At 42.2% G+C, this 72,089-nt stretch overlaps 3 protein-coding genes and 1 long non-coding RNA gene across 5 annotated transcripts; 2 read left to right on the forward strand and 2 right to left on the reverse strand.

Moving 5' to 3' along the window:
* Positions 1-27,338: 27,338 nt before the first annotated feature.
* Positions 27,339-33,274, reverse strand: LOC109773969 (9-beta-pimara-7,15-diene synthase, chloroplastic). Its single transcript, XM_020332691.4, has 14 exons — positions 32,978-33,274; positions 32,657-32,706; positions 32,271-32,550; positions 31,972-32,152; positions 30,666-30,886; positions 30,460-30,580; positions 30,291-30,388; positions 29,983-30,197; positions 29,792-29,904; positions 29,610-29,705; positions 29,313-29,531; positions 29,063-29,204; positions 28,675-28,920; positions 27,339-28,567 (listed from the first exon to the last, which is right to left on the reverse strand). The coding sequence occupies exons 1-14, from the start codon at positions 33,174-33,176 to the stop codon at positions 28,235-28,237; spliced, it is 2,514 nt and encodes an 837-aa protein (XP_020188280.1). The 5' UTR covers positions 33,177-33,274; the 3' UTR covers positions 27,339-28,234.
* Positions 33,275-35,208: 1,934 nt separating this feature from the next.
* LOC109773971 (syn-copalyl diphosphate synthase-like) lies at positions 35,209-45,242 on the forward strand. Its single transcript, XM_020332693.2, has 14 exons — positions 35,209-35,352; positions 38,019-38,086; positions 38,200-38,509; positions 38,624-38,807; positions 38,916-39,136; positions 39,260-39,380; positions 39,530-39,642; positions 39,740-39,975; positions 40,091-40,206; positions 44,065-44,163; positions 44,256-44,429; positions 44,522-44,606; positions 44,711-44,917; positions 45,024-45,242. Exons 1-14 carry the CDS (start codon positions 35,244-35,246, stop codon positions 45,240-45,242), a joined length of 2,262 nt encoding a protein of 753 aa, XP_020188282.1. The 5' UTR covers positions 35,209-35,243.
* Positions 45,243-47,489: 2,247 nt separating this feature from the next.
* LOC120974845 (DUF724 domain-containing protein 7-like) lies at positions 47,490-52,256 on the forward strand. Of its 2 annotated transcripts, XM_040401332.2 has the most exons (5): positions 47,490-48,181; positions 49,218-49,670; positions 50,161-50,602; positions 50,713-51,567; positions 51,648-51,865. In XM_040401332.2, exons 1-5 carry the CDS (start codon positions 47,588-47,590, stop codon positions 51,734-51,736), a joined length of 2,433 nt encoding a protein of 810 aa, XP_040257266.1. In that variant the 5' UTR covers positions 47,490-47,587; the 3' UTR covers positions 51,737-51,865. The 2 variants fall into 2 exon arrangements, with proteins under 2 accessions (XP_040257266.1, XP_040257265.1); XM_040401331.3 differs by having other exon boundaries at positions 50,713-52,256.
* A 1,459-nt stretch (positions 52,257-53,715) lies between these two features.
* LOC120974846 (uncharacterized) lies at positions 53,716-56,050 on the reverse strand. The gene is made up of 2 exons (XR_012203691.1): positions 54,980-56,050; positions 53,716-54,407 (listed from the first exon to the last, which is right to left on the reverse strand). It is a non-coding gene; the product is annotated as an uncharacterized lncRNA (long non-coding RNA).
* Positions 56,051-72,089: the final 16,039 nt, after the last annotated feature.

Genomic DNA, 72,089 nt, shown 5'->3' on the forward strand with positions numbered 1-72,089 from the left:
GTTGAATTAGTTGAATTAGTTGAGCTACTTTGTTTCGGTATATTTTTAGTAAGTGCTTAGTTGAATTAGTTGAATTAATAGAACTAGTTGAATTAATATAACTAATAAGTGTTTAATGTTTCACCTATGAACATAGGAATGTCGTCTGACAACGAACACGATTTCATTATGTGCGAATACTGCGAAGACCAGCGCGGCCTGTGCGATAGAAATTTCCTAGTTGATGATAGGCGCTTTAGCATCAAGCTGGATGAGAACTTCGAAGTGGATACAGTAAGTCACAACGACAAGTCTTTTTTCGTAATTACGCATGACTTATGCTTCATTTGCTTCAACTTATAATTTTAAATTTTCACTATTCTACTAGCGTATCCCCTGCCATGCAAGAATTTTTATCTTGGATAAGATAGGTTTCAGTCCTAACAAAACTTATGGTTTCACTATTCTACTAGTGTATCCCCTAAGCACTATGCAAGGCTTATGCATTTGAGCCTGATATGTTTATCACCTTTGATATTCGTCCCGAAGATGATATTGAAGGTAATAGAGACATTTGGGTCGATGTGCAGACGCCTCCAGTTCTACCATTATGTGAGTTTCTCAACCATATTTATGTCTTTGATATTGTTTATTCAAAAATAGTTGACAACTAATTTCTATTGACAGCTTATTTCCATTCAAGCAAACATGTCCGGCGCTTGGTAGACAGGACCGTCCACTGTCCCGGGGCTGAACTAAACTGCAAGGAGATAAGTCATTATGTTTCATGGCTTGAGGATCTTGATGTTGTCAAGAAAAATTATTTTCCTGAATTTGAAAATCTTAGTACTCAAAACGTGCGACCAATAGTGATCGTATTGAACTACGGTCACCTCTATTTTGGAAAGATGGTAAGATTTTTACTATTTGTCCTCAGTGCATCTTTTGCATACATTATTTTTTAAGCTAAACTTCATGTTGCTAAGTAATGTTACTATACGATGTTCTTCAACAGGGACTCCCGATGACAGTTCTGCCTCAGTGGATCGGTACTAAAGATCGCATGTCAATGGTTAGCTTACGGCCAAGACATCCTACAATGCACATGAGTGCATTCAGGATTTCTAAAAGCGAGGAATGCTTAATAGTAAAAGATTGGAGCAAAATTGTTAACGATCGCAGAGAAGTACTAGGGGGCAGCAATCGGAAGCGCAGCCCATGATTAGGAGATAGGTTCATCTGCATGCTCCAATATGATGAATCAGGAGAGCTATACATGTTCTATGCTATTTTACCTGAGAGAGAGCAGCAGGAGTGATTAGCTAGCTAGTTCGTGCTCTTAGTACTTGTCCTCTCATGTATGTGTTCTTCGTCCTGAACTTAATCTCAAAGAGTGATTTGTTTTTGTGGTCTTATGAACGCTTAATTATAATCTCATGACCAGGTTGAACTCGATGATATCTTAGCTTCTGGTACAAGTGAATGTTTCTTCTTTAAGCTAGTGTTGGTGATGATTAGATAGCGGTAATGACTATGTTTATTAAATAGTGGTAATGACGACTATGATGATTTTTAGCTAGCTAGCTAGTATACTGTTGTTGGTGATGATATGATGCAAGAGTTTTTATATTAATATGATGATGATGATGATGATGATGAGTTATTATATCATTTATGAAAGAAACCGCAGATTAGTTTCAACTGGATGGATCCTAGCTAAGTGATCAAGTATATGCCTATCCATATTATTACTTGATCACTTAATTAGCTAGGATCCATCCAGTTGAAACTAATCTGCGGTAGTTTCACCTAATGATTTAACAACTCATTATAATGTAAAAACAATCTCTAAATTAAATTGAAAACACAAAATTAAAGTAAAAATAAAATATAAAACCAAACCCCCCCCCCAAACATTTAGTACCGGTTGGTGTTACCAACCGGTACTAATGGTCTCCCCGCACCCGGGCCTGGCTCGTGCCACGTGGTGGCACTTTAGTGGCGGTTCGTGCCGAACCGGTACTAAAGGGGGGGACCTTTAGTCCCCACCCTTTAGTGCCGGTTACAGAACCGGCACTAAAGGTCCTTACGAACCGGTGCTAAATCCCGGTTCTCTACTAGTGTGAGAGGCCCAAAAGGAACATAATTTGTTTCAGAACAGAGAGGTATGTTGTAGCTGTCTGATTCGATCGGCAATTGAGCTGTGACAATGAAACATGTTCTATGTATTGATATGTGATGAAACTATAGTAAGTATAAAGTATAAAGTTAAAAGGAAAGTTGAGATCAAGGGGGAGAATGTTAGGTTGATCTCTCTCCCGTTTGAGCCCATCGGGTTGAACGGGCCCTTGCATCGCGCCCTGATCGGGGGAGCCCAACCAAACCATGGTTGGTGGGCCCCTGTCGCCAGTGCTATATAAAGAGGTGGGGTGTCGGGGCACGCATCACGAAGTTGACCGTGCACCACAACACCACCAACACCCCAATCCGATCTAGGGTTACGCTAGGCCGACGGGAAGCTCTGCCACCACCACCTCGTCCACTCTCTGCCATCACCACCACAGCACCACCATGGCCACCGGCTCGAGCTCATCCAGCCAAGGTGAAGGTAGGACTACCGGAATCTCTAGCCTACCCCGATCCAAATTATCCATCAGCAGCGGCATGGCAAGTGACCCGATAACACAGAGCGCAACGAGAAAGGCGGCGACACGCGAGAGAGGGACTTGGCATCGATTCAATGGAGGAGGAGCCGCCTGCAGCGAAGGCGCCACCGGTAGAGATTTTTTTAATATTTAGTTTTAGGATAAGAATGGAAGTGGTGCTACTATTTTTTTCAGGAGCAGGCGAGCTCCTATTTAGCGACCTAAGCCCAGCGCCGGCCCTGAGCATGTGCGGGCGGTGCAGCCACACACTGCCCCCAATTGCTAGGGCCCCGACCCAGGTATGCATATAGGCCTAGGCCTATGGGTGCGACCGAGCCAGGTGCATACGAGCGAGCGTAGGGAGCAACTAGTTAAAGAGCGCTCCTTCGGGAGGCTCGCAATGATCACTGCCACGTATCGCGCTCTGTGCGCTCCCTTCGGATATTTTATTTTTTCACGCGTTTTCAGCTTTTTAAACTGTTTTCCCGGTTTTTTTTTTTTTGACTTTTCGATTTTCCACCTGTCTTCCTTAGCTTTTGGACAAAGGAAAAAATTCTTTAAAAAAATTTTGCTCAAAAAATACCTTTTTGTTTTCTTGCGCGAGAGGCACGGTTTGCTTTCACGAGAGGCACGACAGTGCCTCTCGGAAACGGAAAAAAATCGTTTTCTGTTTTTTCTTCTGCGAGAGTAACGGTTTTGGTTCCGCGAGATGCACGGCCATGCCTCTCAGAAACGAAAAAAAATGCGTTTTTTTTCCTTCCGCGAGAGGCACGGTTTTGCTTCCACGAGAAGCACGGTTGTGCTTTCGCGGGAGGCACGACCGTGCCTCTTTCGGAAAGGGAATGACCGTGCTCCCGGTTCAGTTTTTTTGCCCGGTTTTTCGTCCAATTTTTTTCGTGAAAAAATAGTTCGTCAAAACCTATCAACATGAGATCTCGTTTTGAAGATCTCGGCGCGAGTAATCCAATGGTGAAAATGGTTCGAAATTTGGACGCACAATTTAAGAGATAAGACGTTTTGAATAAACTGATATATGAAAAAGGGAAAACTCCCTGATTGCGACAAGTAGCGCGCATGCAGCGCGCCACTTGTCACAACCTGAGGAGGTGAGAGTGATCTTTGCAAGGAGTACTCCTCAATTAGTGCTTTCGACGAGCGCAGTGTTCGCTAAAAAAATCGTCAAACCGAACGGAGCGCACGCTGGGTCGCCTCCTCGTCTTCTTCTCCTCGTTGCCTCGCTGCCCTTTGCTTTTGTTCATCCAATCAGGTGACTATGGCGCGCCGCCCTTGCCCTGCCGTTGAGACATCTAGGGGTTTGCCCGGAATTATTGGAGGAGAAGATTATGGCGCTGATTTCCAACAATCCTCTCCTCAATTTTCAACGATTTAAGGCCGGCCCATGTGCAGGACAGAACACGCTCACTGTCTTCTTTGTTCCATTTTTTCTTCTTGTTTTTTATATTTTCCTTTAAACTAATTTGGGATTTCAAAAAAATTCAAAATTCAAAAATAAGAATGTTGAAACAAACAAAAGTATAATATCTTCGTGAATTAAAAAAATAGTCTTGATTTTGAAAAATGTTCGGATAATCATAAAATATTTGGGATGTATAACTGTTTTTTCCAAAAAAACATATTTTATTTAATATTTGCGTATGCAAAAATGTTCATGGATCTAAAAAATTTATCCAAAAATTCACAAAATAATCGTCGATTCACAAAAAATCTTCACATGTTTCATAAAAAATATATGCAATTTCACAAATGTCGCAAATTTGTAAAATAAATGTTCATGAATTTTAAAATTTATGTTTTCAAAAATATTATTCGCAGCTGAAAGATCACACAGTGAAAATAATCGTCGATCCCACAAATTTTCATGATTTCAAGAAAATGGGGACTTAAAAAAAATATTCTTCAAATTGAAATGTGTTCACACAATGTAAGAGAAAAGGAAAAGGAATAAATATAAAAAATATAAAAAATATAAAAAATGAAAAATAAAAGAAAAAACAAACATGAAAAAAGAGCAAGACTAATTGCAAACCAGACCTAAACTGATTATGCATCCCATCATGCATTAGTCTGCGTCGTGCACGACTCCTACGGAGTGATCGAAAAAAAAGAGACATATGAATTATACTTTGGAGAAAAAAGACAAATGATTATGCATGTGGTCATGAGTCTGTATCGCCCCAGGATCCTAAAAAGTAATCTCCTAAAAGGGCATACATATTGTACTTTGACTATAAGAAAGCCTGCACATAATGGATAAAAACAGCAAGACTAATTGCAAAAGAAGAGGCCGTCCAACATTGTAACAAGTACAACACATTTATATTCATGGAGAATTGAACATGTTCGCTTATAAGCGTATGCGGTACTCTATAACTATCCTCGCCCCCATGCCATCTGCTGGGGATGCATGAGCCAAAGCCTCCGAGATCCAGATAAGTCAATTATTGCTTCTGGTGATGATGGGCTTGGGGTTTTGCCCCACAAACTCAACAGTAAGTACTAGAACAAGGAGGCTTCTCTATGGGAGGATTCCACCTCAGCACACGGAGAGAGAGAGAGAGAGAGAGAGAGAGAGAGAGAGAGAGAGAGAGAGAGAAGTTGTGAAAGAATACTATTGCTCAATATGGTGAGTTCCACCGCCGAGAATGGTTGGCTGGCTGCACAAGATAAGATGCAAGCCATGTTAGAGATGTGATAGGCAAGAAAACAAGGAAGATCAAATCAATATGTTGGGCACTAGATTGTAACGAGGAAAACCCCTCCAATGGGCACCAGCCCGTGAAACTTCACTATGTCTTGAGAGGCTACAAACTCTGGGGATTTGTGTAACACCCAAGATGCGGTACTAGCCCCCGCGAGAGTTTGCGATCTCTCTAAGGATAGAAGCGCATCTCGGTCGCCCAACATATGACTTCAAACATACATGCATGGCCATATGTCGGTTAACAAGGTGAATATCACAACAAATACAACTACTCATGAGTAGAAGTGTTTAATACGCGTGAACATTATGGCAAACATATGCCTATAGATAAATATCACCAAACAGAGGTCAACATGACCCAAAATTACATCATTCATCCAGCGGAAGAAAGCATGGATCTGAGTACGGATAAGAAGAAAATATGCCTAAGAGGCAAGAGAAATAAGCAACGTCCACCCTGCTAACCCAAGCTGCCAACCAGGATCTCAGTCCCAGTGATCGTCCTGGTCATAGAAAAGTGTCATGGTGTATACTCGTTATGATCTGCATCATAGTGGAACTAGTAACGAAGCAGTCCAATTGATCCTGCCTCATTGGTACCTACATTTGGTATTGTGGTAGCAAGGGTGAGTCTTTTGGACTCAGCAAGTACATTAGCAAGTGTATCAAGACTAAAAAAATATTGGTTGAATATGGTTAAGTGGTGAGGTTGGAGCAAGCAACTAAGCAATGTAAACCAACTAGTCCTATGATTACTAGAATAAGATGATATTAACCTATGCATTAGGGGTTGCAAACAAGTTGATCAATAAGCGATCCTGAATAGCTGCCTCTGAGTCATTCATAACTCCACCATGTCCTCTTCTTTCTTGCATACCCACAAGAACAGGCAATCACGGTACACACACATTGAGCAAGTTTTAGTTATTAGTTCAAGTTTTCTAAGACTAGAATTATAAATCCCCAAGTCATTTGTAACCATGGACATGGCTTTCTGAAAGATTTAACCATATAGGGTGCTTCCAACATCCCATTATAAGATCTGCATCCATAACATGTTCCTCTAATACTTGATACATCTCCATCGTATCTACTTTTCCAAACACTTTTGCTCTTATTTTGGACTAATTTGCATGATTTGAATGAAACTAACCCGGACTGACACCGATTTCAGCAGAATTGCCATGGTGTTGTTTTTGTGCAGAAATCAAAGTTCTCGGATTGACCTGAAAATTTATGGAGAATTTTTGTGGAATATATAAAAAAATACTGGCAGAAGAATACACTAGAGGGGGCCACCCAAGAGCCACAAGCATAGGGGCGCGCCCACCCCGCCCCCCAAGGGCATGCCTGACAAGCTTGTGGGCCCCCTGGACCTCCGGCAACCCTAACTCCGACTCCGTATATACCTATTCGCCAAGAAAAAATCAGAGAGAAGGATTCATCATGTTTTACGATGCGGAGCCGCCGTCACCTCCTGTTCTTCATCGGGAGGGCTGACCTGGAGTCCGTTTGGGGCTCCGAACGATGGAATCCGATGTCGCGTCATCATCAACCTTCATCCATCACCAATTTCATGATGCTCACTGCCGGGAGTGAGTAATTCCTTCGTAGGCTTGCTGGACGGTGATGGATTGGATGATATTTATCATGTAACCGAGTTAGTTTTGTTAGGCTTGATCCCTAGTATCCACTATGTTCTGAGATTTATGTTGCTATGACTTTGCTATGCTTAATGCTTGTCACTAGGGACCGAGTGCCATGATTTCAGATCTGAACCTATTATGTTTTCATGAATATATGTGTGTTCTTCATCCTATCTTGCAAGTTATACACACCTATTACGAGTTATGATCCGCATACCCCAAGGTGACAATAATTGGGATTCTTTCCGGTGATTACCGTAGTTTGAGGAGTTCAAGTACTCACTAAGTGCTAATGCTTTGTTCCGGTTCTCTATTAAAAGGAGGCCTTAATATCCATAAGCGCGTATGACTATATATGGAATACATGCCTACATTACATTGATGAATTGGAGCTAGTTCGGTGTCACCCTAGGTTATAACTGCTACATGATGAATATTATCCACATAATTATCCATCGTTGGTCCAATGCTTACGAGCTTTTCACATATTGCTCTTTGCTAACTTACTTTTGCCGTTGCTCCTGTTACAATCACTACAAAATTGCTACTTCTACTACTGCTACTATTACCATTACTATCATACTACTTTGCTACTAAATACTTTGCTGCAGATATTAAGTCTTTCAGGTGGGTTGAATTGACAACTCAACTACTAATACTTGCAAATATATTCTTTGGCTCCCATTGTGTCGAATCAATAAATTTGGGTTGAATACTCTACCCTCGAAAATTGTGGCGATCCCCTATACTTGTGGGTTATCAATACTCGGCCCTTAGAACCACCGCGTATTAACACAAACATGATCTGGAGGTTCGGAGTTAACAAGTTCCTCTAGCTAATGTCAAACTAATCCAGAAGACCTCCCGGTGGGGTGACATCTGGATCAGAGTCGAACGTATCTCTAGACTGGTCCCAGCCAGATTGGCTAAGTATCCGGCTAGCCAAGCCTGGTTTCCAAGGGGGCGGCTACTGCCATTACAAACCATGATTTTCTCAGGCCCTGGCCAAGTTGTTTCAGAAATACCTCGGGTGACATCAACACCCTATGCAAGTTTTAGGTTTTCAATTTTAGTACCAATGTTGGGCCTTCTGGAAGAGTATCATGCTAGATAATCGATTTTCAAGGGGGTCTCATACTACCCCCCACACACAGTAGGTTGCGGTCAACAAGGAATATAATAACCATTTCTCGGTAACTAAAGTTGACCAAAGTGGAACAAAACGTCGAGGTAAGGGCCTGAGCCTTCCACCCTTACTCAGGTATATAGGCTAGCTTAATTACATAACATATGCATAATGATTTCCCAAAGATATCCACACATGGAAAACCCTGCACTTGCAAATAGCAATTTTTGACAAAAGGCTAGATCGTAGCGACGTTGTGATAAAGGCGATTAATGTGTTCTACATAAGGTTGGATCGATGAATCTGACGTCAAAAATGTTTTTGCTATTCTATCCAAGGCGATTCGTGTGTTTGACGGTACGTTGGATCATAACGAGATTGTGATAAAGGTATGGTTACCAAGGATGGAAAAAGCCAGAAAGCAGCCCAAGCAATACTTGAGAAGACATACAAACAGAACAGGTTGATGCATTCAAAACTGTATTCGTCATGTTTCTTACGGTTCACCTCTTTGCCATGAAAACTAAGCACGACTACACCAGCCTGACATTATTAGAGTTAAACATCAAGAGATCTCATTGTGCCTATTCTGCACTTAATTCCCTTGATATTAGAGTTATCCGCGTCTTCAGAATGGGGGGGTGGGGGGGAGGTTCGAAATACGTACCTCGAGGTGGGGGAGGAGGGCACCTTACCAGTCCGGCTAACAAGCCATGCATGGCGAACAAAATGGAAAGCGCACGGTTAAGAACTAAATACAACACATAATCCGGACAGTTTTTGTTTTTTCCTCATATTTCTTGGAAATTGTGAACAAAATTTTAAAAAATCAAGCAATGTTTGTAAATCTGACATTTTTTCCAACAACTTGAACAAAGTTTGAAATTTCTTTTTTAAAGTGTGAACATTTTTTGGAAAGCGCGAACATTTTTTGAATTTTTAGAACAAAATTTGATAGTGCCAACATTTATCCAAATTTTGAATAGTTTTGAAAAAGCACAAAAAATATTGGGAATTGCAGAACATTTTTCGTACACGTGAACATTTTAAGTTTCCGAGAAAGTTCAAAAACCCTAAAAGTTTCAAATTCCTGAACAATTACTGATATTTTTGAGCAATATTCACCAAAAATAGGAATGGCAGTGTAAGGGATTGAACCCTGTAAATCCCGCCGCTGACCACTTGTCTCTAGCCACACGAGCTAATAAGCTTCGGTATTTATGTAGGAAACGCGGACTACAAGAAGTCAAGAACTATCCCTCAACCATCCGATTACTGTATTTTTTCCTCACTATTTATTTTTACTTTTTCTTTTTTTGTTTCTTTTTCATTTTTTGTGGACTACAACAAAATTTTCAACATGAATTCTTGAATTTTTCAATTTTTTTTGAAAAACACTAACAAATTTGGAATTTGAAAAACAAATCAGAAAAATACGAATACAAATTAGGAATTTGAAAAAAACTAACAAATTTGTCCAATTTTGTTTTTCGTATTTGTGTATAAAATTTGAAAATAGGACTAATTTTTTAAATTTTAGACAAAATTTTAAAGAGCCTGCATTATTTGAAACTCTTCAATTATTTTTTAATTTGTGAACAAATTTTGAAAAAGGGACATTATTTTAATTTTTGAACAAATTTTGAAAATAGGTACATTTTTTGAATCGATGAACTTTTTTCAAAGCCGAGTGCTCTTCGACCAGCCCAACACGTGGCCAACGGGAGTGATGCCGTCCCCCAGTTGGGCGAAGGCCATAGTTTTTTCCTATTTTGTTCATTTTCTTCTCCTTTTTGGTTAATTCATTTTTATCTTTTTTTAATTTTTTAAACATCTTTAAAATTTGAAATAGTGTTTGCAATTACAAAATAGCAGTTTTAAGTAACTGTTTTAAATTTTTTCCTTCAAATATTTATCAAATCTTTAAAAAAATATGTATTTTTTTCAGTTTTACCCCTTTATATTTATTACTTATGTTGAAAAACATGAAATAACAGTTTTAAGTACCTGTTTAAATTATGATTTTACTTTTTTCCTTCAAACCTGACATGGATGCTTAACATGGGCAAGGCCACCTTTTGGCAAAAGTAGAGGTCATTTCAAAATGTCAAAGATATAGCATATGTTCAAAATAGGGTATCTAGGTAGGCCAGAATAATCCGTTTGAGAGCACATTGTTTTTTCGACATCTCTCGAATGACCTAATTTTTTTCACATTGCTTGTATCGCGAAAAAGTCTGATAAATGGCCGGACCTGTCGCAACTTGCATACGGCGACAAAAATGGTTCAAACCTAGCATGAATACCTACGATGGGTGCACCCACCTGCTTGCAAAAGTTGGGGTCATCTCAAAATATGTCCAAACTAGACCAATGGGGTCATCTCAAAAATACCTACCATTCAACGTAGGGAGTGCAGGTAGGCCAAAAGGCTTCGTTTGAGAGCACGTTGTTTCTCGACATCCCTCAAATGGCCCCAATTGTTTTACATGACCTTTTATGACAAATTCACCAAGCCAAGTTATTTTACTTGTCGACAAATTTTGCATTTTCTGGAGTTTTCTCGGTCAAAAAGATAGATAAATGGCCATTCAAACCTAACATGGATGCCTACCATGGGCATGCCCACCGGTTTGCAAAAGTTGGGGTCATTTCAAGGCTGTACAAAAATAGACCACGTTGAACGAAGTGTGTTCGGGTAGGCTAGAAGACTCCGTGTGAAAGCATGTTGTGTCACCACATCTTTGAAATGTCCTCAACTTTTTTCATGGACTTTTATGACCAATTCAAGGCACAAAGCCAAGTTTCTTGGGTTTTGAGAAGTTTTGCATTTTCTAGAGTTTTCCTGGTGAAAAAAGTTGATCAATGACCGGACATGACACAACATCCATCCGCTATTGGAAATCATTCAAACCAGGCATGGATGCCAAATATGGCATGCCCACCTGCTTGCAAAAGTTCGGGTCAGTCCTGAGATTTTAAGAAAATATATTATGTTGAAGGTTGAGTGTTTGGGTAGGCCAGAAGGGTCTATCAAAAAATATTATACCACATTCTTTGTAAAATTAACCAAATGGTTGCATGTCCAAAGCTGTCCATCCACCTCTCCTTAAATAGACAAATTTCCATCAAATCAGCAGGAACCAGGTCAAATTTCAACTACAACTTCATAGTTTGCTCATTATTTTAATTAAAAACTATTTTTAGGTGCACAAGTAGTCAATTGATCCGAAATTCACCAAGAGTTAGAGACTCCCAGTGCACGCGAGCATATGGGCCAGCCCAGTGCATGGGAAGACACCGCCTTGTTTTTCTCTATATTTTCATGTTTTAATTCCATTTTTAACTTTTGTTTACACTTTAAAATATTTTGAAAAATGTTAACTATGCATTTTCAAGATGCGAAATGTGTATAGATAAAATGTTGACCATTTATTAAAAATGATAATTTTTTTGATCATGTATATGGAAATTTTAATCAAGCATTTGAAAATATGCTAAACAAGTATTTCAAAAGTGTTAACCAAGAATTTGGAAAATGTTAAAAGTGTGTAGAAAAATGTTGCCCATGCATTAAAAAAATAATGAGAATTTTCTCATCATTTTATATAAAAATGTTAATCAAGCATTCGAAAATTTTATGAACCAGCATTTCAAAAGTGTTAATCAAAAATTTGGAAAACATTAAATGTGTATAGAAAAAATGTTGTTCCTGCATTAAATATTTTTAAATCTTGCATTTGTAAAATTGTTGTTTAACAGTTTGAAAAATGTTAAATGTGCATAGAAAAAAGCTTGACCATGTAATAGAATAATGCTAATCAAACATTTGAAAAAGGTTAAAGCATGTATAGGCAAAATATTGACCGTGTATTCAAAAAATGTTAATCTTTTATTCAAAAAATATTAGTCAAGCATTTTAAAAACGGTAAATCTGTATAGAAGAAATTTTGACCTTGTATTGAAAAAATTATGATTCTTTCGATTATGTATATAAAAATGTTGAGCAAGAATTTGAAAAATGTTGACGAAGCATTCAAGTTTTTTAAATGTACATTTGAAACATGTTCTCCGTGTATTCAAAAACATGTATTTAAGAAAAATGTAGATCATGTGTTGAAAAATGTTCAATGTGTACAAAAAATATTTCATGTGTACACTAAAAATGTCCATTGTGTGCTGAGAAAACCTAGCGAAACAAAAGAAAAATGAGGAAAAGGAAACACAAGTAAAACAAAAAAATGTTCAAAAAAAGAAAACCAAAGTATAATGAAGAAAACCAATGACAAAAAATCTAGTATATTGAAGAAACGAAAAAATCAAAGAAAATTGATGAAAAAATAAAGAAAATCAAAGAAAAAAAAGAAGAAAGAAAATAGAAAAAACGGTAGCAAGGAAGCAGCGAAGACACCATGAGTAATCGAACGAATGGGCCTGGGCAGGGGGAATCCTTCGGAGAGAGCTCCTTCTATCTTAGTTAATGAGATACGTAGCTCACGTGATGATTCCGCTCCTAGCTACGAACGGTCATGCTGCTAGGATAAGTATGGCCCAAGTCAACCATTGGGCGTAGCCCTACACAATTTCGAAAAAAAGCTTTGGCCCAGCACGGAATATGGTCTTAAGGAATGTTACGACTCCTAATGACTCAGTTGATAGAATATGGGTGCTCCTAATTGGGACTTACGGTGCCAGCTCAGGAAGCTGGCGCTCACACAGTTGCTACAGATGGTAGCTCTCGCAATCACACAGTCACTCACTAGCTCACTCCCCTTCACCTATAAAAAAAGCTCACTACCCTTTGCGTGAAAAAAAAACTTGCTCGGTCCCCTAAAAAAGGAATTTGGTTGCTCGGTCAATGGTTGACCATTTGACTTTTGAATCATACAGGTTTATAAGAAAAATATCCCAAAAATTCGAAAAAAATAAAAATTTGTGAATTCAATTTTTTGTGGATTTTTAAAAATAAATTCACAAACTTAAGAAAGTTCACAAATTTGAGAAAAAGTTCATCGATTTTGAATTTTTGTATAAATTTGAAAAAGTTCATCAAATTTAAAAAAAATCATGTATTTTGAAAAAATATCTCAAATTTTCAAAAACAAATCATTGATTTTGAAAAGAGTTCATGCCTTTTGAGAAAGAAAAAGGAAAAAATAAAATAAATGAAAAACAAATGAAACTGGTCCAGAAAAAATGACATGAAAATGGAAAAAGAAATAGAAAAAGGAAAAGGAAAAAAATATGGAAGAAAAGAAACGGAAAAATAGTGAAAAAACCAAAACAAAATACCGGTCCTGAAAAAATCCATAATGAAAATAGAAAAACCCAGCTGGAGAAAGTATGAAACTAAGAAAAGAAAATATATTATCAGGACGTGTGGTCTATTGGTTGGTTATATTTTGCGTATTAAACCAGAAAAAAGTGAAATTGGGCTGGCCCAGCGCGGGGGGAGGGGTGTGCACCGGTTTGTTAAATGCCCTATAACCGGCCCCTGATGTCCTAAATATGAGATGTCGTTGGACATAATGCTCATGCAAGGCAGGTATAGCAGAAGAGCTCCTATTGGAAGAGTGCGGCATTGCAGCGGCCGAGCACCAGGTACCTCGTTATCCCCCTCGTGGGTATGGCCTCAGGATTCACTCCTGTCAGTCTTTTTGCAAGTATACGGGCTAATTATACATCTGCATGAATAGTTCCACTGTATAAGGAGTTGCACATTGTCTGTTCCATTGACTTGACCATTCGAAATCAATGTACTGTGAATTCAATGCGCAGCCGGCGCAGGCACAAGAGATGTATCAATTTTCTATTCGGCCACCACATCATTGCCTGTTCAAGCATGTCTCATCCTGTGATAGACTGTGTACCATCGACGAGTTTATCTGATTTTCCAAAACTAATCATCAAATTAATACTACAATTAACTATTCCCTTCGTCCCAAAATAAGTGTCTCAACATTAGTACTCCCTCCGTCTCACAATGGAGATTTCTTTTCTTTGAAAAGAAATCAAAATTAGCATTTTGTAGTTTCAAAAAATATATATTTATCACACATCTTCATATGGTTGTATATCATATGTGTATAAAATTTAAAGATGATATACATTATGGTGAGAGATACACAAAAAAGAAACAATCACGATTTTGAAAATGGTGAACCGTATAGGCGTTGTTCCTTATTAAGAATTCATGAACTTGTGTATTTCTGTAGCTCTCATCATACTGTATTTCATCGTCAAACTTTACACATATGTAGAATACATCCATACGAATGTGTATGATTTTTCAGAATTCTTTTGAAAATTTAAAACATGATTTTTTTTATGTATTGTTTTCCAAAAAGACAACCTCCCACAGAGCTCATCCAAATGCCTTACAATTTGACATGTTACTTTCATTTTCCAAAACTAATCATCAAATTAGTATGCAATTAACAACTCCCTCTATCTCATAATATAAGACGCTATTACATTTAACATGTGAGTATTTTGGATGTAAGAATGTATCATATTGTAGGACAGAGGAGTACTTTTTCTAACAAAAATTACCAAACTGACGCAGTGCTAAGGGGGGTATTGCATCGGGTACCTTTGGTTTTTTTGGGCCATGTTATGTGTCTATACTATAAGCACATTTCTTTGATTTTCCTAAAGTAATCATAAAATTGTAGCAATTAATTACGTACTTTAATAAAACAATTACCAAACTGATGCACTGCCAAGAGAGATGTTGCATCGGGTGCCTCCTTCGGGCGGGCAGTAAATACTGCCTCTGCAACATGTCCCACCACACATGGGCTTTCATTTAAATACGGTGATATACGTCCATTCAGGTGAGGCAGTAAATCGCAATACATATTACGGCACAGATCCCCAAGCTAGTTGGGCGGGTTGGATTCAGAGTCATCCTGGCAATGGGCAGCCCGGCCCGGTCGGCCCAACCCAACCGGCCCGAAAAAGCCCGACCCGGCCCGGCCCGACCTTGTCCACGGGCCGGGCTCGGGCCTAGGTATTGAGCCTGAAGCACGGGCTGGGCCGGGCCTGGGCCTGTCGTTTTTGCCATTTAAGGAAGAGGCCTGGCCCGTGGCCCGAGGCCCAACGGTCTTTAAGCGTGATGGGCCGGGCTCGGGCCCGATTTTTAGGCCCGGCAGCCGGGCCGGGCTCGGGCCTGGGTTTTTTGCGTTGGGCTTTGGTTGGCCCGGACCAAAGCCCGGCCCGGCCCGAGGGATCGCTAGGTATAATTCAGAGCAACCTGAAGACCGGCCTCTGCAAGGCTTTTACGCTATTGGAAGCTCTATGCGGCAAACTGTCCTTGTTTCGCACAACGCGCGCTTTGACTGGTCGGCCGAATAGGGCCCCGACCATGCTCCGTGGTGATTCGATCGACACTCACGCGCGGAGGACATGATAGGGCGAGGTGGGGCGCTCGCCCTACCTTGATTTATGCTGCCCGCCGTCACCGCTCCTCCACAAGCCGCCGTCGCCCGAGCCCACGCCAGCGCCGCTCCTCCCCGCCTCCGGCGTCCTCCTCCGTCTCCGGTGTGCTCCCTGCCTCCCTCTGCTCCGATGATCCCGGCCGGTGAGCCTCCCAACCACTTGGCAAAATTTGTTCATCTTTTTTTTCATAGATTGTTTTTTTACTAGATGTTGTAGATGGCTTAGTATGTGTATGTATGTAAATTTGCACTAGATGTTGTAGATGGCTTAGCTAGTAGATGAGTTAGCAAAAAAGTTGCATAGAAAACATTTGACCATGTATAGTAGAATAAATTTGCATAGGAAATTTTTTGACCATAGGATGAAATTTTGAACAAGCATAGAAAAAGTTGACCATATGTATAGTATAGAATAAATTTGCATAGAAAAAAGTTGCATAGAAAACATTTGAGGAATTTTGACCAAGCATAGAAAAAAATTGCATAGAAAAAAGTTGACCATGTATTGAAAATATTTTAATGTTGTATCCTAAAAATATTGATCAAAAACATGTAAATATCCTAATGTTGTATTTGAACAAAGTTAGTTGACGATGCCTGGCCCGCATCCTCGTCGTCGACTCGGTGGCGACAAAGTGCTTGAGAGGCGCCATGTCCGGAATTGGGCTGGGAGGTGCTACCTTCCGGGGCGCGCAGCTTGGTAAGGAACCGGGCTCCCATTGTCGACCCAGAGCTTCTTTGCTAGCGGTCGCGTGGGCCACTTTTGGTGTGGAGGCAGCCTGCCCCCGAGGAGGTGGTATGTTGTCGTGTCAGGGAGGAGGACGAGCATGTCCGTCGCTACATGGTTGCATTGGACGTCAGGTTCTCCAATACCTGGCAGGTTTTTCAGGGATCTCACCCGAGCTATGATCCTCAGATGGTTCCTTCTCTTTGGTGTCCACCGCCCGCACCTCGGAACCGCGAGTGAACTAGATTCTTCGATAATATTTGATCTGTATTAGCTAGTGATGTCTCTACTCTTATAAAAAGCAGAGTTGGTGATGATGGTGTGCCTGCCATCCTGCAATATAGGCCGTCCGATCTATCTAATGGATAGGAAGGAAACTATGACAATTTACCTACACTCCTCTCCACATTTGCAGATACAGCCTTCCCTCGTTCATCCTTTTCTCCCACAAGATAAACTACTGATACAAATGCATCTTCATGTTCCGTGCAACGCACGGGCATCTTGCTAGTTGTATGATAATATTCGAGATGTATTAGTGATAATACTCGAGATGTATTCGAGATAATATTCGAGACGGTGTATTCGAGATTATAGTCGATGATGCATATTATCTGGATTATTCGAGATGTATTAGTGATATTATTCGAGATGCATATTATCTACTATGATTCAGTTTTTCCTTATTGATTGCATTCTAATTTTAATACTAAATTGTTTTATCTTTCTTCTGTATTAGTTAAGCTATGGACAATACTGACAGAGACGGAGACAAATCATTTTCGACATCATGCGCTCCCCAAGCCCAGAGAATCAACCTGAAGATGACGGCTCACAATATCTGAACAATTCCAGTGAGGGAGTATCTGATGAAGACGAACGAAGAGACGATGGCCACAACAATGATGACGAAGGAAATGTTCTTCAATTAACAAATACCGGTGAGGTATATATATATATATATATATATATTAATGAATCGATATTTCTTACTTTAGCCCTCCGGATCGAGCAAATCTTCTACAAGCAGGCCAGTACGAGGCCCGGCCAAAAGGTGGTAGCCCGGCATAAAGAACAACATTGGTTCGATCAAACCATCTGGTGAACCGGAGGCTCCTAAAAAGAATGTGGACAAATTTAACCGTCAGTGCGGAGTTATTGTCAGGGACCAAATCCCGATCTCCGTTCAAGAATGGAATAAGCCAAAGGGAGATCGAGGAGTTAGTATTGTGGACGAAAGAGCAAAAGTTCTACTTTGGGAAACACTCATGTCACATTTCACCCTACCAGAGCATTTGAGAAATGTAGAATTGGAGAAAGTTAAGAAGGGTGCTCTTAAGAAGCTGGCCGAGTGCTTCTGCAACCACAAAAAACAATATGGAAAGGCTACGAAGAAGCATGAAAGAAGACTCCAGAATTCACTGGCGTACCGGAGAAGGCAAAAGATCACCGGGACTCTTTTGTGAAGTTCAAGGAATCGGAAGCAGCCAAGGAACGGTCGAGGAAAAACAACATTAATGCTGCGAAAAAAAGTTTCACCATTTTCTAGGGCCAGGTGACTACTAGGTCGGCCGGTCTAAGTGGGATCAATCCGAGGAACAGATGATTGCTGCAGGGGTCACTCCAGTTACATTGAGTTGGCCCGACAGGTGCAGGACTTGGTTTTATGTGCATGGGGGAAGTTGGACCCAAAGACAGGGCTGGTTATGGAGCGGGCAAGTCTTAAAGAAGCCTCCGACTCTTTACTTGTTGCAACAGAAGAGGCTCAAATGGGGGCGTGCAAGCCCGAGAGAGAGAGAGAGAGAACGATGAGCTTACGCGCGCCCTGAAGAATCCTGAACACCCGGGACGAACACTAGGCAAAGCCATTGTTCCGTGGTTTGAGGGGTTTGCGGAGTGGAACCCCACTTACAGAAGCCGTGCGAGAAAGAAGAAGCAGGAGGAGGAGCAGAGGAAGCTGCAAGCAGACCGCCTGCAACAAGTAGAATCAAAGCATGCAGAGTTGGAACACGCTTTCACGCGGCAGCAGGAGCAGATCAACTCACTTAGCAAGGAAAGGGCATCTCAGCGGCAGCAGCAAGCAGATCCAGCATTGGATTGCATTATCCCATCTATGCCGAAAAGCAGCGTGGGTTCCACCCCGGCCGATGATGCACTGCTGGCTAGATACCTCGTGGATGATATCAAATATTCAACACCTTGTGAGCTACACATGAAAGTGAAGAACATATCCATTAAGGTGGCGGACGGCTATGCTTTACCAAATCCCCCTGAAGCAACCTTCCATGGCAATTCGATTCCAGCTGGCTATGCTCATGTCGGGGTGGATGAAGTGATGTCGGGATATGACGAGCTAGAACTTGACATTCCTGGAGGTGAGGAGGAGCGCACATTGGGAGACGCCATACGTTGTATCATTCTATGGAGAAAGGATTGCATCATCTTTCCAAGTCCACCGACTCCTCCTCTAAGTCCGTCGCGTCAGCCGGCTCCTCCTCCAAATCCGTCGCGTCAACCGACTCCACGGCCCCAACCCAAGACGGAGCGCGGCACTAGTCCGCCACCGCGTCAGCCGACTCCACCACCCCACCCCGAGACGGAGCCCATCAGCGCGAGTCCGCCATATCGATATCAGGCACGTCAGCCTTCTCCAAAGCGGAACATAGCAGCAAGCAAGAACACCTCTCCTCCTGCCAAAAAGAAGTTGGCTTACGAGATGAGTATCGAGGAAAACAACGCCGAAGGGGCTGCCCAAGTGAAGGCCCATTTTACACTGAAACCGCCCCCGCCGCCAAAGGAGAAACTACCAGAGGAAGTCCTACAACACTTTGTGGATATGGCTAAACTGGCTGTGAAGATAATGGACTCAGACTATGAGCGCTCTATTAAGAAGTCATATTGTGCACAAAAAGATAAGGAGTCGAGCTCTAGCCAAGCACGTAGTAATAAAAGCGGAAAAATTGTTCCCCAGCTGGGAGAACAGGCAGTGTAGTCGATCCCCCCGCTCATTGTACAATCACATGTGAGTACCGCCGATAAGCTGGAAATAACCGACGCTCATAGACAGATGGCTAAAGAGGCCGGTGTCACTGTTGAACAACTCCTAGGCATCGAGGTTCTCCCCGGATTTGAAGAGGAGGAACTAGCATGGACATATGTCCCCGGCCAACCTCTGGTCAGGCCTGAGGAGGTCCCACTTCTATCAACGAGAATGCGCAAATTGCATGACTGGTACCTGAGAGAAATGAAGAACGGGCGAGAGGCTCTCATGGTGAAAGTCAAGGCAGACCATTACTTCCGTGAAAAAGATTTGTGGGTTGAGTTTCAATAAATATTTCAGTTATTCAATCAAGATGCACTCGATAAATCTCTTGCCAGTTGCTATTGTGTGTAAGTAATTTCTTTCTGTAATTTAAGTCTCAAGCTGTGTTCGTTCATTACGTGTAATTATCCTCACTATATTCTTTTCTGTGGTATTATGCAGAATGAAGATTTATGAAATGAAAAGAGATGGACGCTATGGCATTGGGTTCATTCACCCAAATACCGTTAATGAAGGTGTGTGGCTAATCAGCAAAAAAGACACAGAGAGAAGCTTGCTAGAGTTTTTGAAGCAACTAAATACCCAACCAGAAATACTACTTCCTTACAACTTCGGGTGAGTGTTACTGTCTTGTACTACAAATTCTGTTTTGTTTACTAGATGTTAATAAGTGTAGTTGATGAGTGATGCACATGCCCGCTTAATTATACAAACATGTGTGCATGCAGTTTCCGCTGGATTCTGCTAATCATTGAAGTTCACGAGGGAAAAGTTCAAGTACTGGACTCGCTACTGAAAGAACCTAAAGAATACTGAAACGCGAAGGAGATGCTCGACAGGTAATTTCAATCATTATTGCACTATGTCAGCCTCTTTAGTTCATTTCCTGATATCAACTAATTAATAACTCTTTTATTCATTTTCTTTGACGGCGGGCATGGTTTGGCAAAAGTTCATCAAACAGGTTCAAGGCCCATGGAAACAAGAGCTGAAAATGGGTGTCACCCAAGATAATTAAGTAGTACTCGCTACGTCCGCGTATCTCTTTAATTCTAGTTTCAATACCATTATCATGCTTGATTAATTATTATCTGATTGAATTTTATTCTCGTAAAGTGCATGAGGCAGGCGTCGGGGAATAATTTATGTGCATTCTACGTTTTTGAGAATATTCGCTTAATGACAGAAAGGAGCAAAAGTGGAAGAAATTTTTGGGCACGTAAACACAATTCACAGTTCTTTTTATCATGATCTAATATACATACACACAACTAATATATTCATATTGATCTCCTTTTTAATAAAGATGCAAGAGATGTGGGATAAGGTCCTGCCAACGGACCGCATACGAGCATTTCAAGAGGAAATAGCAGAATTTTTGCTTGCCCAGGTTATAGATCCCGAAGGAGAATACCATTACACCGCATGTAATGATCTGCAAATTGTAGGAGAAATTGTATGTATGTATGTATGTATATATATATATATATGTGTGTGTGTGTGTGTGCGCGCGCGCGCGCGTGCGCGTATGGTCGTACGAGAAATTCTATGATATATGATTGGTCGTACGAAAAATTCTCTTATATATGACGTGTACAGTATGTAGTAGTAGTGGCACTTGACGACTGCAGTAGCGTAAAATATGTTTGAAATGAAAACAATTAAATGAAACACATAAAACGAAAAGGAAAAATAAACCATAAATCATAAATCCTAAAACCCTAAACCCCTAAACCTCTAGTCCCGGTTGGTGTCACCAATTGGGATTAAAGGTCCCCCAACCCCCACGCGCGGGCTTGTGCCACGTGGTGGGCCTTTGGTCCCGGGTCATGGCCAACCGGGACTAAAGGGTGGAGGCATTTAGTCCCGACTTATTAGTCCCGGTTGGTGAACCGGGACTAAAGGCCCTTACGAACCGGGACTAATGGCCAATTCTGCATTAGTGCACGGACTCACGGACTCATAGTCACAGGTAAAGATGATCTTCACCGCATGTCCGAAAAAATATCAAATTTATTCCATCTCAACTAAGCATACTCATTAAATATAAACCGCGTGAGAAAAAAATCAAGATAAAACAAGTTTGCCCAGTACAATGGAAAAAATCAAGATGAATAGTATCGACGGATTAAAACATTCGCCGAATGTCGGCCAAAGACCACTTGGCACAGGTGAACACGCTGTCAACCAAGGCGGGGTAGGCGACACGGGTCCACCCATATACCGAGTGTCGAAAACTTTGCCAAGTGTATTTTCACATACAGTCGGCAAATATACAGCTATGCCAAGTGCCATGACTTTGATGATCGTTTTCTCAAGTACTCAGAGGCACAATTGGGTATCTCTTTAGAGACATACAAGAGCATGTACAACCAGATGCCCCATATCCGCCCTAAACGTTCGGACCGGCTGCCCAGACGTTAAATTGTCACCCGACCAGACTCCCGAAATGCAGCCCAAATGGGCAGGCTGGTTGCCAACCCCCATATGTGGGGTGGATATGGGGAAGCCATGTCGGATCCAGCCCACTGTGGCCCGCCACGTCCCCACATAAATTGAGCCCTATCCGCAGTCCTTACCAAACCATAGACACTCCACTCCACACCACTGCCTTCCGCTCCCTAGTTCTACTTTGGTGAACTCGGGCCGTCTCAGTCATAGCTAGCAGAGGATCTGACTCCGACAAGCCAGGATCCGTCGACTGGGACCTTGTTCCTTCCGGTGCGAAGAGGAGATGACCGCCCGCATGATTCTCCACCGCTCCCAGGAGTAGTGCGCCGGACTGTGCATAGACTCGTTTCGGCGGGAATCCATTGTGTCCGCTCAAATGGTGATTGGATCCAGCGGGGCTCATTGTGGGAGGCGGGGAACCCCTTCCTCGGCAGACGCGGCGCATTCCGTCTGGTGCCCGAACCCCGAGATGGCGGCAAAACCCCTTCGATGGAGCGTCGTTCCTGCGGGGTCGGGCTCTGAACCGGAGGTAAATGCTGCCATGGCATACGGCAAGTATGTTGCGGATGCGTGGCTTACCCGTTGAGCAAGGAACAAGGCACGGGAGGCCGAGTTCCACACCGACGAGCCTGGCCTCGCCCGGCCACATGGAGTCCTCGGGTTTCGACGAGGAAAAGTAGGGCATGAGAGATGGCAGCGCCTCGGGTCCCAAGTAGGCCAAGCCGTGTCCCGAGTAGGCCAAGCCGTGTGGATTTTGTCTGGTCCGGTTATAGATGCTCCGAACGACCAGAAGTAGGCGCTGCGGCAGAGGCTAGAGAGAAGATTCCACATCCAGCCCCATGGGGTGATCCTATGCCATCCGGAGCTAATATCTTGCGAAACATTATTCCTCCTCTTTGATAGAACAAACATGTGCATGTGACAGCTACATGGATGTCAAAATAAAATATGGACATGGTGCCACACGCGGTTGAAATCTGGGTAGTCCATGCATTCTACCAGATTAGCACTTAATATAGCGAATTAATGAATACCGAAATGATACGGTGAGTTAATTTGATGAATATGTGTTTGTGATAGGCATCTTAAATGGAATGGTGGTCTAGGAACTGGGTGGCGTTTAAACGTGTCTGACTCACCTGTACGCCTTGAATGGCACATAACAAGTGTGGATCTGCCATTTTTGCTGTCGTTTGTTTTGCCTAAGCTTCTTTTGTGCCCGTATACCTACGGCGTAGCATGCACTCATTCGACTGTTTCTTGCTGTTTGACAATTTTGCAAGGCTAAGCTATTACATTAGGAGCAGCTGTACAACTACAATTCTACATCTTTATTGTTTTTTTTTTGAGAGAGAGATGAACTTCTGTATAACTACAATTCTACATCTTCAATTTTTCTTTTGAGAGAGATATGAACATCTGTACAACTAAAAGTCTACATCTTCATTTTTTCTTCCAAAAGGAGCTCCACATCTCCATGGATGAGTTCTAGCTAGCTATGCACATGAACAAAGTGAAAGAACTAGAAAAGCGGGATGAATTAGAGAGGAGCTGCTGGATGGACAAGGGATGGTCTACAGGTTTCGTTAAAAGATGTTGAGTGCCTTGATGTCCTGCCATCCATCTAAACAGAATTAATTTGTGACTCATTAAACGAATGGGGTCAGGCTTAAGGAGTTTTTGATGGTTGGCTTGTGCGCGTGGCATTCCTCCTCTCGCCAGTTTGCATGGATGAATAAAAGCTATTCAATGCTATTGGAATTCAAATGCAATCAACAAGCCTCTCGTTTCAATGCATGAGGCTTCCTTGTGGGCCATCTCCTGGTGTTGTTAGATGTAATAAGCGAGCTATACCATTTCTACACGGGGGATGGAATTCAATATACACACTTGATGTATTAAAGTCGCACGAATCATGTGGGAATGGGTGATTTTGATTCCGACCTCGCGTGGCTGCATGTCCATTCGTGATTTATCGGTATTTAACAACCATTGCTTACTTTTCTTAGATGCATAGAAAATGACGGAAACAGACACGTCAATCTTCCATACAACTAGACAAGGAAAAACATGAGCAGTCAAAAACACATGAATGGAAGAATACACAACTCGCTCCAAGATTTTCGACCGAGCGCACGTCCAAGTCACAGCTAACAATGATAGAGTTGTATGCACGTGACTTTCCTGAAGGAAAGGAAAAAACGGCAGTCCAAAACACGAGTGGAAGAATAGGCAACTCGCTCCAAGATTTTCCGTCTCACTGTTTTTTTTTCGTCTCACTGTTGGACCAAACGGTCCTCACCGTTCTCACGTCCAAATCACAACTGATAGGGGTCTACGGACGGAGCAAGTGGGAAATGGATAGATAATCACCAATATAAATGTTATTTATCATTTTTTAATACGTACTGAATTTTTTGAATATATCTTAAACATTTTTTTATACAAGTTCAACATTTTCAGATACACATTAAGTATTTACTGGGTAAACATTAAATACTTTTCAAGGTAGTTGTCGAATATTTGCAAAATGCTCATTTGAACATTTTTTTAATACAAAGTGAACATCTTGAAACACACGTTTGAACTTCAAAGATGTCATTTATTTTTATAGAATACAACATGCAATATATTTAGTATGTTGCAAAAAAAATGGCACGAATATTTTCTATATTTTGTGGATATTTTTCTAAAACTGTGTGAACAATATTTATAGTTCATGAATATTCTATGAAAAATTGAGAAATAAAATTTAAAATACATACACGGTGAACAATTTCCGTGTACCGTTTGAGCATATTCCAGATACACATTCAAATTACATATAGATGATAATTTTTTTTATAAATCCATGATGAACATTAGTCAAATGCACATTTAACATCTTTAAAATACAATCTGATGAAAGTTATACACACATGGAACATTTTTTCAAAACGTAATGAAAATGTTTTTGAATTGGTCGAATATGTTTAAATTGTTACGAACATTTTTAAATCTCATAAACAGTTGTTTAATGGTACGACACATTGTTAAAAATTGTGCAAACAATTCTTTACATTCCATAAACATTTCAGAGATGTAAACAACATAATTTTAAACGCCTGAACAACTTCTTAAATGTGATGAACATTTTTTTGATTCATATGATTTTATTTAAAAATTACACAAACAAAATGCTATATTTTAAGTACATTTGCCAAAAGAAAAAAAAATGTTATTAGGCCTCGCCCACCGAATCTCACATAATCTGATACGGAAAATGGAGGAAAATCAGATGAAAACTAATCCACGGAAAAACGTATATGCCGCTCATTGTGTCTTCTCGGTTGCATGCACAGGCCATTCCCCACCGCGAGAAATGAACCGGCCTACTTTACCACAGCGAGAGAGCCGGTTTTGAAACTTCTAGAATGATTTCTGAACAGGTTTTACACTTTTCTTTTACTGGCTTTCCGCTTCTTCTTGTTTTTACATTTTCTGTTTCCTTTTTTCATTTCTTTATATTTTTCTTTTTGATTTCATTTTATCCTTTCTTTTTCCTTTTTATATTTTCCAAAAGAGTTCACGTTTTTTAAAAACGTTCCTCCTATAAAAAATGTTTAAAAGTTCAGAAAAATATATTTTAATTTTAGTTCATAAATTCGAAAAATGTTTCGTTGAATTTCAAAACTATTCACGTTCTTCAAAATTTATTCAGAGTACCAAAAAATGTTATGTATTCTAGTTTCTCTCAAAACTCATAAACAATTCCTGTTTCTGTGAAAGAAATGGAATTATAAAAAATGCTCTTGATCCCGAAGTTTTCTTCACTAACACAATTTTCTTAGTTTATAGATTGTTCCAAAACTTTAAAAATTGTCGGTTTTCTTCCAAAAAATTGTATAAATTTTATAGAATTTTTTTATGTTCAACCATGGTATTTTTCATAAATTTTTTGTAATTACAAAAATTCACATTTTATAAAAATGTTTGAAATCTCAAACATTAGTTGTGTTTTCAAAAACTATTTGGCATTTTAATTTTTACAAAGTTTTAAAGGAATATTCAAAAAAATTAAATGATTTTCAGAACCCACCACGTGTTCTTAAACACTTCGCCCTGCTATGAGTCACCAGCAGATGTTAGTTCTGGTGGCTAGCATCATGTCATCAAGAATAGCATGTGATGATTTTAATGTCGTGGTACAAAACATAACTTGCTTTGGTGCGAGTGGGCTCGCCCAGTCGTGTGACTATGTGCGACACACTACTATATGATGGAAGTTGCATCATATAGGAGCTCCCCTAGTCAACCGAATGAGATAAAAAAAACATGTTAGCAGGCTGGCCAATGCCTGAAACCATGTAGGCGAGTCGGACATGGGTGCTCCTAATTGGCGCTTATGGCGCCAGCTCGGGAAGCTACTGCTCACGCAACCGCTCCTGTGGGCCGACCCAACAACATTATGGTAGCTCCCGCAATCACGCAGTTACTCGCTTGCTCAGTCTCCTAAAAAACAAGTTTGCTTGCTCGTACAATGGTTGAATAGATGACTTTTGAAAAATACATTTATTAAAATATATAAAAAAATTGAAAATAAACAGTCATGAATTCGAAAATGTTCACGGATTAAAAAAACGTTCACAAACTTAAAAATATTTCACAAATTTGAGAAGAAGTTCATCAATTTTGAAACAGGTTAAATGAAAACATTCAACAATTTTTAAAAAAGTTCACAAAAGTGAAAAAAATAAATTAGGCTTTGAAAAAAGTTCGGAAATTTAGAAAGTGTTAATCGATTTTTTAAAAAGTTCATATATTTTTAAAAAGAGCTCTCAAATTTAAAGAAAATCATCAATTTTGAAAAAACTTCATCGATACTGTAGAAAGTTCATGCATTTCGAAAAAGAAAAAGAAAAGAAATAGAATAAGAACAAAAAAAAGTAAAACCGGTCTGAAAAAAACAAAATGAAACAAAAAAAATAAAATATAAAAACAAAAACGAAAAAGGAAAAAAGATGAAAGAAAAGAAACAGAAAAAGAGAGAGAAAACCAAAACAAAAAAAAGGTCCAGAAAAAACCCAGAACGAAAAGAGAAAATCCTAGCTGGAGAAAGTATAAATATAAGAAGAGAAAATACATTAACATGATGTGTGGTTTGTCTGTTTTGTTATTGCGAGTTACTATTAAGATGGAGGCCGTGAGTTTGAATCTCTCCCGTGCAAGAATTTTTGTGTATTAAACCAGAAAAAATAGTGAAATTGGGTTGGCCCAGCGCCGGGGGTGGGATGTGCACTAGTTTGCCAAATGGCCTATAACCGCCCGCTGAAGCACTAAATATGAAATGCCGTTGGACATAAAGCTCAAGCAAGCGATGTATAGCACAAGAGCTCCTATTGGAAGTTCTATGCGGCAAACTGTCGTTGTTTCGCACAACGCGCGCTTTGACTGGTCGGCCCAATGGGGACTAGACCATGCTCCGTAGTGATTCGTCGACACTGCAGTGACTCGGTCAAGTAGTGTAGCGCCTCAACCAAATACTATAGCGAACGGTTTTTTGGTGTTCGGTTGATTTTTTATTCTTTTTTCAAATGATAGACACAACATACTATAATACTATTCACAAATTTGAAAACTCGATACTTTAATGCAGAGCTGAGACTGAGAAATTTGTAGCTGTTTCAGTGGGAAAATGTGCAAAGAGTCATTTTTTTAGATAAAAATGCTCGATTTGAAGACTGAGAAATTTGTAGCTTCGATTGATTGCTAAAATAAATTTGCTGGGCATACCAGCTTACAATGCTCAATAAAGTTTTTGACAAAAGCATCGCAAGAAAAACATCACCTCGAGCTAACTATGCCATTGACAAAGAAGGTTCTGAGTTCAGACCACATGACGGAGATCCTTTATTGAGTTGCTGCCCTTTAACTGGCGGCATGCATATCAGTCAGATACCGGTGAGTGATTCATTTGTAAGGTTCATATGATTACTGTCGCATTTACTCTTGTCACTTGGTATATTTCCTTGTCATCCATATATGATCAGGATAATAGCATAAGGAATCCTGGGAAGTGCATGGATGAACTCGGGTACATATGAACCCACTTTGAAAAACACATTTTAAAATGTCAAAACGTTCTGAAAAAAGAAGGGCGCGCACATCTCCATATTCTATGTGTGTGCAGAAAGTTTCATGGAAAAACAACTTTTTTTTTACAGCCTGTGCAAAAAAGACAAAATATTGCGCCGCGAAACGCTATTTAGAAGCACTAAAATTTGTCTTTTTTACGGAGACAAAATAAAAATACTTTTTTTCACAAAACTTTGTGCCGGGGACATACTTTTGCAAACATGTATGCACAAAATTTTGTTTAGAATTTTTGGACATTACAAAACGCGTTAAAAGTACATTTTTGAAAGGCGGATTCATATGTACCCGTGTGCAGGACGTGCTGACTCAAGGAATCCTTAATTATTTTTCTGATTGAACAGCCAACGGACTGCTAGTTTGAAGTTTAAGTGGCTCTCTAAATATTGCATTCATCGCGTGGAGCATTTCCTTGGGGGAGGAAAATCCGTCGGTGTGACAGTAGAACAAGTGAGCTGTCTTACAAAACCTCCAGAACACCTCCTTGCATGGTCTAGGAACAACACGGTCTTCTCTGACAACCATCCTTAGCAGGTCTCTCCGACATGAGGCTACAGACTCCTGTGTCGCCTCTTGAGCAGCTTCTATGGACATGGAACCTCCACTCTGAAGAACAAGCAGTGAGATGATGTTCAGTTTTCCGTCTCTGGATTCCCTCTGCATCAACGAGATCATTTATTAGGAACTACCCTGTGTCAAATTAATTTGCACGGCAGTGATAACCCATTGCTATGAATACTTGTTAGAGATTGAACGGAAAATACCTCAAAGCCTTGAGTATCATTCAAGAGACGGCCACATGTACCCATTAGTCTAAGCAACTCACTGTACTCCGGGTCTTTGATAATGTGCTTCATAAGTTTGTTTTGGACAAAATACAGTGATGTGAGCATAATCGGGCCCATCCCGTATGAGGTAAGCGCGTCTGTCATGTATTCCTCAACTGTTGGCACATATTGATTCCGTTGCCATTTTGCCTCGGTTGCCACAGACCTCATGTAATGTAGCCACTGCAGATGAGTATGCAATTTTTAATACATGGTTTTTCTTACTAATTTTGTATGTAGCTAACCGCAGCTGCCATTTGGTACTTATCAACTTGGAACTCAACATAACGTATCTCAGAATCTGAAGGTCACACAAGAAACTCACTGTTTCATCCAAGTGCTTTGTAACATCGCAGTTCTGTACTGCAGAAGCCATTTCTCCAAGCTGATTAACTGTGGTATAAAAAGCAGAAAATACTACTTCTACTTGCTCGGAGTAGAACTCAACTTTGTGATGGTGATCCCACCTAAGACAATCATTGGAAAAGCAGGAAGGATGACTCATTTGCAAAGCATAATACACCAGCGCTGTTTCAGGAAGTGTAGACAAAGAAATCAAGTTAAGGGAAACATACTTCTCTACTAATGCTATGAGGTTTTCTTGTTCTTCTTTGGATGCTCCAACATCAAAGAAGTCATCAGTAACAAGTACGAGCGCAATAGCTTTCGCACATGCAATGCGAGCATCAGAGAATTCATGAGCAGATATGGTTGCAGCAGCAGAGAGATAACAATTTATCAGACTCCCCTTGCGTAGAAATCTTAGCTGGTGCAGCCTGTTTTCTTTCTCCCACCTGTCAGCACAAAAAGTAATTCAAATAATCTATGGAAACATAAAGAAATCAAAAGTGAAAAAATGACAGTCAAATTACCTCTCGAGGTGTCTGAGTTCATCCTGGTATATAGATTGAGAAATACTGAAATCTTCAATGGCAAAATCTAGAATATCTTGATTAACATGACACAGCCTGATCCAACATTTTTTTTTCATTTTATTGTGACATATATTGACATGATATCACAGACATTTATTTTTCAGAAAAGAGGGCCTTACAAGTTTTTTGTCTTTAGCTGTTGAGAAACCCTAGAGTCAAAATGTTCAATGTTCCTCTTACGGTCTAGAGTTTCCACAGTTGCATAAAATGGAAATTTAAGAGTATATTCTACCTGAAATTACAAAAGAACAATATTAAATGTAAACCGAAATGTCAAATGAAATGGGGATTTAAATTCTTACACGCTTACCTCTCCAAGAATTGGCGTTCTTTTTGTCCCACTACAGCACAACTTTTCTGTCAATAAGCGGCCTGACCAGTTACTTATGTTCTCCAGGATCAATTCGTTTTCTGACAAACATAGTTTTGAAGCCTTGTATAACTCTAATAAAGATTTTGTTTGATTTAAATATCCTTCCAGTGAGTCATGGAAAGTGGAGGCTTGAGAAACATGGGACAACTCATCTGTACAAGATTAATTTTTAACTGGAGCTAGTAAAATCAAGGGCAAAAAAGAATTTTTGTTAGGAGACATGGAATTTTGATCAAAGTATCTACCTGACGAAACATCATATCCATTCATCCGTAAAAGGCGAAACGCCATTGCACATGTTTCTACATCTTGGATTATTTCCTCATCTCTCTGTAACCAGGAACTGCAAAGTGAATACAATCAAGTTTACATACTACTAGGAACAGATATCAAGTATTTACTCCCAATTATTACATGTACGCCTTGTCCAGGATACTGTTTATCTCACTGGAGAAGTGCCGAGATATTCCGATCTTTTCGAGCATATCCACCATTGAGAGCTGATAATATATATTCTGTGGGTACACTGTTGGTACTGTAAACGTATAACGGCATTAGGTATATAGCAAGAATCTGCACCCTTGGAGATGCTTCAGAAAGAAAATTAGACAAACACGCACCCGTACGGCCAAATATACTGACAATGGAATTGAGGTATTGGAGAGCTTTATCATCATAGCGGTGGACTAATACAGCGGCCGTTGCAGCAGGAGAGTTGAACAACGACCCATTCTTTCTCTGGAAGTTCATAACTTCATTGCGGTCCAGCAGGCTTACCAACCCTTCTTCAGCAACAAAGGCAAGATATGCTTCTTTCCCATTAGATTCCTCACCAGCCAATCTAAATTGAAGCAGGTGTAAATATGTATATTATGCATAGATTAAAATCGCGGGAGAAACGATTTAGCGGCGATCTCTCCCAGCAGCTATAGCGGCCGCCATAGCGGGCAATAGCGGCAAATAGCGGAAAATTTTCTGGTGGGAGAGATGATTTCTGAAGGGTTTTACTGATTTTGGAGCCATTTAGAGGGATATGTTGAGGTTTTCGCGGCAACAACCATAGCTTAGCGGCGAGGCTCCCGGGCAGCTATAGCGCAGCTATCGCGGCTATTTCGCGGGCAATTTTAATCTATGATATTATGTTACTCATAGGTAATACACAAATTTTGATTGCTAATTTTATTGGTAAGCAAAAGATTCGGCGCCCAGGCCAACTACACCCACCCCTGAACAGTAAATTAGAAAAACAAATTTAGAAAAATCTGAAATTTTTAGGCATCTAAGATGCTCAAGTGGGCTAGGCTTGTGAAAATTTTCATGGTCAATGACATCCCTGGAGCTTGTGGCAAATAAAAATTGAGTGTCAAAGAAACTTGAAAAAAAAACACTATGCAGACCTGATTTTTTTTATTTTTCCTACGAGCTCCCCGGATGTTATCTGGCCAGGAAAACTTGCATGCTCCTAGAGCACCCGAGTATCTTGGATGCCACAAAATCTTCGATTACCGCACCATGACCCATATTCCTCTGTCAAATTCTTTTTTTTCTGAGGGGATTTCCTCAGTCAAACTTGATCGTACAAAACCATACTAAAGGAAAACATCTTAAAACGCTTCTCCCATTTTTTTTTTGAAAAGAAGAAGGAACACAAATAAAGCAAGGACAAATTTTCCCTTCAAAATAGTTACCAACACATAAGAAATTTTGTAAAGTTGTTCTTAAAAAATAAGTTTTCAAGGAAACAATTTCTTTTAAGCCCTGAACCGTAGAACAATTTTTCTACGTTATTTTTATGAGAACAAGTAGAAAAAAAACAGGACTGCTTGCTGGTGAAGGCAAGCGGTGCTAGGTTGCCGGTGAAGGCAGAAACGTACTAGGCCGATGAGCCGTGCTACACTAACATGGCAGCATTTTTTCATTACACACCTTCTCAGCTCCATCTCACAAAGGTGAAGTATCCCACTGATATCAGTTTCTCTGACTGGACATTCCAAACCCATCCTGATAGCATGGTTAAACATACCAGGGAAAATGAGATTGAAGCCTATAGGAGAAACAATCTGCTTATCCATTACAGTGGAGATATTCCTTCCAATAAATTCTAGTCCTGCAAGTATCATTTTATACATGTCAGGATCTTTCAAGCAAGGCCAGGGGTTTCAACCTCCTTTCCGAAAAAACTAAAACAATGCCTGGTAAAACAATCTGTATCTATCGATACATACCTCTACTTATGTGGTCGGAGCCAACGTTCCATTTCTTAAGTGCAATGATACAAGCCAACGTTGATAACAGAATATCCTTGTTTGCTAATAAGCCGAATTGGTTGATACCCCAAGAACCACTACAGTGTTGATTTTGCAATATCCATTCAACACACTGAGGGAAGCATGGAGCCTGCCGATCTGTGTCTGGCAATGGCACCATAGCCACCCATGCTGTGTCATATGCAGATGGCGAGAATTCAGGTTTTCCCAGATGTTTTTGTATTCTAGCCTTCCGTTCCTAGTTTACATATATCCAGCATTTGATCAGTGACGTGAATAAAATCTTGTCATGACATGGACTTTAAACATCTAGTCGAAACAAGGGTTAGGAGTGATGTTCGTACCGTGTTGCGCGTCCTTATATTTTCTCGTGCCAACATCTCCTCAACATAGGCTGTTCGGCGAAAGGAGAGCAGTATGAAACAAATCAATTAGACGGCCTAATTAACTCTAGAAGTACAAATAGATAAATTAGCAATCCCAAGCACAAGTAGTATAAGTTTTGGGCATTGGTAAACAGAGAACAATTATATGTGCATCCATGCGAATCTGCAAGGAAAGTAGCTTAAGAAAAATAGAAAAGTCCACCCTAGCAAAGCTACGGACTCTTACTCCTTCCTTACCAGATGGAGCAGAGATCAGAGAGAAGCAACAGAGCAACGTACGTGGTTCGGTGGAAGGAAGCCTGGAGGCTGAGCATGCGAAACTGCGGCGAGGAGGCTTTCTTCTTCCATGATGCAGCACGTGCAGCCCACACTTTGACACGAACTGTGGAGCAGCCCAGAGGAGGACGGCCTGTTGAGGTGCCTGCCGTCCAGATACTGGGAGGATGGAAGAGGAACGACCTTGTGTAGGATTTGCCATGGGAAATGGGGCGATCAGCTCATGGAACTGGCTAACAGTGTTGCTCAGTAAGGTGGTTTTGAGCCAACCTGCTGAAAAGACAAGTACAGATGTGTGAACATGCTGAACAGAAGTGCTGCAATTTTTATTTCACCTGACAGTGATGCTCCAGCTATTCGATCAACCACCGTGACAACTTCAGGAACATGACCACCGTTACGCGTTTGCCAACCCTATTAGGCTTGTCATTGGGGTGAAGGTGTGAACCGGTGATGGAACGATCGCTGATGTTTTGACGGCGACTTAGCTTCCCGGGAAAATGCGCCAGCGATGACGCCACCATGAGCTTTGCCCGATGCTGATGGCTTAACCTGTCTCAACGTGTGAGTTAACTGATCAAATTAGAGCAAGCCTATCTTGCCACATCAATCTCTAAGTTTTTCAATCTTGATATAACTAGATCGATCAAAATTATCATGTTGGTCACTTTAGCCAAGATATGATCCAATACTATTGGTATAAAAATTTGGTTAGGAGTTCTACTATTGCTATAATATCTTGATAAAAAAATCTGAGAAGAATACACATAAGAGAAATAACATATGTTCACCAAGTGGACTATCTCCGGTAACAACATGCAAATATCCACATAACACTTTGAAGTGACGATTTGAGCTAATTTCATTTCGATTTTTTTTGTGCTTTTGTACACTTTGCTTTAACATTTACAGTGACAAATGTAAATTAAATTACGGAGAGAGAGAGAGAGAGAGAGAGAGAGAGAGAGAGAGAGAGATGACCGCACATGAACTGGCGTGTAATGATAGATCTATGGAGACGTTTTCTCTATAAACAATGTGCCAGATGACCGAATATTAGTCAGGTAACTGAAAAAGTCTAATACTGCTTATCATATGCAAACACTCTCTTTTATACCCCTAAAAAAAGACACATGCGACTAACCACCCACTTCAGTCGAACAATAATAGAAGTTGCTAATTAACTTGGCCGGCAGCTGAAATTAATATACTATGTTGGGGCCTTTTTCCAGCTGGTCAGAGAGACATGCTACTAACCACCCACTTTGATTGAGCAACAATTAAAACAAGTTGTTAGAACTTTTTCTTAAAGAGAGAATCAAGTTGTTATGCCTACGTTTCAATTTGTCCGGCAGTTGGAATTAATATGTTTGGGCCTCTGTCAGCCACGCATGTCCAGCTAATCAGACACGCATGCAAGCAACCACCCACCTCTATCAATTGGACAAGAAACAGATACCTAGGGTTCGTTTTGTCCGGCAGGTGGAATTAATGTATGGTTAGCCATCTTAGCGACCCATGTTAGAGCATGGTTAATAATATAGCCAGCTGCTGGCTATATAGACATGCCATGTCATCAAGAGTTAGCACTATAAATTTACTCATACAATTGAGTTGGCTATAAGGTTGGCTATCAGTTCACAACTTCTTTCCATTTTCTCTCTAACTCTTTCTTCTCATTAAATGTCTTTGCCTAGGAGCACGCGTAGAGGCGGGCTATTGCATGAGAGCCCACTCCTTCACTTTTTCCTTGTCTCTTTCCTCCACATAAACAAAAATGCGATGTAAGCGGGCTTATAACCCACTATTGTACTTGCTCTTATGCGTGCCAAAGACACATGCGACTGACCACCCGCTTCAATTGAACAACAAATAGGATAAGTTGCCCATTATGATGATGGCAACTCTTATAACAGTCGGACTCGCTAGTGCCTACTGCTTCTACTACTTGTCAATTAACAAGCACAACATCCGTCGTCATCCCTGCCACTTCTAATACTACTTGTAGATTAATAAGGACGATCCTTAAGTATCTCCCTTTTGTCGTGTGCTTGAACTTTGATGCCCTTTTCCCTCAGCCTTAATATGCCGTAGATACTGCCAAAAGAACCCGTCACCTAGACCCTTCTTTCATAAAGACTTGATCATAGCAGCAAGTAGCAGCTCATCACTTAGACAAAAACCAAAAGGTTAACACAAACAAAGAGAGAGAGAGAGAGAGAGAGAGAGAGAGAGAGAGAGAGAGAGAGAGAGAGAGAGAAGGTGGAGGATGCTGACTTTTACCGCTGCAGTCCGGCATGCTCCAGTGCTCGACCAGACAACAGCCGAGCCATGGCGACGACTCTCCCTGCACTTGCACTCTCAGCGTCAACAATGTGGTAATCATGATCTATCAATATCCACACCTGAATGCATGCATGGTTGTCAAAAAACTTGAGTACTCCCGAAATAACATTATGCGCAATTGGGAGGGCTCCTCTGTGGTGGATATATATTTTATATAAATATTTATTGTCATCCAGTGAGCCTGATGTCTAGGGAGACTTTCCATAATATAGAAATTAGGAAGCATATATGTGTCTTTTTTATCTTTTAACATGATGTGTTTAAAACTCAAACAACAATATAATGTCTTTATTTAATTGTAAGAATAGAAACATATTGTACGTGACATATATAATTCTGAGGCCAAACATAAATTCTGTCATTAGTAAAAACAATTAGCTTATTCGCATGTGAGTAACAAAGCACATCACATTTTTTATTTCCTTTGATAAGTTCAATATCCAAGTTTGTTAATGCAAAACACGTTCTGCGCCAACGAGTAAGTAACTGCGAAATTTTGCTCGAACAGTGATGTTTTGATGTTTCTTTACCATGATATAGGTAATCCTAACCTTAGAATGTTTGAAGTTCAAAGTTCTGAATAGTGTGATATCTTAGCGCTCTAGCGTTTGGAGGAGCATCATGCTAAGCCGTTTAGCGCCATTTAGCGTGCTACAGCAAAATTTAGCGCACTATAGCTCCAATTTAGTGCGCTAACACTTCTGTCACTATTTGTCATAGCCCGTTATTGATAAATTTGGAATTATTCACCTACAAAAAGCTACTTTGCAAGCCTCTTTCCTTCATTAAAACTATAGGCTACCTTCAAACATAAATAAAACTGGAATGATCATGGAGAACAAAATTTGTTGATTACTCTTGACTTGACTAAACCTCATCAGAATCATGTTCCACATGTATGAGGTATTGTAGGTCTAATAAAGAACATGAGAACTGAAAAACTCAAAAAAAGCACTTGACTTAAGTATAGCATTAAAACAGGAATTGGACTGACTTACAGTTTAAATTACTATTCTGGACCTCTAAAGTATTATTGTCGTTTTTCACTAGGTTTCATGGCAAATGGCTATAGCAACACAAAATGGTTGTCGTTTTCCAATGTATAAAAACACCAATCAGATCTTCCTGATTTTTGTGAGATTTTCTACCCTATTGCCCTCTTTTCGGGTTAGCACATCGAGAACTTTTAATATATAATTGCATCTTTTTCTAATTCTTCAATTACCCCTTTGGGGAATCATCCGATAATGAAATTCTACGATTTTGTTTGTGTTCATGTTGGAATAGGAGCTTCAAAACCGTACGCTCCTCTAGGGAGGGGGGTAGTCCCGTCCCAGGTTGTGTGGTTAAGGTTGGTATTTTCAACGAAAAACAAGAACATTCTTTCACGAACTTCCTATTCTGGAAAGATTGGTAAAGTTAGGGATTTCAATCTGCCCAGTGAACATAGTAATCACAAAATGTTATTAGTTTGACTTCACAAATAATATTAGTATATTAACGAAAAAAGGTATACAGCTACAACATTCATCCACATAGCCTTAATAACCCAATCCGTTAATCATGTTGTGGGTTCAAATTATACGGATGTGATTAAACTTCATGCAAAAGAAACACATACACCAATGGATAATTGGCAAGTAGGGAACTCAATCCAGAGCAGCCCACATTGTTTACATGCTATGACATAATACATAGATTCTTCTATGAATCTTCTCTCCCATCCACCTAACGTTTCAATTGATGTTGATCTAGAGGTTTTAGTTGGCTGGCATATTTTTCATACAACATATAATAGTGATAATGTGCATGAGTTCAACTTTCTTCTATGCCCTATGTATTTTCCTATTAATATAAAGTAAATTACATATGTACAGACAGAAAGGAAAAATAAACAAATAAAGCCTATCCAATGACTGTTTTCGGCAACATAATAACTGATAAAAAGACATTGTGTCAACAACATCATAGATGTATTGCAATCCAATTCTGAAGAATTGCAGTGTACTTGTGCTTCACTAGATGCTCCAAAAGTATTAGATTTTGTTTCAGTAGAAATTTCCAGGTGTTAACACTGGGCACTTCATTTTAAAAAGATTTTTCTGTTCCTTAGATTCCAAATATTCTAGCAGCCTAAAATGAGTATGTCCGTGGCAATTCTAAAGAGGTAAAAATGATTTTAATCATAGGTTGATATACCCCTTTTTTTATTCTCTACAATCTCATAACAACATGCTTGAGCAAAGATTTAGTCCCAGTACCGATGTATGGAAGTTTCCTCGCAGCTTTTAGTGCTAAAATACAATCATAATAATAGAATGTTTGCCTTTTTAGTAGTTTTTTTGGTATGAATCCTGTCATGAAGATGTAGCCAGAAAAATAATTTCTGTTTAAGTCTGTTGGCACTGTTCTAGAGACATTTAATGATGATATGAGTCATTTGTTGTTCTTTCATCAATCTGTACATTTTGAGGAATGTCCTCCTCTAGACACAGGGAAAATCCATTAATCCATGCCTTGGGTATTGCATTTTTTGAGTATTAAATCTCTTAGTTCATTATATTGATTGAAGGTTTGAGTAGAAACTGGAATCTAAAAGTTATCTGCCAGGTTCTCATAAATGAGTTCAAAATGTTAAGATGGTATAAATTTCATATGACTTACATGTTCTTTTCCACTTATCATGCCTGGCATTTAGTACTCATGCTAAGTAGCAAATCCCCATCATATCCGGAGGCAGAATTGCGTGAATGGAGAAGACACAAGGTGAGCATATATGCATATGAATTAACTCGTGTTGAGTAGAATAATAACTATTGCACATGAGTTGGCAAACATACATATTAAACCCTAACAAATAAATCAAAATCTTCCTAAAGGATGAACCGAGCGAGATGGACCAGATGATCGATGCCATTAGAACCACACTAGGCTCATTGGGTGATGATGAGACGTCAATGAATGTTTCAGCCTATGATACAGCATTGGTTGCTGTTGTCAAGAACCTTGACGGAGGTGATGGACCGCAATTCCCCTCCTGCATCGACTGGATTGTTCAAAATCAACTACCAGATGGTTCGTGGGGTGACCCCGCTTTCTTTATGGTCCAAGATCGGATGATCAGCACCCTCGCATGTGTGGTGGCTGTGAAGTCTTGGAACATTGACAATGAGAACTTGTGCGACAGAGGTAAATTGATTGATCACTTCATTCTTTATTTTATTCAGCGATATAGCTTAAGGTTGTTTACTTCCAAGGAAGGATCATGTATCTAATGTAGAGTGGACCTTTTCTGGTGTATAGGTGTGTTATTTATCAAAGAAAATATGAGCAGGTTGCTAGAAGAGGAACAGGACTGGATGCCATGCGGCTTCGAGATTAACTTCCCAGCACTCCTAGAGAAGGCCAAGGACCTGGACTTGGATATCCCTTACAATAACCCTGTTTTGGAAGAGATATATGCCAAGAGGAATCTGAAGCTCTCTAAGTATGTATACCTAGCTACATGCATGTGATAAATCTGGATTTGTACATTGAACTGAACAGTCTATGTATAATTAGTTAAGCAATAATTAATCCGGCACTCAAATTGTAGGATACCTCTGGATGTGCTACATGCCATACCAACGACCCTACTTTTCAGCGTGGAGGGAATGGTAGACTTACCATTGGACTGGGAAAAGCTACTCAGGTTGCGCTGTCCAGACGGCTCCTTCCATTCCTCGCCTGCTGCCACAGCTGCTGCCCTTAGTTACACCGGGGACAAGGAATGCCTAGCGTTTCTAGATAGGCTTGTCAAAAAGTTCAAGGGGGGAGGTAAAATCACTACCACTTATAGTTCTTGTACAACCAACATGACTGCACTCTTAGGCAGGACAGCCCCTTTGTATGTTCGTCAATACAAACATCGCCATTCACGTAAATTATTTGTTTTCTCAGTGCCATGTAGCCACTCTATGGATACTTTTGAGCAGTTATGGGTGGTCGACCGGCTCATGCGTCTTGGGATATCAAGGCACTTCACAAGTGAAATTCAGCGGTGCTTAGAGTTTATTTACAGGTAACATAAACTACTTTAATTTAATTGGAAATACAATATGTCCTAAAAGTCTAAATGGTAATGATATTTTTAAATGGAGTAGTACCAGAGTAGTGTTTTTTCTTTAAGACTAGTAGACCGGATTAAGAGGAATTATACACTTTGAACAGGCGCTGGACTCAGAAGGGACTGGCTCATAATGCGTACTGCCCGGTTGTGGATATTGATGACACGTCCATGGGTTTCCGTCTCCTCCGTCAGCATGGCTACGACGTCACTCCATGTAACTAATAAGTAGTAGCGCTTTGGCATGCATGGCTACTATATATGTGATGCTGGATCGAGTTTGACAGACTAAAATGCATCGATCTACAATGCAGCCGTGTTTAAGCACTTTGAGACCAAGGATGGCAACTTCTTCTGTTTCCCCATGGAGACCAACCACGCATCTGTCACCCCGATGTACAACACTTACCGTGCTTCGCAGTTCATGTTCCCCGGTGACGACGATGTCCTAGCACGGGCCGGGCGCTATTGCCGTGCATTCCTCCAAGAGAGACAAGCCTCCAACAAACTGCACGACAAGTGGATCATTACCAAGGACCTGCCGGGCGAGGTAGTATGTTCCAAAAAATTCCAGTTAATTATATATATGTATGCGTCAGTCGGGATACTATTTTAATGTCCTTAGTTCACAACAGAGTAATGAGTCATTCCTCTTGTAAAATCAGGTCGAGTACACACTGAACTTCCCCTGGAAAGCAAGTTTGCCACGAATTGAAACAAGGATGTATCTGGATCAGTACGGAGGCAACACGGATGTCTGGATTGCTAAGGTCCTCTACAGGTAAAAATAATTAATAATGAAACTTTTATCACCACCATCCTCTGCATCATAAGACCAACCTTATTACATTGTTTATTACAAAGAGATCGGACTTTGATCTGGCCAAAAGAAGGAATGATAAAGCATATGGACCAACTAAGATTAACATGCCAAACAAGACCGCTCTAAACACTCAACGGCCTATCACTTGCACGCCATCCAAACCAGGATATAAACTCCGTGGTAGCTTCTTTATGCTAACCTCAATCGGGTCACTGTGATGCATGTTATGTAATGATGTGCATAATCACAGCCAATTGGTACACGATAGTAGCATCTCCATAACCTCAGTCAAAAACGACATCATTCTTATAGTCAGATAGACTAATACCTTAGAGATTTAACCCCCCCCCCCCCCCCCTCACACACACACACACACACACACACACACACACACACACACACACACACGCACGCACACACACGCACATACAGCCATGATTGAAAAATATGTGAAATACTACATGGACCCGTTCATGTATGTCTATTAGACAATTTTGCTGAGGTGGCATAGAGTTTAATGAAGAAAGAGAGGGTCGACTATCATATCATAATAAATGATGTGCTACTATTTATATGCATGACAATAAATGAGGTCGTCAAAATACTAACATACTAACATATGATACTATGCACCATGGAGATAGTATCATATACTAGTAACATATGCATGATAATAATGTATCCTCACTACAAGCAGCTTAAGAGAGCTATGTCCGATCTACCCGTTTTATCGGAATCTAATTGATCCCTCATGCACCACACTGAAAGATACAAATCAAACAAAAGAATCCTTCAAATTTATAAGGCCCTTCCAAAGGTGGGAGTATTAGTTTGGCTTTCATAATATCGTGAGTATTTTGCTCCAAATGCTACCATCCAAGGTTTTTCTTTTCATATTTATTATATTATTCAATATTGTCAGACGAAACAAATACATGGATCTAACCCAAAGCCACCTTCCTAGCAACCTCTATCGCTACATCTAAAACTTGATGATGTGCCTTGACATCACACCAACACATACCATCTAATTTGGTGGCCTTGCAAAGCCGCCCACAGTGAGCCGAGAGCACCAACCGGTTTAACAAACCCTAAGAGCGCAACGCACCTGCACGCTCTAGAATCTGCCTCCGCCATCTTCCGCGGATCAATGCATTGACCTTGACAGGCCCAACTATCGTCGACGTCACCATGACGCCAAACATCGCCCCGCCCTCCAGACCCCTTTAGCCAGCACTTGCTCCAAGAACAATGCCCCATGAGGCTGAGCGGCTCCAGACACCTCCATTGCTCGATTCGGAAGACCGAGATCAAGGGTTTCCCCCGAAGCAGACGCACCTTACATTTGAGTCCACGTGGTGGTCTAATGCTACCACGCCTCAGAGCTCCCAGAGGCCGAAGCTCCAAAACAGTGCCACTAAGGAGATAAACGACGCCACACGCCACCATTGTCTGGTCCGACAAGTCAAACTTGAGGTTTCCCTCAGAGCTCGACAGGACCACCACCTTCACAATGTCCTCAAAGGAAGTTAGTGACGCCTGCAGACGTCGTTGCAGCATCCGCAACGGAAGGCATAGGCACACGTCAGAGAAGCCCACCAACGCAGGAGGAAGGACCGCATCGGGCTAGACAAATCCAGGTACATGACCCAGATTTGTCCAACCAGACCCAACCCAAGGTGTCGTCGTTAGCTGGAACAAGATCTGGGGGCGCCTGCCATGGATCCACCGCCACCACCCACGGCCCGTCAATGCCGACACACGTCGCCCCCCACTACCCTTGCCGTGAGTGGCCGCCGTCCACCGGATCTGGACGGAGCCATCCCGCCGTCCCAGAGCCATGCCCGCGTGAACCACCCACCACTACACATGTCGACACACTGTTGCGGTGCATGCAAGCCAATGCACGCCCGCGCCGCGCCCATGCGAGAAGTAGCCGCCTTGCCCTGGCCCCTGCCCGCGAAGGGACGAGGATGCCCCGCCGCTGCCGGTTCCAGTCAAGCTTCGCCTGGCCGAGCCATGTAACAATGGTGTGGGGGGGGGGGGGGGGAGGGAGGGGGGGGGGGGGGGGGTAAGGGAGACGATGGGATGGTTGGCGGCGTTGATCTAGAATTCCTCCTCGTGGCCGCGCACGGGCGACGTGGGTGAGACGTCCACTTGCGCATGGCCTAGCAATATTTTATGGCATCCTCACTCAGTACCTTATACATCCACTTACTCGAAGGCATTCTTATGGAAGTTACTATTTAACCCAGAGAGCTGGTCAAACACGCTAGAATTCGCTTCATATTGATGGCTTTAGCCAAGTCATGCTCCATCGAAAATAATTGTTCATGAACATCTTGTAGACTAGACAACTCGTCATATACTAATTGAGGAATGAGGATTCACCGGTTTTTTTTAACACACTATACGTAGACGCTCATATATAGTATAGACGCAGATGCACATATATACACGCACACACTCACCCCATATAAATGCACGCACGCACACCCTATCTCTATGAGCACCAGGGCCAGGCCGGTAAAATTTGAGGCCCTGTGCTAAACTTTAAAAAGGTGCCTTCCTCTCCAAAATAATAATAGAATTATAATAATCTGTAGGCAAAAAGAAAAGATTGAGTTAAATCCTACATTCTTTGTTGTTTCTATGCTTTTGGAAATCAGAAATATTTTCTAGACTGATCTATATCTTGAAATAGTACTAAATGAAGTCTAGACCAGTTGATGCATATACAAAAGATAAACAGAACAAAAATTAAACAAATACATATCAATTAGAAGTAGAAATAGCTAGACATACCAACAAGCAATTTACAGCTCAGAGGAATAAACCAGTGCAAGGTACGGAGTCACAGCGACTGTAGAGAAATGGCACTGTACGCATACTGCATACACGATTGCTAACCTGCCCGGTCCATGGAGAAGGGGCCCTAGCGGCAGCGTCGTTGGAGCTAGGGGACGGCGCAGGCGCGGAGAGCTATGGGCGGCATTGCGGCACCATGGTTCGGCAACAGGGAGTAATCTTCACAGTGGGGAGTAGTCTTCTGGCGAGCAGAGGGCGGAGGAGATGGCACTGCCGGAGCTCCATCTCAACGACGGCGGGCTGCGCGGCGGCCCTCAATCCGGTGGGAAGAGAGAAAGAGGGATCCAGGATCGAGTCAGGAGAAGCATCTGAGTGGATCGATCGGACGGACCAGGTATGGAGAAATCACCCGTCGGCCCCTGCTCTCCGCTGGATAAATGGGCCTATTTTCTGGATGACCTAAACTAAGCGGTAAAAATTAGGGGCCCGTGGAAACTGGGGCCGTGTGCCGATTGCACAGGTTGCATACCATGGGCCCGGTCGTCATGAGCACCTTCGAGAGACTGAATTGGTATATCATTTTGAGATTGATGAAGTCATCATAGTCGACAGGAACATCTCCTTCACTGAACGCACATCGTTGAAAGGCCTGAAATAAATCTAGGAATATGTTGCCAGCAATGCCACGTTTAGAACCTGAACCCTGATAGGTTGGTTCCACCAAAAGGAACCTAACCTTATGAGTTACTCTCGGTTCCCTAATGAGGATCCACAGTTAGTAACCATCCTATGTAGTATTCATCTTACACGTGACACTAGACCTATTCTTAGTTGCTACTTCGAAAAATTTACGGTTCCTAGTGATGTGATGGATGTGTGTCCGTTCATTGGTTTTGTATCGCTTGATGCATCAATTTAAGTCAATATAAAGCACCCTTTAATAAAAAATAGAGATTTCTGGTAGCCAAATATTTACCACACCCTTAGTTCTGACCCATACCATTTCAGAATGAATCTTGTGAGCAACGACATGTACCTTAAAATGGCAAAAGCTGATTTCAGAGAATATCAAAGACTCTCCCGACTTGAGTGGAATGGCCTCAGAAAGTACGTCACATAAATTTTTGCTACCTCTCTATTCCAAGTGCAATCAATAAGCTAGTAAAGACTGCTATATTCTTACTTGAGAGGATGCACAGGTGGTATTTCAGGAACCATCTGCAGAGGTATGGTGGGACTCCTAAGAGCGCGCTCATGGCTTACTTCTTAGCTTCAGCAAATATCTTTGAACCTAGCCGAGCAGCAGAGCGTCTAGTATGGGCTCGTGTGGCCGTGCTTGCTGAGGCCGTTACAACTCACTTCGGACACATTGGGTGTGTGTGCAGCTTGCAGCATAAAAGTTTTCCCTCTTTGGAATCTTCTTTTAGTGATGATCGATGCAAAATGTGTGTGCAATTCATTGCAGGGGTCCATGCCATTCAACAGAGGATCTTGAAGAGCTTATCAACCTTGTTTCATTTGACGATGTTTCTGACGGTCTTCGTGAAGCTGTAAAATTGAACAAACCATTACACTTAGATATAGTTGTTGATATGATACTGAACTTTTACCAGATATGAAACGGCCAAACCTCTATTTTCTTTGGTAACTACAGTGGAAGCAGTGGCTCATGGCATGGACTGCAAAGGAGAGCCATGGATCCGTTGATGGAGATACATCACTGTTGTTCGTTCGCACCATCGAGATCGTCTCAGGAAGGATTGCTTCAACCGAGCAGAAACTGAACCGTTGGGATTATTCCCAGATGGAGCAGCTCACCTCTTCCATCTGCCACAAGCTTGCCACAATAGGTCTTGCTCAGGTGCGTGTGTACGTACATGCATTGCATTCATATATCCATGTACCTCCATTCGTTGTATGTGATTTGTCAAACTATAACCAAAAAATGTTCAATGGGGGGAAAACAGAATGGGGCAAGTATGGAGAACGCAGAGGGCTTACACCGGCAAGTGGATTTGGAGATGCAAGAACTATCTTGGCGCGTTCATCAAGGTTGCCATGGCATCAACAGAGAGACCAGACAGACATTTCTCAACGTGGTGAAAAGCTTCTATTACTCGGCTCATTGCTCACCTGAAACAGTTGATAGCCACATCGCAAAGGTCATATTTCAGGATGTGATTTAGGAAGAACCCTCTTCAGTCCTTGTTGCAATTATTAAGCACGTTTTGTGCTGGGTTCCGTCATGTTACATGTCTAAGAACCTGCAAGGACTGCACGTGAATACTTAGATAGAATGGAAACAAGGTTCCGAACGACATGATACATGCCTAAGTGGCTAAGTTGTATAGGAGTTGGCTGCTATAAATATATACATGTACATGCCCCGGTAACCTAACGCGGGAAAATGCAAAGCAAATAACTGGCACTAGCTAGTGCACAAATGTTTACACACATCTTAATTGATGGTGCGACACTTCCAATTCACGTCATCATTATCTTTTCGAAATACTAGTGGTGTGGGCAAGAAAACGTACGTCGCCACTATGGCATTACCACTACTGGAAAAATCATCATTACCGAATTCTTTGTTGTTTGCCGAGTACCGGAACACGGGATGACGGTAAAAGACATGTAAGCCGAGTGTGGCTCTCGGCAGACAGTAGGACACAACACACGCTGGCAGTTGCCAAGTTCCTGGTAAAGTGTGCTCGGCAAAAAAAGAACACTCGGTTTATGTGATATATGCCGAGATCCTCTGGTATGGCACCCGGCAAACAAGTGCCAGGTCCGTTTGCGCTTGACGGCTCCATCACGTCTAGTCGCGTGGGCCCAACAGCCTACCCAGTCACAAACATTATTGGTGGTGTACCAAAGACTCCACACGCCACTGGTCACGTATCTAGTTGTGGCGTGGGCTAAATGGACACGCTATTGGTCTATTTTTGTTTCTTGTTTCTCGTTTTTGGTTACCAATATTTGTTTCTCATTTTCGGGCCTGAATTTTTGTGGTGTGGGCTGAGTCAGACGCCACTACTTGGGCCTTTTTTTTACTTTGGTAGAAACCCAGCGCATCCTTTTTCAATCTCCACTCAACCCATCTCCCTCCCAAGACTAGCCGCTGCTGCTGGACCCTGCCGAATAAGGCCGCCCCCTTGTCGCCACCATCGGAGCTCACCGCTCATTGCTACGAAAGGTTCGATCCCTGCCTCTCCTTCTCCTCACGCTTTGCTCCATTGCATCCAGCCGGCCTCCCTCGTCGCTGGCTGCACCAAATTTGTTGTGTTGTTATAATGGATAGATTGATTGATATATAGTCTAGAATGATATGCTTAGGGTGAAATCCATGGATTTACATGCTAAGTTATATAGTCTAGAATGATATGCTTAGGGTGAAATCCATGGATTTTACATGCTAAGTTATAGGAATTCTGTAGGAATGGCCTCGCCTCTATTGCTGACCGCGACCAATATATGTTGTAGGAATGATAATTTCTAGGGTGAGTAATCAAATTGATTGATGTGCTTAGTGTGGATTGGTAATTTTGTAAATTTAGTTCTAGAATGCATGATATATAGTGCATTACTATATACCATGCACATTACTTTATATCATGCGGATATACCTATTTTTAGCCGTCGGATGCAAAATGAACGGCCAGATTCTTTTCTTCAACCTAATGCCCCATATCCTATTCATCTTCTTCCCTGAAACTACCCCCACGTTCCGTCGACCTGCGCCGCTCACGGCCCGCGGCGCTCCCGCGCCATCTTAGCCGCACCGGCCTCCCCTCAATCGCCGCCCATGGCCATCCCCCTCACCCTGGCAAGGGACAAAAATTTTCAGGGAACTTGCACCCCTCCCACACACCTAAGTTAGATCGCGGGCGAGCCTGTCCCCCCTCCCCACCCCTAAAGTAGATCGCCGGCATGCCTACCTAGGATCGACGGACCCAATTCTAAATTCACGCGACATATATGTAGGTATTGTGTAGATGTAAAAGTATGATAAAGTTTAGCCAAAAAAAGTTGGTAAAAACCAACACGTCGCTAGTCTCCTTTGTATTTTGTGTCAAATTTTGACCATAGATTGCACCAACAAAATGTTAATGCATGTCAGCAAAAATTATATCGTTGGATTCGTATTTGAACATAGTTTCCAATGGTATATTTTTTTGTGACATGCATTGACATTTTGTTAATTAAATCTATGATTAAAATTTTATACTAAACACGAAGGGGACTAATAAAGGCGGTAGTAACTGGTAGTAATTGATGAAAGAGGGAAGCGGTGACATTAACCACGCGCACCAACCTCTGCCTCTTTCTGGTCTGTGTTGTCCCGCCACGCGTCAACTATTGCCGTGCTGTCCACCCCCACCACCCCCGCCCCGCCTCGGAAGTGGAGTCGCTCTCACACCCCACCACACCACACCACCCAGCGCAGCCATCCCACATCGCTGCCTCCGCCACCCTCCCACATCGCTAGCTTCCCCCTCACACTCCGAGGAACCCAAAGCAGCCAGCTCCGATGGGCCGCGGCCGTGCCAGGGGGCGCCCTCCGACCCCCTCCGACTCCTCATCGTCGGAGGAGGAGCTCCTGCTGCCGGTCGGCGTGGAGGAGGATGAGGACGAGGCGGACGATGAGTCGGGGGACGACGACGAGTTCGTACTACTGCCGGTCGGCGCGGAGGTGGAGGTGCGCAGCGATGACCCTGGCTTCGCCGGCTCCTTCTACGAGGCCACCGTCGCCGGCCACCTGCTCACCGCCGGCCGCCGCGGGCGCTACACGGTGGCCTACACCACGCTCCTGGCCGACGACGGGGACGACGAGCCGCTCACGGAGACCGCGGCCGCCGGCAACGTGCGGCCGCGTCCACCACCGCCCGAGGCGGGGAGGGAGTTCGCGGTCCACGAGATGGTGGAGGCGTTCCACAACGACGGGTGGTGGGCCGGCGTGGTCTCCGCCGTCCTCCCGCGGCCGGTGATCGACAGAGATCGCCGGCAGCCGAGGGCGTACGTGGTCACGTTCCCCACGTCGCGGGAGACGCTGGAGTTCGGGGAGGCGGATCTGCGGCCGCACCGCGTGTTCGAGGGCGGCCGGTGGGTCCCGGCTGCAGAGGTGGTAAGTGGGTTGGCTCCCTCTGTTCACAGTTCACCTACTTTGGGTTGCATTCAGAAGTGTTCGATTAATTTGTTTGTCGATTATGGATAAAAACATTTCACTTTCAGTACTATTTCAGGTGCTTCGAGTGTCCTGTGCGTCTGTCCCCAAATGGATTTGTAGCATGTACATGTTCTTTATCAATTTTAGACCATGGATATATTCTGTTTTTGTCGATTGTCTTAACCTTTTTGGATGAATCATAGCTACATTTTAAAAAGGCTATTTTTTCCAAACTTTGGAAATTTAAGTTTACATTTTCTTCAGACAATTCATGGCAACTAGCTTTTTTTCTTGTAAATTTGCTATAATTCATCCAAGAAACGGCAATTAGAAAATATCAGTTAGTAAAAATGACTTAGCTTTACAGTTCCGTGGCCTGTCGGATGCTGGTTCAAGTCTAAGAAGTGTATAATTAAGGGCCATGAACACGGTTATTTTTTTTTGTTTCTTTTGGGGAACATGCAGTGAAATCAAACATATTGTAGATTTTCAAACTAATTGCGCTCATATTGAAATTATAATTCCATTTAAAACAGCTCGTGCTGTGCTTGCGCAGTTTCTCATTTGAGATTTTCTGCTGTCTTTATCATCTGAATTGGCGTATCTTCTTGAAGTTACTAATTCCAGCCCACATATTCCTCTTTTGGGCTGTGCTCTCAGACCAGCCATTACAAGCTAAGTGATAATGAATACTGAAATATTAGCACTAGTCCTACATGTTCCTCGAAAATTAATGATGAAAATTTGACATTTTAGCTTACAAATTTGGGGGCTGCCGGACTATACAGCCAAGTATATGCACTGTGTGATAATTTGCAGCCTTGAGATAAATGTAAATATTTTCCAAATGTGTATTAACTTGTGCCGCTAACTTTAAATTAAAAGGATGTGGGTGGATCATTTAAAATGCATAAAACTTCTTAATTCAATGACTAATCTGCACTCATTGTGCAGTTATCTCTTTCATTATTTCTGATTCTCTTGTTGTGTGCAGGACAATGGAAGTCCTTTGTTCGGTGAGGGAAACCAAGTTGAAGTGAGTGGAAAATCCTTCGGCGCATTCTGGAGTCCAGCTACTGTTCTTAAAGTGATTGGTGCTACAAATTTTCTAGTAGAGTACATGCATATTGAAAATGACGGGGAATTGGCCACTGGGATTGTCGATTCTCAAGATATTCGGCCAGCACGCGCCATCACCCGTATGGACTCCAAGTACAGATTTTCTCCTTCTTCTCATGTCGAGGTCCATCATGAAGATAGTTGGTGGCCTGGTGTTATTGTTAAGGTTTTAGGTAGTGGAATCAACAAGAAGTATGTGGTGAAATTGAAGAATTACGAGACAGACATGGAAGACGTGCAACCTGTGGATGTTTTGACGGTTCAAAATACGCAACTAAGGCCACGGTTTGACTGGGACGGTAAAAAATGGGTACGCTGCGTGAAAGAGGTACAATTCCTGCATCATCCGTGCTTTGTCTTCTGTCGTTCCTTTCTGTTGTTTTTTTGTTGATTGAAACAAGTATATTATACTTAATTTTAGTCTTTCAGATTTCAAAAATATTTGACAACATTACCATAGTACTTTGGCTCCTCTTATCACTACTGTTGCAGCACGCTACTCATTTTATACACCTTCATTGTGCATCGTTTGCATCAGGGCTAACGACACTTTCCATCTGTTTGTTCTTCAATCCCTTGGGCCCAGTAAACTGTGATAGACTTAGTCCCTAAATGATGGCCATATATTTATCTTGTATGTTTAGGAAAACAGATGCGCACTTGAAAACACAAGCTTCTGCAAATGAATTAGGAATATGCAAGTTAATTCATAATTGGAATATTATCCCTACTCTACGTTCGAAACATCAATGATGTTATTCAATGTTGCCTCAAAATCTTTATGGTGTACTGATGTGTTGTTTTTTCCTATGTGTTAGCCTTCACACCAAAATTATGTCCATGAGATGCATCCATGTCAGAAATCTTCTCGAAAAAGGCTAGTTTCCGCCTTGTATGATGACTCTGATAAAATCAGTAATGAACGTGATTCTCATCGTGACAAAAAGTTGAAGAATGAAGATGTGATATCAGGAAAAAAAGCTCCTCTTTCTCTGTCCATTTGCAATGAGAACAATGAAATTACTCATAATCAACGGAATGCAGTATTGGCATTACGGTCTGAGCTATCACTTCCTTCACTGCCACCAATGGCAGCACTTAACCAGCTGAGTTCATCTTCACTTGCTCCAAGCTGTCATCTGGAACAATCATCTTCTCAGATGATTGTCATACCATCTACGCCAGAAAGTTGGCAGTTACGGGCTTTGTTGTTTGCAGCGTTTGGACAACCAACAGCTGACTCACAGGACCGACTATTAGGTATGTGTTCTTATTTCTGAACAGTCAGCAATATGTACTGATCACAGAAATATCAGCAACATTTCCGTTATGTCACTAGCAGTTGTATCATGATACTTTCCGTTTTGCAGGTTCACAAGAGGGTAGTGGAGTAGATGATCTTCATCAAGGAGGCTATGTTGGTGAAACTAGTGTTGAGCAGGACACTGGTGGAGAATTATGTCAGAGGTTTTTGGTTATGGCTGATAATGCCAACGTTCCTTTGTTGCCTTCAGCAGAGAGTTGTGAAGCTAATTTGCATGACAACCGGCTCTCCAAGGACAACACGGCAGCTGCGGTGGAGTGTGTTACTTGTTATGCTGCTCCAGCCGAGGACTTGTCTCTCATACCTGTAGCTACTTTACATGGTGTTGTACCTAATCTGTTGCCATTAGAGTGGGATTTGGAGGTCAATATAACTGAAGATATGGATGAGGAGAACCATCAAGGGAATGTGGTTGGGTTAGCCAGCAATGGGAATCAAAGTCAGTATACTAGTGTTGACTGTCCATTCTCAGCCACAACCTTAACTGCACTCGAGGATGACATGATTACCACTGAAAGTCCAAGCAGGAAGTTCTTAGGCAGTAGCCAATCCATCGAGAAGTCGACAATAACTCGGCTGTCTTCTGTTGGTATGAGCAATTATAGTGTGACAGAACCTTTCGATGATAGCCTTGCCATAACAAATGGTGTGGAGGGCACACCAGTATCCAGGTATGTTGCAAGCAGAACAAGTGATTCTGTCTTACCCTTGTCGCCGGAATCTGTAGCTGTGCATGAGAGTACCATGGGATCCTTGGCAATCCACCGTCTTCCATTTGTGAAGACCTCCCCAATGTGGGCACATCTTGAGGCACTGGAAATATTCAGGAAAGCGCCACAGCGGCCACATTTTCGTCATTTCGAGCAGTATTGTCCAGAGCTCCGCGAAGGGATGGCATTAGGTATGATGCTCTCTTTTGCCAATTTAGCAGAAAGCATAAACATGCTGGATGTTCAGGGTGACAAAGAACTACTTGAACAGAAGATGAAGAGCCTCACTTTGCTCGAGGAGAATGGTTTCGATGTCACATACCTGAGATCATGCGTGGAAACTTTAATCGCCACATATAATAGTCGCGTCGAAGATCTGGAGGAGAAGATTGCTCGCGTAGAAACCTACGACCAAGAACTCGGCACACAAGTTCGCGCGCTGGCTATGACCGTCCAGCGTCTCGAATTGCATGCGTATCTCATGCGCAACATGATGCGGTCTGCCATCACGCGGAAGATGAGCAATGCTGTGAAGATCTCAAGACTCAAGGCAGAAGCGAACGATCTTGAGAGATCGTATCTCTCCAACGCCGCGCCACGGTGAGTTTGGTCTATGGTAGGAGCATATCAGCACGCTTGTGAATAGGTAGTTACCGCAACAACCAGCTAGTTGTTGTGTAGATACTACTAGTTCGTAGTGCCATCCTGCAGTTCGCCGTGCGACGGACGAGTCTTTTGTGTATGTTGTTGCTCTGGTATGGTACAGGCAGCTATCTGTGAAATACCGTGTAAGCTGAACCTGGACAGTATGTGCGTGGGCTACTGAAGTCACTTTTGGTATTGCGTACATGTCATAGTAGTATGCTGCTCTGTTCTGTGATTCAGTGTCTTCAGCAGCCAACCAGTTTTAGTATTGTAGTAGCTCATAGTGGTTTGCTGGCTAATACTCCCTCCGCCCCATAATGCCCCATAATGTAAGATGTTTTTTGACACTAGTGTAGTGTAAAAAAATGTCTTACATTTTGGGACGGAGGGAGTATTTTGTTAGTTTTAGTCTTCGAATTGAATTGTGTCGTCGTTTGAATACCATTTTTTTGACGACTACAGTGCCATGGTTACGGAGGAAACGTCTGAATACCATTTTGTTGACGACTACGGTGGCATGGTTATGGAGGAAAAAGCTTCAAATCGACGTGTCCAGGCTACAATTGTTTTTACTTTCCCCTGCTTTCACTTGCGATCAATGCTAAAGAATCTCAGCCAATGCATTTCCTATGATAATTTTCTCCATTTCTCAGTGATCTCATTCTATCTATGCAGAGGCTGGCTGTTGCTCATCATGATTTGTATCTTCTTGATGCTACGTTTTAAGTTAATAAAAAAGCCCTTTACCGAAAAATTTCTCAGTGATCTTTCAAAATCCTGCTTTCACTTTTACTTATACTTAAGACTACTTTTCGAACTCAAAAAGAAAAAAAAGACTACTTTTCTGTATGGGCTATGCCTACAGAATACTGTTAGTGTACAATCATATCTTTGAAATAATTGTAACATATTCCTACAACAACGCGTGAGGTATCATCTCTAGTATTTCCCGAGAAAATAAGTCACATGTCCTAGTTTTGTTGATTTAAGACGTGCCTTGCAGCGGCTGCTACGAACACCTAGTCATCCGTCTCTCCCTCCCCCACGCACCCTTCGAGAATGGTCGTCCTCTTCCCTCAAGATGTTCCTAAACACTCCCACCAGGTTGCAGTGGCGCTTTTGTGGTATCCTGGCCGAGCGGGTCACTGGTTTGCACCGTCTTCATGGCCTCCACCTTCCTCTTTAGCCGTCTCCGGATGAATCTGGTTGCACTGCCATGGTTTTGGTAAGATTTGATTGAATTACTACAGGGAGTGAATTATAGAAAACATCGACATTGAACATTAGGGTTGCAGGAACTACACTTCTATGTAATTGTGTCAAAAATCATCAATTTTGAGGGTTTTTTTTTACAAAAAAGTAGTTGGTGGTTTTGGTCGTTTTGATGATGATTATGACATGTGGATCCTGCAAATGATGACATGGCGTAACGGTTAGCAGGCGATGCCTGTTTTGCGAGGTGAGGCGGAGAACATACCAAGCCTCCTTTAATAGTAGATACTAGATCGGGATCGCGCCTTGGCGCGAGGGTGCCGGTCCAAACGTTTTTGGTTAAGTAGGGAATGCTTAGCCAGTAGCAATACATGTATATCATATGTATTCATATATGGTAACAATACAGCGAAAGAGAAACATTCAAACGTGATAGAAGTGAGACATAATACCACTCAGTACCAGCATGAAACTATAAGGCATAATCGATCTCAGCTCGTTCATTAGATTAAAAAAAAGTCACTCAACAGGAACCTCGAAATCAAAAGCGCAGCCATTCGATATGGTGGTTATAACAAAAGTGATATAATATGAGAAAGTTATTGAAGCAGAAACATAATAAAGAAGAAGCAACTAAGCATGTTAACAGACATGACCAAATGGAACACCCTCAAGGTGATGGACAATTGTTGATCTAGTGAACCATAACGTATACGTGCCTTCCACTGCCTCACATAGATCCTGGTATGCTTGTATAAATTTCTCTCATTCAAAGTGTCCACAAACATGTCTATGACCTCATTAGGCACCATCTCGTTGGCATGATTTCCTTATAGAAGAGCACACATGCAGAATATGTTAAACAACCAGCAAGAAGCATATAACCCTAGAGAGCAATGTCAAAAGATACAGTCATCACCATTAAAAAGCTACAATTTAGCCTATTTAGATTATACACAACCAAGAGAAGCTCTTGGATCTCCTAAGGAGACAACAATTTATAGAAGAGCCAGCCACCCCTCGTGTAAACAGTGTATGCTTTGTTAAAAGGAAAACACAAAACAAAATAACCACTCACCTTTTCGTCGGTCATGACCATATGTGTACTCTTGACAGGGCCATCATCGAAGCCACCCCGCTGGTACCATAGCCTGGAGATTCGCAGGTAGATGTGCTGGTTCCACACGGCTGGGAAAATGCCAGATAAGTCGACAAAATTGTACAGAAGCAGAGGGGGTTGGATAATCTATGGCACATATGAAAGAAAAAAACAGTTTTGGCACAAGTTTTAGTTAAGAATGATACTTAGACAGTAAATAAAAAACAACTGATTAGAGTTATTTCTCAGTTTAGATAGAAAAGAAAGAACCAATGATTGTTTACATATAGCAGAATTATGTCTGAGTTCAGATAAAAAAGAAATAGGCACCGATTGTTTCCATATAGCAGAATAAATGCTAGGTGAGTAATTCGTTGATGCCAAAATGACATAATTAGATACATATCCATAATTAGTTAAAACCATGAAAAGAAATCATATATAGTATAAGCTGGAAGACATAGTACATCAAATCTGAAGGAGAAGCACTCTAGATAACAGCCATTGATTTGATAATCAGCAACATTAATATAAATGAGAACAATCTTTAACCGTAGTATCCTATACAGCACCCGGAAAACACAATTAGCTTACTCTACCTATATAACTTTCTTGGAGAGGTCGAACGAGAGCGAGACGAAGGGTACCTGACCAATGGGGACGAGATCGCTTCTCCGGTGTGCTCCCTCTCCGGTCAAACCACAAGACAACCCTCCGCCACGGCACCGACCGAACTGCAAATTATCCAGAAACCTCATGCAAAAAAACCGCGGTACTAGAGGGGCAGGCTAGAGGGGCGGTGGATCAAATCATAAATCAGAGACCAGTATCAACGATGCCACTGCTCCAAATAGGAGTCCAGTTACACGCTACTAACTATAGTTCCCCATATAATAAATAGTCAATTTTTTTTTCAAGACGTAGACCTCAAAATACACACATTGTGTACTCATGTGCTGGGTAGTGACAGCGACTCGTTTCATGTGCAATGAAAATTCAGAGGTATTCTCCAAATAAATGAAAATAGCAGCTTTCTAAGAAAGAAAGAAAAACGTGCATACACAAAGGCACAAACTATATGCACTGAATACTCGAGTTACATGTCAGCTATAGGGCTTGTTTCATGCAATGAACTGACTGAAGGGAAACCAGCTGAGCACAAGACATATAAACACACGTGAAAATAGCATAAGAATGCATGAGCAGACTCTGTTCTACCGGATATGCATATTAGCCATGTAAAGCCCGATAAAAGAAATGTTGATCTGACTAATAAGACCGCCACATCTAGAATAAAAACAGTAAAGAATCCCAAGGCCAAAGCACACCCTGAACATTAACTTGCATATTGTTGGCAGCAAAAAAGTAGAACTACCAAAATCAACCCAATAACTAATTAGGCCAAACACTGTAGGAGGCAAACATATTTATAGCTAACAATAGTTTGCATTCATAGGGACAAGCGATCTCTAACTTATTACCGATATTGTACACAACCATGCATCTCATCTCAAAGACCATTCAGGTTTATTCATATCATGCTTGAAATATATACCTGTTACTACAAGAACAAAACATTGGGTATGAGAGAGGAGAAATCTTTACATAAGACAGAGAAGAAATCCTAACCAGACTAAATCAAGGACCAACAACAAACAATAAAAGATCAAGAACAACTTATATGCAATAAAGGTATAAGACAGAATAAATCTTTACATAAGACGGCTATAAACACTGGAGCATAAGTAAGCAATGCCTTTAAATACAAATAAAAAGGGTTCAGTGTTCATTGCATAGTGGGCTCAAATTCGCCTTTCCTCGATCATATAACCTACCCCCATCATCTCTTATCACCAGATCAATATGTTTATACAATGGAGCTGCCCTGGTTATCACTCAACAAGAATGACCATCCAAGGACAGATCAATAGGTATCACAGGATCAAAAAGGATTCTAGAGACAACAAGGAGGATCCAACTTGATACCCACAGGTGTCTCAATTGCTCAAAGGCACACTTATTTCAGCCACAACTAATCATCATCACCCTAGCACGAACGCCTCCTCGATCATAGAACCTACCCCCATCATCTCTTATCACCAGATCAATATGTTTATACAATGGAGCTGCCCTGGTTATCACTCAACAAGAATGACCATCCAAGGACAGATCAATAGGTATCACAGGATCAAAAAGGATTCTAGAGACAACAGGGAGGATCCAACTTGATACCCACAGGTGCCTCGATTGCTCAAAGGCACACTTATTCAGCCACAGCTAATCGTCATAGCCCTAGCACGAACTCCACCGCCACAGACAAAGCGAAATAACGATAATTGCCACGGCGGGGCAAGATATTTACGCGCAGTGGCACGACCGGGGCGCATACTGTTCATTACAACGACCTTAGTTTCGGTCCGAAGGACAAGGTACATCCGGAGCGAGATCAGACGGTCCAAATTGCATCAAGTAAATGATTCGACGGCCCAGAGTCGCTAAACTCTGAGGAGCCAGGTAGCTCGCTTCGTCTCATCTTTCTGGATGGATGGATCAATATAGCCATGGCCATGTCCCATACAGTAGCCGAAGCAGAGGAGCAGGAGGAAGATGGAGCTCACCAAGGGAGGTTGTAGCCGAGGAAGTACTCAGTGCGCGCCGGGGCTGCGCCTGAACGCCGTCCAACCGGTGAGGAAACGCGTCAGAGTTGCACCTTGCACCGTCCCACCGACAAGCACAAACGCATCAAACAACCTGTGTAAGAAAGGCATCATTGTTTATCAGAAACAATTTAGTAATTACTATTTAGTAGAATGACTAATAGGTAATCTCATACTCTCATGGTTGAGCCTGTCTTCTTTGAGAAAAGACACCCCCGAGTCAATCGGCTCACATAGCGGTAGCCCAAGAGCGAGCTTGTCCTTCTATCCCATTCCTTCAGCGTCAATACTGGCACAACCATAAATCCATAACGAGAAGATGATAGCTCAAGAATATAGTACGTGTGCTATGCCACGCTGTATAAACCTACAGGAAGCACAACAAACCCTTAAGTCAAATGGAATGTGTTTTGTTAAAAATCTAATTAATGGTCTGACTTTGATAAATCCATAGGACGCTACAGGGTTAAAGGATAGTTTTCATCAAGAATATGCGCATTGGGATCCACACACATGTTAGTAAATCAAGAAACTACATATGTTCCTATCTGGAGGCACCCATTCGTATTGCAAGCAAGACACTGCAACAATAGAACAAAAAATTACTAACATTCCCTCATGTATACTATTTGATATATATTTGACTGAGCAAAAAAGCAATTATAGGTATATGAAAGTAGAGAGGCATACTGAAAGTGATCTAGCTCAACCTCTCCCAACATGTGAAGTTGTTAACCATGTTATAAAACTATGAACAATCTAACATGTAACAAAAAAACATGCAAGAAAATGACAAGAACACCTAAAGATCCCAATAAGAAATAGCACGAGATGATACGATACTTGCATCATTGCCTCCGTAATAACCTCCTCATAGTACAATCCTTTCCTCCCAATTTTTTTATCTCAAAAAGCATATACCCCTACTTTCTTTTCGGTGTAGAGGAAGGAATAGCACATAAGTATACCACAGTACAAATATGGAATTTCACTTGCCTAAAACCGTTGGCTTTTAATTTTAGAAATATATTACAACATATGCAAACAAATTGATAATGGCTAGAGCATGTTTTCTGTTTATAAAAGAAGAGGCCCATGGCTGGGCATGGACGTCAACCCAGCAATGAAACGAAGAACCTAGCTAAATCCAAGGATCTAGTTGTCGGCAAGGCACCAACAAAACAAAAAAAACCCCAAAAAGTCCCCCTTTGGAACCTAGCTACCTAAGAATCTGCTGCACAAGAAGAAACCCAAGACATTTTTGCAGCAACCTAGCCAGTCCTACTAAATGGTACGTGAACATAAGAGGGGAAGAAGCTCAACCAGCAGGAGCATGACCAGTGCGGCCACCGGTGGCAGAGGTGAAGTGGAGATCGCTCGGAATCGCCCGTGTAAGGAAGAACCCAACAACACGACAAATGCGAGTGGCACTAGCAAAAAAATCAGTAAGTTACTTCTAGGACATAGCAGAAAGGTACAAAAAAATCCTAGGTTCTACCAGGATCCAAGGAAGGAACAAAAAGCACATAACCATATTCCACACCAAAAAAAGTGAAGATGAAAAGGAGACCACAAAAATACAAGCAGGGAATAATATTGTGAGACTCTAGCCATCTACCAATATAAGAGTATAAGAAACAAACACACCCATTGACCAGAATACACACCAACAGAAATGACAGGAAAAAGTAAACTGAATCTAACAGCAACTCGAGACAGGCAAGCTAAGGAAAATACATGGCTGTAAAAATGCAAGCTTGGCCTAAAAACAGAGAAGAGGAGAAGAAACGAGAACGACCTGCAAAGTGGTGGTCGAAGACGTAGCAAGCTGGTCGAGATCAAATGATGAACCAGCTAGACCAACGAGCACCTGTAAATAGTGCACCAGCCTGCAAGGGAAAAAGTCCTAATCATGGATAAGGTGCTTGTAAGAATTGATATGGGACAAAACAAACAAGGACCTACAGATTGACGAATGCAACAACAGATCCATCACATAAATGGCAAGAACAGAAGATTTGCAGGCACATGAGATCTAAAATCAATCATTTATTGCTATTTTCTTTATTCATTAGCCATGCCGCCAAGTTGCCACAACCTCCAGCGTGCAAATTTACTTCATATCAAACAAAAAAGGCACCAGGTACATGAGAATGCATGGTAGACAAAGCATTGAAAATGTAAGAGGAAACGTAATCAGGAGGAAAGCTAACTAATCTTGCAATTTGATCTGTTCAATATATTTACTTTTCAGTACTGCCTGCAACAAAATCTGCCGATGCCATCATTACATAGCACACTCCGGAATTTAAGAAAGCAATAGAGGACACTTTATAGCCATATGTACTTAAAAACCACAGGTAGAAAGCAGATTTCAGGCAATAGCTATTGAACTGCAGGTATGAACTTGAACATATCTTTAGTCAAATTTAAATACAAACAAAAGCATGAAGAAACAAAGTATAACAGCAACCAGAAGCCGGAAAAACTAAATTTCAACAATACCAATATCAAAGGAAATTACCTTCTATGGAATTGACCCTAGAGTCTTGAAGCTTGGGACGAACTTCTTCTGTATGTTAAGGACGACAGTGACGGTGCTGCAGAAAAACCATGGGATGATAACCCGTCATAACCTTACTGGTCACAATCAAGCACAAGGTTACTGATTAATGATTACCAGGAGAACCATATACATTTAAAGAAAAATTGTTCATCCAAATTTCTAGGGACTTATTTAAGCACTGACGCTAATCCACTATCCAATGATCATCCAAGATTCTGCCTTTACCACAAAAAGAAAGTCTAGAACCATATACACTTCACAGAAAAACTGCTTATCCAAATTTCCAGGGACTTAGTTAAGCATTGATGCTAATCCACTATCCAATGACCATCCAGGATTTTAGCACCCCTTTAAAAACACAGACAAAACGGGAACCAGGAGGTTTACCATGATGTCTAAGTGGCCTAAGTCTGAATCCATTTTCAGATGATGAGATTATTCATGAGTAGATGACGTCTTTTGCCAAACTTCTAAATGTCCCTTAGATCATAAAAGTGCTAGCTATCGACTAGAGGGGGGTGAATAGGCGATTTTTATGAAAGTCTTCAAAACATGAGAGTTTCGAAGACAAACAATAGAAATGAACCTATTGATATGCAGTGGAAGGTAGACTACAGTAGGCAAGCCATAGTCAAGTATTCAATGAAGTGAAAGCACGAAGACTAATAGCAGCTAGGTAGTAAAGATCAGGATGGAAGATAGTATGAATCCAAACAATGATAGTAGACACACGGTGAAGTCAAACAGGTAGAGCAAACAGGCAATGACTTCACGAAGACAAACTGTAAGTAAATAGAGGGAGAGGATAGACCACTCACTTGGTGAGGACACAGGATTTGTTGGACCAGTTCCAGTTGCTGTGACGACTGTACGTCTGGTTAGGGAGGCTGAGATTCAACTCAGAAGACCACGTCTTCACCTTATTCCCCTTGAGCTAAGGACAGCCAGTCCTCGCCCAATCACTCTGGTATGTCTTCAAGGTAGACTTCCAAACCTTCACAGACTTCGTTCATCGGTGATCCACAATGACTCTTGGATGCTCAGAACGCGACGCCTAACCGTCTGGAGGACTCACAGTCCTCAAGGGTAACAAGTCTTCAAGTCACGCAGACAGAAAGACTTCAGTGATGCCTAACACTCTTTGGCTCTGGGTGTTTGGGCTTTGTCCTCGCAAGGATTTCTCTCTCTCAAAAGCTTCGAAGGTGGGTTGCTCTCAAATGACAAAAGCCATGCACTAACTCTAAGCAGCCACCAATTTATGGTGTAGGGGTGGGCTATTTATAGCCACTAGGCAACCCGACCTGATTTGTCCGAAATGACCCTAGGTCACTAAGGAACTGACATGTGTTCCAACGGTCAGATTTCAAACACACGCGGCAACTTTACTTGGGCTCCAAGTAAAGCTGACTCATCCAGCTCTGGATAAGATTTGCTCTCATTGTCTTCGCTCGAAGACATAGGATTTTGGTTGAGCATCACTTCAGTCACTCTGACTTTGTTCACTGGGACCCCACTTAACAGTACGGTGGTTCCTATGACTCAACAAAGAAGAAAAGGAAACAATGAAACAACTAAGTCTTCGCGCTCCATAGTCTTCACGCAATGTCTTCTCATGTCATAGTCTTCAATGTGAATATCTTCACATACCACCTTTGTCTTCAATGTCTTCATACATTTTTAGGGGTCATCTCCGGTAGGTAAACCGAATCAATGAGGGACTACTACCTGTGTTATCCTGCAATTCTCACAAACACATTAGTCCCTCAACCAGGTTTGTCGTCAATACTCCAAAACCAACTAGGGGTGGCACTAGATGCACTTACAATCTCCCCGTTTTTGGTGATTGATGACAAACTGGTTGAAGTTTTCAACGGGGATAAAAGTATGTGAAATTGTAAAGGATTTAGTTATTGTCTTCATAAGTAGCAAAAGGCTCCCCCTGAAGATGTGCATATAAGTAATTTGCTTTTGGAATGCAAATGCACATGGCAGGTTGTACTTGTGGAGATCCTCTTCAACTTATGAAGACAATTCATCATGCATGATTTGATATAACGAAGATAATGACATGCATAATGAAAAATGGACGTCTGCAATATGACTTCGTGCGGGATTTATCATCGCACATGCGGAATTTATCATCGCATCATAGAATAGCAAACAAGTAGCAGACGACCATCAAGTTTAAGTGTTACAACTCAAAAGAACCAAATGTATCAAAAGCGAGAGTTGTAAACGCTAGGCAAAATATAAAGCAACCGCCCATATGGACCCCCGCTTGAAGACTATCAACTCATATGCTTCTCCCCCTTTTGTCAGTAAGGACCAAAAAGGTTTGAAGACATAGAGTCTCTACTCGTTCCCAGTCGGAGTAGGTGAAGCTGCAGGGTCGGCGTCGTGGTTTGGCGGTGCAGAAGAACTTGGTGCAGTGTCGATACACGCTGAAGTTGGAGGTGGTGAAGTAGCATCATCTTGATCATCTATCACTATGGCATTCACCGTTGCAGCTTAGGAGGAATAATCAGAGTCTTCAAGAGACGGAGTTCGTCGCAAGACAACATTCCTTGGAGGGGTGGAGTCAAACTTGAATCTTTCAGTGAAGCCATCGTCTTGAAGATCTGCTTCAGCACTCAGCAATGTCAAACTCTTCCATGACCTCCGACAGGTTTCATGTGTGACAAAGGCATTCTTGGTGGCAAGATTGCGAATGCGATTGACGTCCACCAAGAGGCTTTGCATCTGACGCTTCAGCCAGTAGTGATGCTTATCCTGTTTCTGATGCAGAGCAACGAGAAGCTCTCGGTCATTGAGAACACGAGATCGCTTCCAAGGCCTTTGAGCAATAGTGCTTTCAGTGGCTTCAGTTTGAGCACGGTGAGGTAAGCGTGTATTGCCATCCAATGGATAAACACGGGTGACTGCCTGGACTCCTTCAATGGGCTGAGTGAAACTTTGGTGATCAGCGTTGTGAAGATAAATGGGCTCCTTGGCTGGCTCTGGGTATATGGCGTCAACTGACATTATCAACCTCTGGCAAAAATATCAGATGGTTTCGAGCAGAAGTTTGATAGTTGACGGCAGAGTGAAGCTTGATAAGACGCATAACCCATGGAGCGTAGAATTTCAGTCCAAAGAGATCAGAGCCTGATGCAGTCAACTACCTAATAAGGAAGTCTTGAGCATTGAAGCTGATGCCGTTGAAGATATAAAAGACCAAAGTCTTCATTGCTCCTTCAAGTTTTGCTGCTGAAGAATGTCCTTTTGACAGGCCGTAGAGTTTGCCTTATGATATGATAAATGGTGCGGGGCAGATACTCTAGGTCTTCAACAAAGAATTCTTTTGGGTAATCAGCGTCATGTGGCAAAGGCTTCATCATGCTCAACATTTTGCTCATGTTGGGCTCTGGCTTCTGAAAGATGCTCTCCAAGGCATTGCGGTGAAGCTGACAACCAGGTTCATATAGTTCACCTGGAGTGGGCAGACCAGTAAGCTCAATAATGTCAAGAGCTTTAGCTTCATGGTGTACGTTGCCTGTCATCCACTCAAGGACCCATGTCTTCGGATCCCTGTTGTAGCCACGAATGTGGAGGGTGGCATAGAATTGCAGCAGAAGCTCTTCAATCCAATGCTCCTTATCAGTCACAAAATTCAGCAATCCAGCATCACGGAAGCAGTCAAGGGCTTCTTCAAGGCATGGCAATCCAGCAATGGCTTCACAGTCAAGACGCATATGAGGGAAAATGCGTCCTTGATCATAGAGAACACATGAGTAGTAGTTGCGCTGCTGATAGCTCCAGAATCGATCAGATGAAATCCTTGTCTTGGAATAGGGGTTCTTGGCGCTATCAAAGAAAGTGTTGTGCGCAATGAAGCCATTAGCATTGAAGGACCCTGGTGAAGTGGCAGTACCTGGAAACCTGGGCAGTCTTGGCTTAGGCTTCTGGACCTGAGGCCTGTGCTCGACATGGTAATCAAATTGCAGACCAGCAGCAGGTGGAGGAACCAGAATAGGCCATCTGACAGTGACCACCTGACCATAATTGTATGCTTGCTCGATAGTGTGTGGCCTGGGAGGCGGTACAAGAGCAGTGGCAGTGACTTCAGGCTGCAGATTTGCATCAGGTGCAACATTGACTTCACATGCTATCACTTCGGGCACCACATTGACTTTAGGCGCCACATTAGCTTCAGCCATGACAACGTCATTGGCTTCAGTGTTGGTGTTGGTGGGCGCCTCAATGTTGTTAACCTCCACTCGAGTAGCTGGAGGGTTGGACACGTTCTCCTCGAGAACAACTTGGTTGGTTGAGGGAGTAGCAACATGTTCTTCTTCTTCTCTTGGTTCTCCTTGGTCATCGGCTGATGCAGCTGGATTATCTTTAGCCGCTTTGGCTTCAGACTCAGGGTTGTTCACAGTTGGAGAGGCTTCAGGAAATACTTGGCGTGAAACCGATTGGCGCTCTTCTCCTTCTGGAACACTTGACAGAGTGACCTGTGGCCTTGGTCCTTTGCCAAGCCCGCGGAACGCTGGCGACGCTTGTGGAGATGGAGTTGGTTGGGCCACAAAGTCTTCATCTTCAAGCACCGGAGTGGTGACTTGAGTAGGGGGAGTAACTGGTGTTTCTGCTTGACGGGGGGAGTCTTGAGGGTGATCAGCCCATGAGTCATCCTGAGCAATTGGCGTCAAAGGACGACCAATGCTGATGAGTTTGCTGTTCGTAAGAACAGGCGATGATACCACATTATGCTCGATCTGAGGAAGGACTTCATCATCTTCAACATTGTCTTGATGACCAATGTCTTCAGCTGCGGTGGGGTCAACAGCTGGAATGTCTTCAGCTTCAGGAGCCTCTGTGGAAGCAGGCTCATGAACTATCATTCGACGTTCTTGTTGTGCAGATTCAGGACGAGCAACAGAAATCGGCTCGACGACAAGGGGCTCTGTGGGAGCAGCCCGATCTCTCTTCTTGGTCTTGCTCTTCTTGGTGGGTGGAGCATCATCAGTGGTGTTCTTAGTCTTGCGCTTTCTAGGTTTTGCTTCAGCTGCCCTGGTCTTCTGAAGCTCTGAAGCCACGGTGGAGACCTTAGGCTTCATGCCTGTCATACTTGCGGGGAAGACAATGCGAGGTTCTTCCCGCCTGGATGGTTCAGCTTGGTCCACAGTTCGCTTCTTTTTCTTGGCAGCCATCTTGGGCTCGATGCCAGTATGCCCAAGTGCCTTGCGCTTCTCAGCTTCATTGTAAGCTAGAACACACTTGGCAGCGAGAATCTTCATGCGCTCACGAGAACCTTTGGCTTCATCACGTTTCTTGTGAAACGCTTCCTTGAGCTCATGCAGCATGACCTTGAAGTTTTGGACGTCTGCCACGTTGAGCTTGGCCATGTGCTTCTTGAACTAAGCCTTTTCATAATCGATCTTGTGCTTCAGCTCAACAATTTTCTGAGCAAGAGCCAGCTCAGGAGCAATGGCGCCATGGAAGGAGACGCTTAGCCCAATGGGAAGTTGCAGATCATCAAAGCTGATATTGGGGGTGTCAAACCACTCATCAATGAAGCTATTCAATACTTCCACGTCAAAGAGAGGCAAATCATTGAAGATTTCCGCCTCTTGCTTGCTCTTTATCAGCTGCTCAAGAGCATCATCAGCAAGATCGTCGTCACTCGACAGATCAATGGCGTCATTCTCATTCCTCAGAACAGCAGTAGGGGTCAGAGCTGGACCAGTGGTGTGCATGGGCTTCTTCTTCTTTTTCTCAGACTTGGAGATACATGAGAGATCTTCAGACTGCACACTTGGTGCAGGAGGAGTAGTGGCCAGAGGCTTCGCTCGCGAAGCTTTTGGTGCAGGGGAAGGCTTTGAAGCCTTGGGTTTCTTTAGCTTCTTAGGCTTCGGTGGAGCAGGCGCTTCGTCAGAATCAGCGTCATCTGCAGGTTGATCCACGTCTATCCCTTGAACCATAATATGAGTGATGAGACCTTCCAGGTTGTAGAAGGGCCCAACAAGATTGGGTTCATCTTCGCGTGTGCCATCAGCACGAGGAGCAGAGGGACCGGGGTTGAAGTCTAATCCCCGCGACTTCTTGTTTTCTTTGGCCGAGTTCTTGGCAAACTGGATGTAACATCCCAAATTTTCAATTTGGAATGTTATACATAGATCATCATTGCATATCATGTTTTATTGCATTTTAACAAATCCTCGATAAATCCTAAGCAACTCAAGGACCCTCGGAGAGAGTTGGGGATTTTCTCGTATTTTCAAATTTGATTTTTTTCAAACGAGGATTTTGGTTTTAATTATTTTTCTCTCCGGAAAAATATTTCATTTAAATAAACGAGAGGAGAAAATATGACTTCTCCAAAAACATTGAAATACTGGAGGAAAAATGTTAAAATCGTTATTTGGAATTTATCTGGATTTTATTTGCAATTTTTATTGCATTTAAAAATATGCATGTTTTCAAAATATTTATTTTTGATTTTAAAAATGTTCACCCTATTCTAGATTTTCTAACTAGACGGGGATAATTTATTTCATATTTTTCTGATTTTTATTTATTTTTCTACGCAATTTTTTTGGCGGAACTTTAAAAAAAAAACAAACGCGCCCGCGCCGACTGGGCCGAGCCCAGCCGACGGCCCGCCCCGTCGCCCCTCTCCTCTCTCCCCATGACGCCGCCGCTGGAGTCCGAGCACGCCACGGGAGCCGCCGCCGCCTCGGGTTTGCCCCTCCCCCAAGCCGCCCGCACCCCCCTTCCATCAATAGCCCCCCCTTCGTTTTCCTCACCACCGCCGCCGGAGGAGCCCGCCGCCGCCGCCCGCATCTAGCCCCGCCGCTGCCGCCTTTTTGCCTCGCCGCCGCCGCCGGGAGTCGCCGGAGCCGCCGCCCCCGCCCGCCGGAGCACCCCCCGAGCCCCGCCCGCCGGAGCCCCTCGCCGAGCCCGCCGCCGAGGTACTGCCGCCGGCCGTCTCGTTGTTGACCGGTTTTCTGTAAAAAAAACCTTTTGTTTAAAAAAAACCCTAGATCGGTTTTTTCGGTTTTCTTATTTCACGAGTGTTCCCCGAACCGTTCGTTTTAACGAACGCGTTCATCGGTTTTTTCTCTGTTAACGAACGTCCGTTATTTAACCGTTCGTCCGTTTTTCTTTTTGACGGATTTTCTCGTTATTTTCTCGGATTCGATTTCCGATCGAATTTTCAAATCTGTTTAACTTTTCGCTCGTTTATCGGAATCAGGCGATTCAAGCGCCTAGAGTTTCGTCTCGAAATTCTCTTTCCGTTTAACCTACTCAAACAAGTTTTTGCTACAGTAAAATTTGACCTAGATCCAGATTAGCAAACGAAGTTTCTTTCTTTCGCCGTTTGACCTTCGTTGCTTCTTTCGAGTTGATTCTTTTTGCAAACCGGAGTTCTTAAGTTGAACTTTCTGGTTGGATCTTTCATTCGAGTTTTACCTATGCATTAGATGAGTACTGATTGTATGCTTGTTTGTTTGCGATAGAGTACCCGGAGTGTGCCGCTTGTTACTTCGACTCGCTAGGTTTTGCGGATCATCAGCAAGGCAAGTAACACTTGATCATACCCCGTTCATACCCAGTTTTATTGCATTAGATCTATTCCCTCAAACATTGCATGATTATGATCTAATTAAACTGTGGGTATTAGGAAGTAGTTGAGGTAGTACCTATTTCCTGTTTTATTTATCAAACCCTTGGGAGTTACTTCTACGTTGCTATTATATTGCCATGCTATGCTCGTAGACGTGGATTGGGTTGAGAGATATTCATGACAGATGTGAGATGTTTAATAATGGTTCAACTTAAGGTGGCAACTAAAACTCACATCTGGGTGGATTGAGGCACCTAGAGAACCCAGTGTTGTCTGTATGTATAAGGTCCGCCACCCAGGCTCAAAGGGATCATAAGATTATTCATGCTAGAAACTTCCGTGTGCAGCCACAAGCTATTATGGGCTCTAGCATAGCTGAGTAGGTTACAGGATCTCTTGAAGAGGTGGACTAGCAGATGTAGGGGAAAGTAGGTGTACCGGTCCATCCAGAGTAAAGAGTGATTGTTTCTGAAAGACTGTGTCTCGGTCATCCGTTTCTCAAACATCATGCAGTGCGAGAATCAAGCGGAGGCGATCGAGTCTTGTGGGGAAAAGTGCACAAACCTCTGCAGAGTGTACAAACTAATCATGGTTAGCCGTGTCCCCGGTTATGGACAACTTGAGTATCTAGTACCTGGATTATCATTTGAATCTCATCACCGTGATGCTTATAATTAATTTTGTTGGGTTAATGATGTTACTTAATTGGGATTGAGTTGGAGGTACCTTCTCAATGTTTCAACCACCATGATAGTTAAATAAATTTATTCCTTTGCAGTAGGATAAAATTGGCTTTTCGCAAAACTGTAACCATAGAGCCTTTCCACCAGCCATATATGCATATAGTATAGCATTATCATTGTTCATTGTTCTCTATGTGCTACTTTGCCAGCATATTCTATGTGCTGACCCGTTTTCGGGCTGCAACGTTTCATGTTGCAGACTTTTCAGACGACGAGTAAGGTGCCTTAGGTCGTGGTCTTATACTCAGTGATGCCGCTGGAGTAGATGGACTCACTTATCTTCCAAGTCTTCCACTGTTATCGTTATTAGATGGCCTTAAGCCATGTTTATTATACTTAATCTCTTCAGAGATATTCGATGTAATAAGTGTGTGATTGCTACTCTGTTATAAATCCTTCATTTGTACTGTGCGTGTCAGCATTACTGATCCAGGGATGACACCGGTGCACAGCAGCACAGGCCATTTGAGGTCTGGTCGCTACAAAGTTGGTATCAGAGCACACGCTGACTGTAGGACACGACCACTAAGCTTAAGCCCTAGAAAACTTCTCTCTTCTCATTTCTGACCCCTCTCCACTTTCTACTCTTTTAGGAATGGCGAATGCAAGGAGCAAGTTCATGCAACCAGATGAAGACACGCCATTTGGACGACATTTGAAGGAAGTCACCAAGTACTTGAACATAGGAATACCAAGCGTTACCGGAACCTACAACGCCACCTTACCTGAAGAGGAGAGCTGGAAGATTCAAGTTATCATTCCAGGAAGAACGTTTGCGCCAATTATGGAACCCATAAGATTGGTTTTCGAAGCACCAACTTGGAGTTTAGGGAAGAGCATGGCCGCACACATCGCCATGGGACGCATTGGAGAAGTCTATCACCAGGAGCTTAAGGATACAATTTATTAGATTTGTGGACGTCGAGACATGCAATGGGAGATGATCAAGACCAAGAAGGATGGATCAATTGCAGCTTTCATCCAAGAGCAGAACCAACATATTCGACGCCAGGAGAACCAGATGTGCACGGACAAGGAAGAACTGAAGAAGGCATTCACGAAGATCAAGGAGCTCCAAGAAGAACTCAAGGCTACACGCAAAGATTATTTGGAGGAAATCAACGCACTAGTAGGGAAGATTGACGACCTGGAGAATAAGATTGGAGCATTCGTGGGGAATCCAGTGCCAAAAGCAGAAGTCGACGAATGCACTTGTCCGGATAACTACATCATCATCGACGACACCGACTCGGAACCAAGTGAAGACGAATGGATTGATGAAGCTGGAGCAGACATCATGGAGTCTTCAACGGATCAGAATTTTTAGTAGACTACCATATCAGTAGTAGTTTTTCCCCCATTTAGTAGTATAGCTCAAGCACTTTGTAACGTTAGTTAGATCGATTGTTTTGCCTTGTTTGGATTGATTGAGTGATATTGATTGAATTGTCTCATGAGCATATGGGTAGTGTTTTCTCTCTAGACCTCATTCTATTCTTAATTCTCATCTTTTCTAAACCTATCAGATGCCTCCGAGACGCAACACCGGATTTGTTTTCCCGCCAGAGATCACCCAGTTGATTCAGCAACAGAATGCCCTGATGCAAGTGTTAGTTCAGAACCAAGGCAACAACAACAACAACCCACCGCCACCACCACCTGTTGATCACTTAGCCCGTTTCTTAAGGCTAAACCCGCCGGTGTTTTCCAGTAGCACCGAGCCGATTGTAGCAGATGATTGGCTCCGCAAAGTTGGAAGGGAGTTGACCACTGCAGGATGCACAGATGCGGAAAGAGTGCATTTTGCCGCACATCAGCTTGATGGACCCGCAGCATCATGGTGGGAGAATTATACAGCCACGCACCCTATTGACACTGTCACATGGGACCAGTTTCAGCAAGCTTTCCGTACAGCTCATGTTTCAGCAGGAGCTATGGCTATGAAGAAGCGTGAGTTTCGCAACCTACGCCAAGGAGGACGCACCGTAGGCCAGTATGTGGAGGATTTCAGTAAGTTAGCACGTTATGCACCAGATAACGTTGCTACGGATGCTGCCAAGCAGGAGAAGTTTCTGGAAGGATTGAATGATGAGCTGAGTATGCAGTTGATGGTAGCAACTTTCAACAACTACCAGGAGCTGGTAGATAGAGCTCTCATGATTGAAGGGAAGCAACAGCAGATTGAAAACCGCAAGAGGAAGTATGGACAAGGGAAGTACAATTCTGGAGCCCAGCAGAAGCCACGATTTACCCCGAAGCCGGGAGGACAGTTTCAGCATACCCATGGAGGAGGTAGTTCACACAACCATAATGGCTCCAAGAATGGTAATGGGAATGAAGAAGGATATTGCGGAGTTTGTAGCAGTTTGTGATGTATGTCAGAGAGTGAAGGCAGAGCATCAGAAGCCAGCAGGATTGCTACAACCATTGCCGATACCCGAATGGAAGTGGGATAAAATAGGCATGGATTTTATCACAGGATTACTCAGGACTCGTTCAGGCTATGACTCGATATGGGTTGTAGTCGACCGTTTGACGAAAGTGGCTCATTTCATTCCAGTGAAGACCACTTACACCAGTGCTAAGTTGGCAAAGATATACATGACCAGGATCGTATGTTTGCATGGAGTTCCGAGGACCATTGTATCAGACAGAGGAACCCAATTTACCTCGAAGTTTTGGAAGCAGTTACATGAAACATTGGGAACCAGGCTGGAATTTAGTACAGCTTTCCACCCACAGACAGATGGACAGACCGAGAGAGTCAATCAGATTTTGGAGGACATGTTGAGAGCATGTGCACTAGATTATGGATCTAGTTGGGACGACAATTTGCCATATGCGGAGTTTTCTTATAACAACAGTTATGAAACCAGTTTGAAGATGGCCCCTTTCGAAGCTTTGTACGGGAGGAGGTGTAGAACACCGTTGTTATGGGACGAAGTTGGAGACCGTCAGTTGTTTGGACCAGATTTGATTAAGGAGTCTGAACAGAAAGTGAGGTTGATTCGCGATAGGCTCAAGGTAGCCCAGTCCAGACAAAAGAGTTATGCTGATTCTAAACGAAAGGAGACAGTTCACGAAGTCAGAGACAGAGTGTATCTTCGAGTATCACCACTTCAAGGAGTAAAGCGCTTTGGAGTTAAGGGAAAGTTAGCGCCTCGTTTTATCGGACCATACAGAGTGTTGGAACGTATGGGAGAAGTTGCCTATAAGCTGGAATTGCCCGAAGGATTGTCTAGAGTGCATGATGTATTTCATGTTTCGCAGTTGAAGAAGTGCCACGCAGAAATGGCTGAGATACCTCTGAGAGATACCGTGCCACTGGAAGCGATTCAGTTGGAAAGTGATTTGACCTATGAGGAGAAGCCAGTTAAGATTCTCGAGTATGCCAGCCGAGTTATCCGCAGCAAGGTTATCAAGTTTTGCAAAGTCCAGTGGAGTCACCACACAGAAGATGAGGCCACCTGGGAGCGAGAGGAAGATCTACGGAAAAACCACTCCCACCTGTTTTCTAGCCAACCCGAATCTCGAGGGCGAGATTCATCTTAAGGGGGGGTAGGTTTGTAACATCCCAAATTTTCAATTTGGAATGTTATACATAGATCATCATTGCATATCATGTTTTATTGCATTTTAACAAATCCTCGATAAATCCTAAGCAACTCAAGGACCCTCGGAGAGAGTTGGGGATTTTCTCGTATTTTCAAATTTGATTTTTTTCAAACGAGGATTTTGGTTTTAGTTATTTTTCTCTCTGGAAAAATATTTCATTTAAATAAACGAGAGGAGAAAATATGACTTCTCCAAAAACATTGAAATACTGGAGGAAAAATGTTAAAATCATTATTTGGAATTTATCTGGATTTTATTTGCAATTTTTATTGCATTTAAAAATATGCATGTTTTCAAAATATTTATTTTTGACTCTAAAAATGTTCACCCTATTCTAGATTTTCTAACTAGACAGGGAAAATTTATTTCATATTTTTCTGATTTTTATTTATTTTTCTATGCAATTTTTTTCGCGGAACTTAAAGAAAAAACAAACGCGCCCGCGCCGACTGGGCCGAGCCCAGCCGATGGCCCGCCCCGTCGCCCCTCTCCTCTCTCCCCACGACGCCGCCGCCGGAGTCTGAGCACGCCACGGGAGCCGCCGCCGCCTTGGGTTTGCCCCTCCCCCAA

Source organism: Aegilops tauschii, chromosome 2, assembly GCF_002575655.3.
Source record: "Aegilops tauschii subsp. strangulata cultivar AL8/78 chromosome 2, Aet v6.0, whole genome shotgun sequence".
In the NCBI taxonomy this organism is placed as follows: Eukaryota; Viridiplantae; Streptophyta; class Magnoliopsida; order Poales; family Poaceae; genus Aegilops; species Aegilops tauschii.

What these genes read in the sequence shown, in the direction of transcription:
- LOC109773969 (XM_020332691.4), bottom strand. Translation starts at nt 33,176, where the DNA reads ATGGCAAATCCTACACAAGGTCGTTCCTCTTCCATCCTCCCAGTATCT. An exon ending in CAGTATATTTGGCCGTACGG is followed by an intron (nt 30,581 to 30,665) that starts GTGCGTGTTTGT and finishes ATACGTTTACAG; the next exon opens with TACCAACAGTGTACCCACAG. An exon ending in GAACTCAGACACCTCGAGAG is followed by an intron (nt 29,532 to 29,609) that starts GTAATTTGACTG and finishes TTGTGCTGACAG; the next exon opens with GTGGGAGAAAGAAAACAGGC.
- LOC109773971 (XM_020332693.2), top strand. Translation starts at nt 35,244, where the DNA reads ATGCTGACTTTTACCGCTGCAGTCCGGCATGCTCCAGTGCTCGACCAG. An exon ending in ATTGCTAAGGTCCTCTACAG is followed by an intron (nt 40,207 to 44,064) that starts GTAAAAATAATT and finishes ATACCATTTCAG; the next exon opens with AATGAATCTTGTGAGCAACG. An exon ending in CTGACGGTCTTCGTGAAGCT is followed by an intron (nt 44,607 to 44,710) that starts GTAAAATTGAAC and finishes TGGTAACTACAG; the next exon opens with TGGAAGCAGTGGCTCATGGC.
- LOC120974845 (XM_040401331.3), top strand. Translation starts at nt 47,588, where the DNA reads ATGGGCCGCGGCCGTGCCAGGGGGCGCCCTCCGACCCCCTCCGACTCC. An exon ending in GGGTACGCTGCGTGAAAGAG is followed by an intron (nt 49,671 to 50,160) that starts GTACAATTCCTG and finishes CCTATGTGTTAG; the next exon opens with CCTTCACACCAAAATTATGT. An exon ending in CTCACAGGACCGACTATTAG is followed by an intron (nt 50,603 to 50,712) that starts GTATGTGTTCTT and finishes TCCGTTTTGCAG; the next exon opens with GTTCACAAGAGGGTAGTGGA.